This window comes from Lampris incognitus, chromosome 14 (genome assembly GCF_029633865.1).
Source record: "Lampris incognitus isolate fLamInc1 chromosome 14, fLamInc1.hap2, whole genome shotgun sequence".
In the NCBI taxonomy this organism is placed as follows: Eukaryota; Metazoa; Chordata; class Actinopteri; order Lampriformes; family Lampridae; genus Lampris; species Lampris incognitus.
Genome location: NC_079224.1, coordinates 9,843,612 through 9,899,406, shown reverse-complemented (window position 1 = coordinate 9,899,406; position 55,795 = coordinate 9,843,612). Strand labels below are relative to the sequence as shown.

At 44.5% G+C, this 55,795-nt stretch overlaps 1 protein-coding gene and 1 non-coding gene across 4 annotated transcripts; both read left to right on the top strand.

The window, feature by feature from the left end:
• Nucleotides 1–5,384: 5,384 nt before the first annotated feature.
• On the top strand, nt 5,385–35,224 carry LOC130123368 (protein NLRC3-like). Of its 3 annotated transcripts, XM_056292509.1 has the most exons (12): nt 5,385–5,563; nt 8,665–8,770; nt 9,635–9,702; nt 10,081–10,183; nt 11,638–11,754; nt 12,069–12,174; nt 20,082–20,289; nt 20,855–22,658; nt 23,239–23,412; nt 26,792–26,965; nt 27,139–27,185; nt 32,155–35,224. In XM_056292509.1, the coding sequence occupies exons 4-12, from the start codon at nt 10,095–10,097 to the stop codon at nt 32,679–32,681; spliced, it is 3,246 nt and encodes a 1,081-aa protein (XP_056148484.1). In that variant the 5' UTR covers nt 5,385–5,563; nt 8,665–8,770; nt 9,635–9,702; nt 10,081–10,094; the 3' UTR covers nt 32,682–35,224. The 3 variants fall into 3 exon arrangements, with proteins under 3 accessions (XP_056148484.1, XP_056148485.1, XP_056148486.1); XM_056292510.1 differs by lacking the exons at nt 27,139–27,185; nt 32,155–35,224 and adding an exon at nt 27,063–27,111; XM_056292511.1 differs by lacking the exons at nt 26,792–26,965; nt 27,139–27,185; nt 32,155–35,224 and adding an exon at nt 26,390–26,433.
• Nucleotides 35,225–47,901: 12,677 nt separating this feature from the next.
• Nucleotides 47,902–47,974, top strand: trnar-ucg (transfer RNA arginine (anticodon UCG)). The gene has a single exon. It is a non-coding gene; the product is annotated as a tRNA-Arg (tRNA).
• Nucleotides 47,975–55,795: the final 7,821 nt, after the last annotated feature.

The following is a 55,795-nucleotide window of genomic DNA, read 5'->3' as shown; positions in this document are numbered from 1 at the left end:
ACTTCCAGTTTGTTTTGAGTTTTGATTCCAGCGTTCCAATTGTTGCAGGCCCCGGGTTGCGGTCATGCAAACAGATTATAGTCCCTGAAATACGGGAGAATTAAAATGACAGAGAAACGTATGCTGCTTTTCAGAAGTTGCTCTCAATAGAATGACAAACCCTAGCGATCGCCGAGCAACAACCATTCACTCCAGTGCTGCGTACGTTCCAAAGTCAGGGCCCCCTACTGGCTGGGAGGGACAGTGAATCAATATTAACCAATTTATGATTATTCTCCCATGAACGGAATTTAATAAAACACATACAAAATGTGACCACATATTGTGTGCGTCACACGCTCCCTGACAAAATAAAATGGCTCCCGACATTCCCCAGACCGGTAAGGCTTGTACTCCATAGAGTCTGGCAGAATTGAATGAGTGTGGCTGGTAAGACGGCTGACCCAGAGACTCATATGTCAGTGTCTTGGGGGGGGGGGTTTCTGTCACACGTAGATCTCCTAACTGATTCATTCGGAGGAGTCACAGGCCTGTCATTACCGTTATCTTCACATCCGACCTGTTCGTCTTCATGATCTCCAGTATTATCAGGTTCCACAAGTACAGATTCATAGTCGGGTTGTCTCTCCGGTAGTTCTGGAGTGGGTTGCTCTTTCAGCTGTAATGACTGCACTAGGCACCGGTCTGGCCTCTCTTGCAGGTGCTGTAGGCCTTGACTGTCCAAATGGTCTTGGATCCGGGAAACTCACTTTGCTCATTTGGGGTTCACAGGTCGGTCTCACACTTGGCATTTGAGGTTTAGTCCGTGTTGGTACTCTTAACCAGTATTGTACTCTGGGCACTTCATCGTCAGAGTCTGAGGATTCACTGCTTTGAGAAAACTCCACCTGTCTGTGTTTTCTGCCTTGACCATTGTCCTTTTGTTTCTCTCCAGGTGGTGTCAGATTCTTTTGCTGTTGAGGTAAGTTCACATGTAAGTCCTTTACAAGGTGCAGATGGTTTCGGTGGAGAATACGGACTTTGTTACCACCTGTTTCCGGAGACTCTTTGCAAATGGGACTTTCTTTAACTCATTCTGTGACGATATATACTGTCTGTTCCCAATAGGACCTTAGCTTCCCCAGTCCCTCTCGCTCACTCAGGTTGTGGACTAAGACGCTGTCGCCAGGGGTGGAGAACAACTCCTTTGACATAACGGTCATAATACCTCTTGCCTCTTGCACTGGAGTGTTGACTGTTCTCCGTCGCAATTGACCTTTCGCAAAGTACCGCCCCAGAACGGTGCTTGTCCAATCCTACCTTAGCAACGGTCCATCAAGCTTTCAAACACACAACAAAATGCTGAAACGGTGTGCCTATGGGATCTGCAAATCGGATACTAGATATCTAGAAAGTTTGGAGGGGGTGTAATTTTCTTTCCCTTCCCGAAACCCAGAACGCAAGAAGTGCAATGTCGGCAATAGATTTCGCAGTATAGCAGACCCCATGGCCAGCTTAATCCAACCAAAATCAACACAAATACCTGTCTGCTCCAAGCTAAGCTTGCTACTAGCTATTATTGCTAGCTAATACAGCTAACGTATTAGTACTGTTACTTTTACCCACACAATGCGCTGATTTCTCCCTTCATGTTTTGGTGTTTTCCGGCTACTTCCTGGATAGTTCTGAAATGCTTGACGGGCATAGCAACAGTAACTAAGGGGGGCGGGACTTTGCGAAAGGTCAGTTTGGTAGGCCTCTCTCATCCTCACAGCCCATCTCTTAGCATAGTCCTGCGGTGTCTCAGTCTCAGGCCCCAGTTTGCGGTCATGCAAGCAGATTAAATTCCCTGTAATACGGGAGAAATAAGTTGACAGAGAAACGCATGCCTCTTTTCAGACGTTGCTCCCAATAGAATGACGAACCCTAGCGATCGCCGAGCAACAATCATTCACTCCAATGCTGCGCATGTTCCAAAGTCAGGTCCCCCTACTGGCTGGGCGAGACAGTGAATCAATATTAACAAACTTATGATTATTCTCCCATGAATGGAATTTAATAAAACACATACAAAATGTGACCACATATTGTGTTCGTCACACAATGTTTCAAATAATTGTTCTTGCTTTGTTTTATAGCTGATTTATCCTCATGTTTGTTTGTTTGTTTGTTTTATAGCTGATTTATCCTCATGTTTGTTTGTTTGTTTTATAGCTGATTTATCCTCATGTTTGTTTGTTTTATAGTCTGATATATCCTCATGTTTGTTTGTTTTATAATCTGATTTTTTCTTCGTTTGTTTGTTTTATAGTCTGATTTATCCTCGTTCGTTTGTTTTATAGCTGATTTATCCTCATGTTTGCTTGTTTTATAGTCTGATTTATCCTCATGTTTGTTTGTTTTATAGCTGATAAATCAGACTATAAAGTTTATCCTCATGTTTGTTTGTTTTGTAGCTGATTCCTCCTCGTTTGTTCGTTTTATAGCTGATTTATCTTCATGTTTGTTTGTTTTATAGCTGATATCCTCATGTTTGCTTGTTTTATAATCTGATTTATCCTCATGTTCGTTTGTTTTATAGCTGATTTATCCTCATGTTTGTTTGTTTTATAGCTGATATCCTCATGTTTGTTTGTTTTATAATCTGATTTATCCTCATGTTTGTTTGTTTTATAGCTGATTTATCCTGTTTGTTTGTTTTATAACTGATTTATCCTCATGTTTGTTTGTTTTATAGCTGATTTATCCTCATGTTTGTTTGTTTTATAGTCTGATTTATCCTCATGTTTGTTTGTTTTATAGCTGATTTATCCTCATGTTCGTTTGTTTTATAGCTGATTTATCCTCGTGTTGTTGTTTTATAGTCTGATTTATCCTCGTTTGTTTGTTTTATAGCTGATTTATCCACATGTTTGTTAATTTTATAGCTGGTTTATCCTCATGTTTGTTTGTTTTATAGCTGATTTATCCTCGTTTGCTTTTTTATAGTCTGATTCATCCTCATATTTGTTTATTTTAGAGTCTGATTTATCCTCATGTTTGTTTGTTTTATAGCTGATTTATCCTCGGTTGTTTGTTTTATAGCCGATTTATCCGCATGTTTGTTTGTTTTATAGTCTGATTTATCCTCATGTTTGTTTGTTCTATAGCTGATTTATCCTCATCTTTGTTTGTTTTATAGCTGATTTATCCTCGTTTGTTTGTATTATAGTCTGATTTATCCTCATGTTTGTTTGATTTACAGCTGATTTCTCTTCATGTTTGTTTGTTTTATAGTCTGATTTATCCTCATGTTTGTTTGTTTTATAGCTGATTTATCCTCGTTTGTTTGTTTTATAGTTTGATTCATCTTCATGTTTGTTTGTTTTATAGTCTGATTTATCCTCATGTTTGTTTGTTTTATAGCCGATTTATCCTCATGTTTGTTTGTTTTATAGTCTGATTTATCCTCATGTTTGTTTGTTTTATAGCTGATTTATCTTCATGTTTGTCTGTTTTATAGTCTGATTTATCCTAATGTTTGTTTGTTTTATAGTCTGATTTATCCTCATGTTTGTTTGTTTTATAGTCTGATTTATCCTCATGTTTGTTTGTTTTATAGCTGATTTATCCTCGTTTGTTTGTTTTATAGCCGATTTATCCTCATGTTTGTTTGTTTTATAGCTTATTTATCCTCATGTTTGTTTGTTTTATAGTCTGATTTATCCTCATGTTTGTTTGTTTTATAGCCGATTTATCCTCATGTTTGTTTGTTTTATAGCTGATTTATCCTCATGTTTGTTTGTTTTATAGCCGATTTATCCTCATGTTTGTTTGTTTTATAGCCGATTTATCCTCATGTTTGTTTGTTTTATAGCCGATTTATCCTCATGTTTGTTTGTTTTATAGCCGATTTATCCTCATGTTTGCCTGTTTTATAGTCTGATTTATCCTCATGTTTGTTTGTTTTATAGTCTGATTTATCCTCGTTTGTTTGTTTTATAGTCTGATTTATCCTCATGTTTGTTTGTTTTATAGCTGATTTATCCTCGTTTGTTTGTTTTATAGTCTGATTTATCCTCATGTTTGTTTGTTTTATAGCTGATTTATCCTCGTTTGTTGGTATTATACTGATTTATCCTAATGTTTGTTTGTTTTATAGTCTGATTTATCCTCATGTTTGTTTGTTTTATAGCCGATTTATCCTCATGTTTGTTTGTTTTATAGTCTGATTTATCCTCATGTTTGTTTGTTTTATAGCCGATTTATCCTCATGTTTGTTTGTTTTATAGTCTGATTTATCCTCATGTTTGTTTGTTTTATAGCCGATTTATCCTCATGTTTGTTTGTTTTATAGCCAATAATCCTCATGTTTGTTTGTTTTATAGCTGATTTATCCTCATGTTTGTTTGTTTTATAGCTGATTTATCCTCGTGTGTTTGTGTTATAGCCGATTTATCCTCATGTTTGTTTGTTTTATAGCCGATTTATCCTCATGTTTGTTTTTTTTTATAGTCTGATTTATCCTCATGTTTGTTTGTTTTATAGTCTGATTTATCCTCATGTTTGTTTGTTTTATAGCCGATTTATCCTCATTTTTGTTTGTTTTATAGCTGATTTATCCTCATGTTTGTTTGTTTTATAGTCTGATTTATCCTCATGTTTGTTTGTTTTATAGCTGATTTATCCTCATGTTTGTTTGTTTTATAGTCTGATTTATCCTCATGTTTGTTCCTTTTATAGGTGATTTATCCTCTTGTTTGTTTGTTTTATAGTCTGATTTATCCTCATGTTTGTTTGTTTTATAGTCTGATTTATCCTCATGTTTGTTTGTTTTATAGCCGATTTATCCTCATGTTTGTTTGTTTGTTTTATAGCTGATTTATCCTCATGTTTGTTTGGAATGCAGTGCTGGCCTGAGGTTAGTTGGTCTTAATATTTGTTAAAGGATTAGTGAGTCTCAGCACCAGCTGCTTCAGGGGACTCTTTTCGGGTTCATTTCTTGGGTTTTCACTGCTTTACAGTGCAAGGTATTTGTTGGGCTTGTGTTTAAGTGCATCCGTAAATTGAGATCTTTTCTTTACTTTTATCAATAATCGAAACCGGCCTAATCCTGCCCTACATGGGTTGTTCAGTGTTTTCCTTTCTCTCTGAAAAAAGGAAAACTAGGGGAAGGTCTGTATTGTTTTTACTGTGTATGGCAATTGTTGTTTTTCCACTATGTATATGAGTATTAGTGTTAATGTTATCTTGATGTGAATGAAGAATTGGAACGTTAAAGGCTTGGATAATGGTCAAGGTCTCTCTCTCTCTCTCTCTCTCTCTCTCTCTCTCTCTCTCTCTCTCTCTCTCTCTCTCTCTCTCTCTCTCTCTCTCTCTCTCTCTCTCTCTCTCTCTCTCACCCCCACGGTGAAGATTACCTGACGTCAGAGCTCATGGTAGACATTGTGCAGAAGTGAAAGCGGGTAAAAAAAATAAAAAAAGAAGTGAAAGCGGGTCGTATTTCAACTCCACAGCGGAATATTCTTGCCTGACTTGATTTTAGCGGATCTCCCTTGCTGCTGTCGAGGCCGTTCCGGTTCATTTAGAGGACAGTAGGAATAAGGTAAGTTTGACGGGACTCTGTCCGCGCCCTGCTGTTTGCGACGACTCGTAATATCTGATGTGTCTGTTCGGAACATTTATCAAAATGAACCACCGTTAACACGGCCGTGTCTACGTGACCACGGTCAAGACGTGTACGAGAAGAAGCCGTTTGTTTAACGGGAGATTTGACCGAAACCGTTTCAAGAGGTTTGTGGTCAAGAAAGGGGAAACATGCGAGGCCTGTTGACGTTAGCGCAATCCTCTGAGACGGGGAGGGCCATTTTCATGGCGCCACGTTTGATGATATCCATCTACGCAGGCGCGACACTTATCACGTGACGAGGGAAACCGCGCCATGGCGGAAGGCAGGAAGTGAAAGACCGGGAAATTCAAAAGCGAACAACAAAAACAAACAAAATATTGCGACGGATGAGTATCTATTATAGTTTAAATTTGTTCTTATGAGCAAAAATACTTCCCTCTTCATATAAAATGTGTTAATTAAATTAAAATGCATAATTTTTGGTTAAAATATATAATAGATATAGATAAGAACAATAAAAGTCTGAGATTTATGTGATATTTTTTAAGTGTTACCTTACATGAATGTGAGAAATGGTCAGAGTGGACATGAGAAAATGATTGTAATTTAACAAAAACAGCCAAAAATATACAAATTGTATATTTATTATTTAATTGTATTTTGCTTCATGCTAACCACTTGAATCAGTGGCTTCAGACACTGAAAACATTACTGACAGTTTTAGTATGCCTCCTTGTCCCCTTTGAATGTTGTGGACTCGAACTTAACACTTTCTGTGGAATGACCCAAATGCTAGCTAGATGGCAAGACTGTGTAACCTACTATGAAACGGCAAGGAAAGTATGAGCTGCTTTTGGTTACAGTCGATTTGAGTTTTGATGGCATCCTAGGGGAAACAGGTTAAAAACATACACAGCTGGCTAGCTAGCTATGTCTTACCTTTGCCATTATGAGGTACATCCCCCTGCTGTGAGCGCATCACCGCGATTCTGTAACCCAACCAGCTACAAAGAACTGGTAAGTATCCAGACTTTTGTATGCTTTTAGGTCAGCACCTGTGTATGGGGACATTCCGTTGGTAACATAGTGGTACAGATCATGTGGATTGAACTCGGGCAGACTGGACGATTTTGCTAGATCCGTGAACACATGGGTAGGAAGAAGGTACGGGTCGGTAGCTAACCCTGCTGTCGCTAGCTTCTCCACATATCGCTCTTTTTGCCATCCTACAAGGTGACTCACTTTACAGGACAACTCCACAACATTACTCTGACTATTGGTGGCCATCACTTAAATTTAAACTATAATAGCTACTCGTCCTTCGCAATATTTTGTTTGTTTTCGTTGTTCGCTTTTGAATTTCCCGGTCTATCACTTCCTGCCGTCCGTCATGGCGTTCATATTTCCCGTGAGTGGGACGTGACGTCACGTGCAAAGGGTCAATATCAGACAAAACTATAGATGAAACCAAACCATTTATCAAACCACATATGTCAACACAGGAACATGAGCATTTACCATTTCTCAGGTTCCCCCCTCAGTAATAGACTTTGTTGTTATTATTATTATTATTATTATTAGTATTTTATGATATTCTGTACTGTAGCGTGATTTTGTGTCATGTTAGGCAGATTTTCACAACATTGACTTTCGATTCAGTTCAATTCAATTTATTGTCATTGAAAACAATGTGCAGGCACATGTTAAAAATGAAATGAGGGCTGCGGCTTCGCCAAACAGTGTAAAACAGATGTAGACAAACTACCACTACTACTTTCGGCTGCTCCCGTTAGAGGTCGCCACAGCAGATCATCCGTTTCCATCTCTTCCTGTCTTCTGCATCTTCCTCTGTCACACCAGCCACCTGCATGTCCTCCCTCACCACATCCATAAACCTCCTCTTTGGCCTTCCTCTTTTCCTCTTCCCTGGCAGCTCTATATTCAGCATCCTTCTCCCAATATACCCAGCACCTCTCCTCCACACATGTCCAAACCATCTCAATCTTGCCTCTCTTGCTTTGTCTCCAAACCGTCCAACCTGAGCTGTTCCTCTAACTCGTTCCTAATCCTGTCCTTCGTCACTCCCAGTGAAAATCATAGCATCTTCAACTCTGCCACCTCCAGCTCCACCTCCTCTCTTTTCATCAGTGCCACTGTCTCCAAACCATATAACATGGCTGGTCTCACAACCATCTTTTAAACCTTCCCTTTAACTCTTGCTGGTACCCTTCTGTCGCAAATCACTCCTGACACTCTTCTCCACCCACTCCACCCTGCCTGCACTCTCTTCTTCACCTCTCTCCTGCACTCCCCATTACTTTGGACATGGACAAACTCTGTATAAGATATACACAGATGAAGACCAAAAGCTAAAAATAAGTAAAAAAAGAGAACGAGTACAAAATATTTAAAAACATCCACAGACATTGAGTGGGTAGCCAGGTTCAGGTGGGCAACAGCTTGGGGAAAGAAGCTGTTTTTGAGCCTGGTAGTGTGGGTTCTGAGGCTCCTGTAGCACATCCCAGAGCGCAGGGGGGAGAACAGTCCATAGTTGGCGGGGGGGGGCGGTGAGGTAGGATCTCTGCTGATGCTGAGACCCCTTCGAAGGCAGCGTTTGTGATAAATGTCTTTTATGGCTGGGAGCTGGGTACAGGTGATATGCTGGGCCGCCTTGATGACCCACTGCAGACCTCTCTGGTCTACTGACGTGCAGTTGCCGTACCACACTGAGATGCAGCTGATCAGGATGCTCTCTATGGTGCAGTGGTAGAAGTTGGTGGGATTTTAGGGGGATAGACGGGTGCTCCTCAGCCTCCTTTACCTCAGCTACTGAATTTTAAATTGATAAAAGTTTCTCCACCTCAGTTTCATTTCTGAGTCTTGACGCTTTTCTTCAGTCCACAGACCAAGATGTGATTGTTATCCTCTATCTAGTGGCCACAGATAAACTAAAGCACCTGATACATGGTTTGTCTGGCACAGACTAGACCTGACCACTGGTTAGACTGCTCTGATGTCATTCTGACATTTCTAGACTTTGATACTGAAGTTATGAGGATGTGATCAAATGTCCACAGACATCCAGGACCGACTAAAGAGATTAAGAAGCACCCTCTCTCTATGTTTCCTCTACGGATGAAGATAGAAGACCTGTTTGACTTGATCTGGACATGAGTTCATCAGGTAAAAATCCTACCAAGGAAAGTTATTAAACGTATGATGAGTCATCTACCTCCTATTGCCATAAGCAATCATGAAACAGGCTTGTACTGTCTCATTAAGAATTTACTTGACTCACTGGATTATTTTGCTCCTTATTTGTCATCCCTATAGCACTTCGGACCTTTGTACTTCTTCTGGAACTGTATAATATTTGTACTTTGTTTGAGTTCCATGCTCAGACTGTTCCACAATTTTACCCCACAGATTGAAATGCCCATGCTCTTCAAAGTTGTTCGAACACAATTTCTTGAAGTTTAATGTCCCTCTCAAATTATATTCCCCTTCTCTATCGGAGAACATTTTTTGTATATTACTTGGTAGTAGATTTTTTTTTCTTGCTTTGAACTTTATTTGTGCTGTGTTAAATTCTACTAAATCCCTGAACTTCAAGGCACTTGACTTGAAAAATAGATTTTCGGTGTGTTCACAACATCCTACATTATTAACTATCCTCATGGCTCTTTTTTGTTAATGCTGGCTACCAGTAACAACTCACAGACATTCATGCATTTGTTTTTTTGTGTTTATTTAAGAAACTGTAGAGATATGCACCGTTATGCTGTACCATTTGTACTGCTTGAACTATTACCACTCTGCAAGTAAAGTACTTAAATCAAACTGATGACTCGGTGCTCTCTGACCGGAGCCCTGCAGTGGTCAATCATCCAACCAACCAGTTTCAGGGGTCCAGTACCCAACATTATTTGTTGCTTTCAGATCTGAATATTCATTGGAATTCATTGTATCGTGATTTCCAGCATTTCTGTTTGACTTTGGTGTTGAGATGAACATTTAAGGAGACTGTTTTATGTGTTTTCCTTTCAGTGGTATCCATACAGAACCAGCAGCAGCCAACAGGTTATAGTGTATTGTTGTCTCTCCTTATTCTGTTGGTGAGTTAAGCAGAAAGTCTCACAACTGCTCTGACAGCTTGGATAAGTTTGACTGAAGTACATTTTATCGACTGTTCATCTACTGAGTGTAAAAAACACTACCGCCTTCCAACACTGAGATCCACCCCCTTTAACACAGCCACCTGTTAAACAGTCCAGGTCTAGATGGTCCACAAGGCTTCAAATCCTTCTTTCTGGATGTTTCTGATCAGTCTGTTAGATGCAGACAGCAGGTGGTTCTAGTATTTTATACACTCAGTGTGTATGTGACATGTTACTAATATAATATGAATGATGACAAGCCTAAAAATAGCTGATGTTCCAATGAAAATTGTATGTGTCCAACTAACACAGCATGTTGTGTGTGTTTGTGTGAAGGTCTACACTCTGCTATGAATCTGTCTGAGAAGAGAGAGGAGGGAGGTCCTCCCTCTAAAACCACTCTGTCTGGGGAACATGACAGCCAGACTAAAGCTAAAAGGTAAGATGAGGATCTCTAACTGTCCATGACTGGTCTCCATCTCAGGGCTCAGCAGTGATGTCATCATGACATCATCAGTCAGAGTCTTTTTGTGTTGTGTTGAAGCCCTGTCCATCAGGAGAGACCAGACTCCCCTGTACCCAGCTGTGTGTCCATGAGGAGTGACTGGTCTATGATTCTGCCACCTATTGATTTCAAAGATGGACACCACTCTACTGACTATTAGTTAAAACCAACGTTTTTGTTACTCTCTTGCATTGGAGGGATAAAACTGTTCTTTTCATGTGTCCAATAACAATGTCCAACTGAGATGTTCTCTTTGGGTGTGTGTTCCCATTTATCACAGCATGTTAATGATTGACAATATTTATTGTGCTGATTTGGTGACTTGGTGAAGGCAAGCTGATTATTCTATTCTTTATGGTAAGAACTGTGTTTTCCTGATACCTATGAGCATTTACGATACTTCATTTAACCTGTGACCTTAAAGCAGCTGCCTATCGCCTGAACCATCACATTTGACAGTGCAACAAAATGAACATTTTCCTATTTACATTCTTTTATTTACACATTATGTGAAGGGCTCCTAAAACAGGCACAAAATATGAAGATGGTAAAGTCACTTTTTTCCAAGTCGACTAGTCGGGAGGTTGTCTTGAGTGAATAGTCGACTAGTTGGTTTCAAGGAAGCTCTGTTAATTAGGCTCTACTTTTCCTGGACCCACATGCTTCAGTGAAGACCTATGATTGCTATTTAGACCTACACACATTCACAATAAAGAGATGCATGTATACAAAGTGTTATATCATAATGTGTTTTATTTGCACCATAATTTCATTTGGACCATAACGTGTCACTACAAGTAACACGCTGCTTACCAACAACCAGTGATTCCCTCTCAGAAAAGTGATTTGCCAAACTGACGTAGGACAAATATACATATATTTGACTCATCTATTTAATTGCTTTAAGAGAAAAAAAAACAAACTAGTCAGATCCATCGGGAACATCGTTATAAAAGATCTACAATCTACTTATTTACATTATCTTATTCACTTATTTGACTGTATTTATTTTCTGCTATTGTATTATTATTAATATTATATATTTTTATCAATCTTATCGATTTTACTTGTCTTTGTTTTGCTTTGTCCTTTTAAACTATTTTATCTAGTTTATTTGTCTAGCTTTTATTCAACTCTATTTTATTGTTATTCTTCTCAAATTGTCTCAACTTGATCTCTTATCGGCTTGTCGGTCATCTGTGAAGCACTTTGAACTGTACTAACCTGGATGAAAGATGTGATTCAAATAAAGTTTGATTGATTGACCCAACATAAAAACCTTACATCTAAAGATAAAAAAGTGGACACAGTAGTCGACTACTCTGACCCATACCTACTTAATACATCTTCACCACAAGACTTGTTAAATAGTCTTCCTCTGTTTCTAGCAGAACCCATCAGGAGAGACCAGACTCCCCTGTGCCCAGCTGTGTGTCCATGGAGAGTGACTGTTCTATAGATCCACCTATTTTTTTCAGAGATGGACACCACTCTACTGAACAGAGGTCAGAATTGAACAGGTGATATGAACAGATGGTTTGGTTGGTATCAGACTCTACTGCACAGACAGCAGTAACAAGTCATGACACAGAATTGGTCTGAACCTTCTGTTGGTTCAGTTTCTTCTCAAAACATGTCATCTAATAATCACATCAGTATTTACAGTGATGTTCACCTCGTGTTTCTACCAGGATCCATCATGATACAACTCCTATAACCTCCTGTGTGTGTGTGTGTGTGTGTGTGTGTGTGTGCGCGCGTGTGCGCGCGTGTGTGCGCGTGTGTGCGCGTGTGTGCGCGTGTGTGTGTTGATATCTAGAGACCTAACATGTCGTGTTCTCCAAAGAGACCACCAGCGGAGGTCAGAGGTTCTCAGTGGTCAGTCTGTCCAGGAGTATCAAACAGACCTGGACTCCATATTTATGGTGTGTAAATGTACATCAGTACCTTTTACTTCAACCAAAAAATGACAAGAAAAACAACCATTCTGGTCATAATGGTCTTCATGCTCCACTGTTAACACCAGTGGTTTTTAATCAGTGGCAGATGGGTTTGATGTTTTCTGCCATGACTTTAAGTCAAGTCAAGTCAATTTTGTTTGTATAGCCAATATCACAAATTACAAATTTGCCTCAGGGGGCTTTACAGCAACACAACCTCCTGTCCTTAGACCCTCGCATCGGATAAGGAACAACTCCCTAAAAAAACCTTTAACAGGGAAAAAATAGGCAGAAACCTCAGGGAGAGCAACAGAAAAGGGATCTCTCTCTCCCAAGTCGGACAACGTGCAGTGGATGTTGTGTTTACACAATTCACACAATACAACATTGAAAGAGGATAACAAAATTATAATGGAATTATAAAATTTTTGAAGAATATGATGTATGATGTAAGGACTGTACCTTTAAAAAAATTTGAGGGGGGGATTTCCCCCCCTTTTTTCCTACCCAATTGTATCCGGCCAATTACCCCACTCTTCCGAGCCGTCCCGGTCGCTGCTCCACCCCCTCTGCCGATCCGGGGAGGGCTGCAGACTACCACATGCCTCCTGCCATACATGTGGAGTCGCCAGCCGCTTCTTTTCACTGGACAGTGAGGACTTTCGCCAGGGGAACGTGGCGAGTGGGAGGTTCGGGCTATTCTCCCCAGTTCCTCCTTCCCCCGAACAGGCGCCCTGACTGACCAGAGGAGCAGCTAGTGCAGCGACCAGGACACATACCCACATCCTGTTTCCCGCCCGCAGACACGGCCAATTGTGTCTGTAGGGCGCCCGACCAAGCCGGAGGTAACACAGGGATTCAAGCTGGTGATCCCCGTGTTGGTAGGCAACAAAATAGACTGCTACACTACCCGGACGCTGTAGCACCCAATAATGTAATAATTTCCTGATAATGTAATAACGCCTGATAATGTAATAAAATTTTCACTTAACTTGGTCGAAAATGTAATAAAACCCAATAATGGACTGGACTGTTCCAATGGCATCTGGACACTGGTTGGCATCCTGTGCATCATATTCTTCATAAATTTTATAAGTCCATTATAATTCTGTTATGCTCTTTCAATGTTGTATTATGTAAATTATGTAAACACAGCATCCATTGCACGCTGAGAGATCCCTCCTCTGTTGCTCTCCCTGAGGTTTCTTCCTATTTTTTCTCCCTGTTAAAGGTTTTTTTTTAGGGAACTTTTCCTTATCTGATGAGAGGGTCTAAGGACAGGATGTTGTGTTGCTGTTAAGCCCACTGAGGAAAATTTGTAATTTGTGATATTGGGCTATACAAATAAAATTGATTTGATTTGATTCAATAATGTAATAACTTGACCAATAATGTAATAAAATGTCCTGACTGATATTGTAATAACATTTTTACCGATAATGTAATAACTTATTACATTATTGGGAATTTATTCCATTTTCATGTGGGTAATTTTTTTCAAAATGATAATGTAATTTTGACAGATAATGTAATAATGTAAAAAAAAATGCTTCCCCCCCCCCCCTCGGAAATGTAGTGTTCAAGTCTACAAGTCTACTGCTGGGTAATTTTTACAACCCTGGTGATTTATTTCCTGTTAGCCTCACTTTGCGTTGAGAATGGTTCTGTCAATTGTCTGTGAGAGCACAGCCTAATTTGTTGGCAAGCGCGGGAAGATAATACAACTGCTGAGCACCTGCCAAGGCAATAAGGCTGATTTAAAAAATAATAATTGTGGAATAGGCTAATGCAATTCGTTCAATCGTGCCATCTACTGGTGCAGAATTGAAATAGCCTATACCACAATTATTATTTTTTTTAATATGATATGGTAGAGACAGGAATATGTTTAATTCAATCAATATGCTATGTTGAGTAAGAAGCCAGACTTAACCGTTCTTGTTTTATTTTATATATGTTTATATATGTAACACTGATACAGCACAATCTCTCGTGGCAACCAGCTAACCACTAGGCTGCTGAAAACATGGCTCCACTTCCAGGAAAAACTCTAAGCAGTGCCTACGTCAGCACTGTGAACGTCTGCCTTAAAGGAGCAGCAGCCCCTGGTGATTCTGTCGTCGATTGTGTATCACCACACAGGCCCCCCCAGAATTCACCATCACGAAAAAATACAAAACAATGTAACACGTCAGTACTCAGTGAAACACAAACAGCCAACAGGCGAACAGTCCCCAGTGAAACAGTCAACGTCTCGGGGGGCGGACCAGGCGGCCAAAAAGGCTGCGCTGAATGGGTATGGGGCGGGGGCAGGGGCCGAGGCTTGGCCGGGGGCCCGAGAAGGGGGGCGTCCACGCCGCGAGGGCAGGGCCAGTTCGACCTGCCCACCCAGGTCCAAATGGGCAAGCTTAAGACGGTCCACCGAGACCCGCTTCGGCTTGCCGCCCATGTCCACCACAAAGTTCTTAGGCCCCGCTTCCAGGACGCAGAAGGGCCCGTTGTAGGGGGGCTGCAGAGGGATACAGTGGCTGTCATGGCGGATGAAGACGTACCTGGCCGACAGCAGATTCTTGGAGATGTAGGACTGAGGGAGGCAGTGGTGAGATGTAGGGATCGGAGCGAAAGCGTTGGCATCATCCCGGGCCACAGCCCGATGAGAAGCTGCAGACCAGGGGGCCACAGCGTCCGGGAGAAACTCACCCAGAACACGCAGTGGCTGGCCATAAACCAGCTCGGCAGACGAGGACTGGAGGTCTTCCTTGGGGGCGGAGCGAAGACCGAGCATGACCCACAAGAGTCGATCGACCCAGTTGCTGTCCGTGAGGCAGGCATGAAGAGCGGCCTTCATAGACCGATGAAACTGCTCACAAAGTCCGTTGCCCTGCGGGTTGTATGCTGTGGTGCGGTGGAGCTTCAGCCCTTCTGCGACTGCAGTCCAGAGGTCCGACGTGAACTGCGGGCCCCTGTCGGAGGTGAGGTCAGCCGGCGTGCCAAAACGGGCCACCCAGGACCAGATGAACGCCCGGGCCACCTCAGTAGACGTGGTCAATGACAGGGGAACAGCTTCTGGCCACCTGGTGGTCCTGTCCACCATGGTGAGAAGGTGAGTGAACCCATGGGAGGGGGGCAGGGGGCCCACCAGGTTCACATTCACATGGCCAAAACGCCTCTCGGACACCAGGAATGGCGCCAAGGGGGCTTTGGTATGACGGTTTACTTTGGAATGCTGGCCCACCACGCGGGAGTCAGCCCAGGCCTTGACGTCCTTCCTGAGGCCGGGCCAGACGAACTTGGCCCCCACCAGCTTAGTGGACGCCTTCACACCTGGGTGGGAAAGGCCATGGATAACATCAAAAACACGGCGCCGCCAGCCGGTGGGCACCATGGGGCGGGGCTGGCCCGTGGAAACATCACAGAGGAGCTTGGCATTGGCGCTGCCAAACACCACATCCTCCAACCGCAGCCCTGTAGCGGCCGTCCAATAGCCCTGGATGTCCGCATCAGCGGCTTGGTCTGCAGCCATGGCAGCGTAATCGAGTCCCAAGTGAACGGACCCTGCCACCGCCCAGGAGAGGCAGTCAGCAACCAAGTTGTCCTTGCCAGCCACGTGCCGGATGTCCATGGTAAACTCCAAGATGGCAGAGAGCTGACGCTGTTGGCGCCCGGACCACGGCTCAGAGGTCTTGGCCATGGCAAATGTCAGTGGCTTGTGGTCAACGAAGGCAATAAAACGGCGGCCTTCCAACAGGAACCTGAAGTGTCGGGAGGCGAGGAAGAGACCCAGGAGCTCCCGGTCGAAAGTGCTGTACTTCCCCTCGTTGTCTTTAAGCTGTTTACTAAAGAAGACAAGGGGCTGCCAGGCGCCGCCCACCCACTGCTCGCACACACCCCGACCGCATAGTCAGAGGCGTCGGTCGTGAGGGCAATCAGGGCAGTGGGGGAAGGGTGCGCCAGCAAAGCGGCATTGGCCAGCGCAGCCTTTGCAAACTGGCACTTGGCTGGGTTGACTATGAGTCCATGCGCACTGAGCCGCTCGAAGTGTCCTCTGCGGATGCGCTGGCCACGAGAATGTCATCCAAGTAAACAAACATGAACGGCATATCCCGTAGCACAGAGTCCATCAGCCGCTGGAACATCTGCGCTGCCGCCTTGAGACCGAAGGGCATCCGCAGGAACTCGAAGAGTCCAAATGGCGTGATGACCGCTGTCTTGGGCACGTCCCGAGGGTGGACCGATACCTGGTGGTAGCCCCGCACCAAATCTACTTTGGAAAAGATGGTGGCCCCCACCAGGTGGGCGGAGAAGTCCTGTATGTGCGGGACGGGGTACCGGTCAGGGGTTGTGGCATTGTTCAGGCGACGAAAATCGCCGCAGGGGCGCCAACCGCTGTCAGCCTTAGAAACCATGTGCGGGGGGGAGGCCCACGGGCTGTCCGAGCAGCACATGATGCCGAGGCGTTCCATGGTGGCAAACTCCTCCTTGGTGATCGCGAGCTTAGCAGACTCGAGGCGCCGAGCACGTGCATAGACCGGGGGGGGGGGGGGCGTCGGTAGCAACATGGTGCGCCACACCATTCTTGGCCACCGCTGATGAGAATGTACACTACCGTTCAAAAGTTTGGGATTACCCAAACAATTTTGTGTTTTCCATGAAAAGTCACACGTATTCACCACCATATGTTGTGAAATGAATAGAAAATAGAGTCAAGACATTGACAAGGTTAGAAATAATGATTTGTATTTGAAATAAGATTTTTTTTACATCAAACTTTGCTTTCGTCAAAGAATCCTCCATTTGCAGCAATTACAGCATTGCAGACCTTTGGCATTCTAGCTGTTAATTTGTTGAGGTAATCTGGAGAAATTGCACCCCACACTTGCAGAAGCAGCTCCCACAAGTTGGATTGGTTGGATGGGCACTTCTTGCGTACCATACGGTCAAGCTGCTCCCACAACAGCTCAATGGGGTTCAGATCTGGTGACTGCGCTGGCCACTCCATTACCGATAGAATACCAGCTGCCTGCTTCTGCTCTAAATAGTTCTTGCACAATTTGGAGGTGTGTTTAGGGTCATTGTCCTGTTGTAGGATGAAATTGGCTCCAATCAAGCGCTGTCCACTGGGTATGGCATGGCGTTGGAAAATGGAGTGATAGCCTTCCTTATTCAGAATCCCTTTTACCCTGTACAAATCTCCCACCTTACCAGCACCAAAGCAACCCCAGACCATCACATTACCTCCACCATGCTTAACAGATGGCGTCAGGCATTCTTCCAGCATCTTTTCATTTGTTCTGCGTCTCACAAACGTTCTTCTTTGTGATCCAAACACCTCAAACTTGGATTCATCCGTCCACAACACTTTTTTCCAGTCTTCCTCTGTCCAATGTCTGTGTTCTTTTGCCCATCTTAATCTTTTTCTTTTATTGGTCAGTCTCAGATATGGCTTTTTCTTTGCCACTCTGCCCTGAAGCCCAGAATCCCGCAGCCGCCTCTTCACTGTAGATGTTGACACTGGTGTTTTGCGGGTACTATTTAATGAAGATGCCAGTTGGGGACCTGTGAGGCGTCTGTTTCTCAAACTAGAGACTCTAATGTACTTATCTTCTTGCTCAGTTGTGCAACGCGGCCTCCCACTTCTTTTTCTACTCTGGTTAGAGCCTGTTTGTGCTGTCCTCTGAAGGGAGTAGTACACACCGGTGTAGGAAATCTTCAATTTCTTAGCAATTTCTCGCATGGAATAGCCTTCATTTCTAAGAACAAGAATAGACTGTCGAGTTTCAGATGAAAGTTCTCTTTTTCTGGCCATTTTGAGCGTTTAATTGACCCCACAAATGTGATGCTCCAGAAACTCAATCTGCTCAAAGGAAGGTCAGTTTTGTAGCTTCTGTAACGAGCTATACTGTTTTCAGATATGTGAACATGATTGCACAAGGGTTTTCTAATCATCAATTAGCCTTCTGAGCCAATGAGCAAACACATTGTAGTAGTAGTTTAAAGTTATCTTCATTGAAAAGTACAGTGCTTTTCCTTCAAAAATATGGACATTTCAATGTGATCCCAAACTTTTGAACGGTAGTGTAGGTGTGGTGAGGTCAGGGAACTCTGCGAGCAGTCGTTGATACGTATCTCCGGCGGTGAGCATGTTTGACAGGCCAAACGTCCCTGCACCTCCACGTGTGCACGGGTATGTAGCGAAAGAGAAAGCATCAAACAAGCGACAGTTCGTAACATCCACCAGCAGCCTGAAGGCGCACAGGAAGTCCGCGCCCAGGAGGGGAACCAACACCGCGGCCATAACGAAGTCCTAGCCGAAACGCCACCCGCTGAAAAACACCTCCACATACCTGGTGCCGTAGGTACATATGGGTGTGCCGTTCACGGCATCCATGGTGGTGCCTTGTCCACCGGCCATGGTGTCTGTGGCCGATGCAGGCAGGATGCTACGCTGAGCGCCCGAATCGACCAGCAGCCACCGGCCAGATAAGGCGTCCTTGATAAACAACAGCCTGCTGTTCTCGCCGGCGCTCACAGCTGCTATTAAGCGCCGGCCCTGGCGTTTCCCTGGACGCTGAAGCTGCATGGCGGGCGACACTGCTTGGCCCTGGCACCAAACCTGTTGTGGTAATAACACGGCCCGCTGTCACGCTGGCGGCGGGCAGCCGCGGTACCCGCTGCATCCTCCAGAGGTGAGGGCGAGGTCTGGGTGGGTAGCATCGCATGAACGAACTGCTGCCGGTTGGCGAGGAAAATCCTGTCCGCTTCCACACCCAGAGCCCGGTAGTTTTTGGTCGAGGAGAGGGGGGAGCTGGCTTGCGCTGGGCGCACAGGCACTGGGAGCTGCCGTAGAAAAATATGGGTGAAAATGAAGGAGGGATCCGCCGAGTCCAAAACGGCCAACATCTTCTCTAGCAGCTCAGAAGGTTTGCTATTGCCGAGTCCGTTGAGTGATAACAGACGATTCGCCTTCTCCATCCAACAGCCGGGGGGCCTCTAGTAGCCCCATAGCTCGGGCCGTCGTCGGGGCATCTAACGCCGCCACCACATGGAAATACCTCGTAATGTCCCGTGTTATTCCTCCCAGCTCGAACTGGGCTTCAGTGTGCTCAAACCATGGCCAGGGACTGTGCTGCTAAAAGTCGGACAACTTCACCATTGTTGCTGGGATGCTAGCACTAACACGAGCCATACCGTCAGCATCACTCAGAGCCGGAGTGGTGTCGTCATCGCTTTGGGTCGACATGTTTGTTGTCAACGTGCGGGGTCAGGTTTGGGTCAGAATATATAACTGTATAGACTTCAGAGTCCTTCGGTTGAGTCATTCAGTGTTCCCCTTAGTTCTATTATCATCATCTTCTCAGCCAACAATGACAGCAGAACATTTAAAGCAGGGGTCAACTTTGCGACTGAGACACCTGCTCAAGCTCATTTCTCACCTCTCTATCTTGAAAATGAAGTTTTCTCTCCTACCCCTCTTTTTTTTTAGCCCCTCCCTCAGCTCTCTTCTGACTGAGCCCAGTGGGCTGCAGTACATTTATGTACAAGAACACTTGGAATTACTAACATGTTTCTCTCCCAGAATGCGCTTTAAGAGGTTCTGGCAATCTCTGTGATAATATTTGAACATACCTTAAAATTGCATCTGCCATTGCTTTTGATGAAAAAAAAAACAACTTGTCAGCTTGACAGAAACATGATAAAATCAAATCCTGTTAGGTCGTTCTAGCCCTATAACAAATAACATAATGGATTCTAATCCCCTGATAAAACCTCAATTTATAAATTCAAACAATTCTCTATGGTATTTATATTGAGCCAAGCAAAACATAGAAGAACAGCAGTGGACTTTCTGACTTTAACATGAAAGTTTAATTCATGTACTGATCCATTTCCAGCTGCTTGAGGAGAACATTGTCAATTTTGTGAAGAAGGAGCTGAAGGGGTTCCAGAAGGTTCTGAGTTCAGATTACCCGGAGTGCTCAGACAGACAGAGGGAGGAGGAGCAGGAGCAGAAGAGGAGCACCAGAGAGGCACTTCTGAAGATCACACTGTACTTCCTGAGGAGTATGAAGCAGAAGAAGCTGGCTGACTCTCTGGAGAGCAGTAAGAGGTTCTTTATTCAAAAGCCTCAACACCATGTAAAGGGTCAATACAGACAAAGTGGGGGGTGAAATTATTTTCAAACCCTGCTGAAAATGTAGATTTATCAAAGGAGGTTCAGACAGTTTCCATTTGGATGGTAAATAAAAGAAATCTAATGGATAATCTGGTTAAACTATTGACTGGTTAATGTGGGTATAAAATGCTGATGACATTGTTTCACATCAGAACAATAATACCAGAGAGAACCTCTTTAAGACATCATCACTGTTCCCATAATCCCAGTAAAGAGCTCCTAACTAATACATGGTTACTACAAGAGGTGGAACAGCAACCATCAAAATATTATTACAGTAGAAATGAAGCATGTTGACTGTGGAAATGTACTTGGATAAATCTACCCTTTATATAAAATATATACATGTCTTCATTGTTTGTCTTAAATCAGACCTGCTTGTCCATCCACCAGTGATGAGCTGAACTAATACTATGGAGCTTGGTAAAGTTTCTGTTTCTCACATTTACAGTACATCCACTCACTGATTCCCTGGTTTATTTGTTTATTCAGAAAACCTTGTTCCCTTGTGCCGGAGTAAACTCAAAGCAGCTCTGAAGGAGAAGGTTCAGCGTTTGTCTGAGGGTGTCGCTAAACCAGGAGAGTCAACACTTCTGAATCAGATCTACATAGAGCTCTTCATCACAGAGGGAGAGAGTGGAGAGGTCAATAATGAACATGAGGTCAGACAGATTGAAACAGGATCCAGGAAACCAGTGAGACCAGAAATACCAATCACATGTGAGGACATCTTTAAACCCTTACCTGGACAAGATAAACCAATCAGAACATTGATGACAAAGGGAGTGGCTGGCATCGGGAAAACAGTCTTAACACAGAAGTTCACTCTGGACTGGGCTGAAGACAAAACCAACCACAATATACACTTCACATTTCCATTCACATTTAGAGAGCTGAATGTGCTGAAAGATAAAAAGTTCAGCTTGGTGGAACTTCTTCATCACTTCTTTGTTGAAACCAAGAAAGCAGGAATCTGCAGCTTTGATGAGTTCCAAGTTGTATTCATCTTTGACGGTCTGGATGAGTGTCGACTTCCTCTGGACTTCCAGAACAATGAGATCTTGACTGATGTCACAAAGTCCACCTCAGTGGACGTGCTGCTGACAAACCTCATCAAGGGGAAACTGCTTCCCTCTGCTCGCCTCTGGATAACCACACGGCCTGCAGCAGCCAACCAGATCCCTCCTGAGTGGGTTGACATGGTGATGGAGGTGAGAGGGTTCACTGATCCACAGAAGGAGGAGTACTTCAGGAAGAGATTCGGAGATGAGGAGCAGGCCAGTAGAATCATCTCACACATCAAGACATCACGAAGCCTCCACATCATGTGTCACATCCCAGTCTTCTGTTGGATCACTGCTACAGTTCTGGATCACGTGTTGAGAACAGATGAGAGAGGAGAGATGCCCAAGGCTGTTACTGAGATGTACATCCGCTTCCTGGTGGTTCAGGCCATCCAGGGGAATGTGAAGTATCGTGGGAAATCTGAGACAGAGCCACATTGGAATATAGAGAGCAGGGAGATGATTGTGACTCTGGGAAAACTGGCCTTTGAACAGCTGGAGAAAGGTAACCTGATCTTCTATGAAGCAGACCTGACAGAGTGTGGCATTGATATTAGAGCAGCCTCAGTGTACTCAGGAGTGTTCACACAGATCTTTAAAGAGGAGTGTGGGCTCTACCAGGACAAGGTCTTCTGCTTTGTCCATCTGAGCGTTCAGGAGTTTCTGGCTGCTCTTTATGTCTTTCTCTCATTCATCAACAATGGAGTCAATCTGCTGTCAGAAACACAGTCAACCTTCTCCAGTTCTAAACCACTTGGAAATAAACCTACAGAACTAGACCTCTACCAGACAGCAGTGGACAAGGCCTTAGGGAGTCCAAACGGACATCTGGACTTTTTCCTTCGCTTCCTCCTGGGCCTCTCATTGGAATCCAATCAGAATCTCCTACGAGGCCTGCTGGGAAAGACAGGAAGAAAGTCAAAGACCTATCAGAAAACAGTCCTGTACATCCAGGAGAAGATCAGGAGGGATCTCTCTCCAGAGAGAAGCATCAATCTGTTCCACTGTCTGAATGAACTGAATGACCATTCTCTAGTGGAGGAGATCCAGCAGTACCTGACATCAGGAAGACTCTCCACAGACGGACTCTCTCCTGCTCAGTGGTCAGCTCTGGTCCTTATCTTATTGTCTTCAGAAAAGGAGCTGGAGGTGTTTGACCTGAAGAAATACTCTGCTTCAGAGGAGGGTCTTCTGATGCTGCTGCCAGTGGTCAAAGCCTCCAGTACAGCTCTGTAAGTGGTCGATTATATTTTTCCATTGGTGAGAAAATATTGTTTCATTATACTGATTATTGAAACTGTTATTGGGGTTACAGGTTCTAAAATTAAAAGTATTAAAGACATTAAAATGATAGAATAATTACAACTATTAAAACAGTAGTTGTAATAGTTTTAGGTAGCAGTAATCGTAAAAGAAGCAGGTAGTAATGGAATTAGCAGCAGTAGTAAAAGCAGTGATAGTAGTAGTAGCAGTAGTACTAGTCTAGTAGTAGCAATAGTATTAGTAGTCACAGTAGTAGTAGTAGTAGTACAAATCGTATTATAACAAGCAGCCATTGCAGTTATAGTAGGACTAATAGTAAAAGTAGCAGCAGTAATAGTACTCTCGTAGTAGTAATATTGTTATTATTTCCGTGTTTAGATGAGTACTATAATATACTATCATCCAAACTGTTGTCATGATGAAAACAAGTAGTAAAATCAAAAGTATTAAAGCCATTAGAATATGTAAGATTGATGTATTTGTGTGCATGTGTGTGTGTGTGTGTGTGTGTGTGTGTGTGTGTGTGTGTGTGTGTGTGTCTCCATTCAGGTTGAGTTCCTGTAATCTGTCAGAGAGAAGCTGTGAAGTTGTGTCCTCAGTTCTCAGCTCCACTGCCTCTAGTGTGAGAGAGCTGGACCTGAGTAACAATGATCTGCAGGATTCAGGAGTGAAGCTGCTCTCTGCAGGACTGGGGATTCCACAGTGTAGACTGGAAACTCTTAGGTCAGTCTTCCTAATGCTCATTTACATCCACTTCAATGGCTTTCAGTACTATATCCCAACCTGGGTGGCCTTTTCTCTGATTGGAGGAATTACAAACCAGTTGTAGTAACAAGCTCTGGTTCTACTTTCTACTTTCTGTTAACCACTTTGCATGAGCACATACAACACCAAAGAGGTCATGGCAATGCATTACAAATCAATATAGTTTTGTTTTCAGAGAAAACAGTGAAATAGTCTAATAGGCATAGCAAGGCCTTCCTTCTTACCATATTCCAACTATTAATTCATTCATCTTCAGCCGCTTCTCCAGGTTCAGGTCGCAGTGGCAGCAAGCTAAGTAGGGCACTCCAAATGTTCCTCTCCCCAGCAACACCCTCCAGCTTCTCCTCGGGGATCCCAAGGCATTCCCAGGTCAGATTGGACATGCACTCCCTCCAGCGAGTTCTGGGTCTACACCGGGGTCTCCTCCCAGTTGGCCAGGCCAGGTAAACCTCCAAAGAAAGGCACCCAGGAGGCGTCCTAATCAGATCCAGATCCAGATCATCTATCTTCCCTGTCCAAAATGTGTACGTTGCTGTCCTCGAAGGAGTGTGTCTTCTCCTTTAGGTGTAGATAGACTGCTGAGTCTTGTCCTGAGGAGTTTGGCCTTCTGTGTTGGGCCATCCGTGTGTGTAGTGGTTGTTTGGTTTCTCCTATGTATAGGTCAGTGCAATCCTCATTGCATTGTACAGCATACACCAGATTGCTTTTTTGGGTGTGTGGTACACGGTCTTTGGGATGAGCCAGTCTTTGTCGGAGTGTGTTGCTGGGTTTAAAGTATACTGGGATGCGGTGTTTGTTAAAAATTCTCCTGACTTTCTCGGAGACCCCAGAAACATACGGGATGACTATGTTATTCCTTCTGTTCCTTTTCTCCTCATCGTTCACCCAGTTGGTCTTTTTGGAACGTGTTGCAGTTTTCACAAAGGTCCAACTGGTGTAGCCGCACGTTTTTTGAAGCTCCCCTCGGGTGTTTGTGTTTTTCCCGTTGGGCCTGAGTGCTGCTGGGCACATTGTCAGCTCTGTGTTGCAGAGTTCTGATGATGCTCAGTTTGTGTTCCAGAGGGTGGTGTGAGCAGAAAAGTAGATATTGGTCTGTGTGTGTAGGTTTCCTGTAAACCCCAATGTGGAGACTCCTGTCTTCCCCAGTGTGGACGTCACAGTCCAAGGTCAAACTGTTGTTGTTTACGTCGTCCCTTGTGAACTTAATGTTCTTGTCCACTGAGTTGATGTGTTTGGTAAACGCTTTCACCTCTTGTGTTTGGATTTTGACCCATGTGTCGTCCACATATCTGAACCAGTGGCTCGGAGGTGTTCCTCTGAGGGAGTTCAGGGCGCTGTGTTCTACCTCTTCCATATATAAGTTGGCCACAATGGGAGATACTGGTGAACCCATTGCACAGCCGTGTTTCTGTCTGTAAAACTGGCCCCTGAATTGGAAATATGTAGTGTTCAGGCAAAGGTCCAGTAGTTGTCAAATCTGGTCTGGGCTGAGGTTGGTCCTATTGTGGAGGGTGTCGTCCCGTAGCAAACGTTGCCTCACAGTTTCCAAAGCCTCCATGGTTGGGATGCAGGTGAATAACGAGGTCACGTCGTAGGATACCATGGTTTCATTCGGTTCCAGTTTTACACCTTGGACCTTGTTCATAAAGTGAATGGAGTATTGGATATGGTGAGGTGTTTCGCCCACTAAAGGGGTCAAGATGTTGGCTATATGTTTGGCAATGTTGTACGTGACCGAATTTATGCTGCTGACGATGGGCCTGAGGGGGGTTCCGTCTTTATGGATCTTAGGGAGTACATATATACATTTTGGACAGGGAAGATAGATGGTTTGAAAGAGGGGTGAAGGAAGCCATCTATGCAAAACTGGAAAAACCATCCCTCAACGGAGGAGGAGATCTGCGACACCACCTATCTCCCACTTACAATACCGTCCTTTCATCTCAACCCAGGAGACTCAAGAAGCTTAGCCTCCAAGAACAACAGTCGGTCACTAACGGCTCCAACGACTCGTGACCACTGAATGGAGCACTAACGAAGTCAAAACTAACACCCCCAACGACCGTCGCTGCTAAACATCGGATCACAAAGAGCAATGGACATCAATAGCTCTGATAACGACTCCAAAGAGGATAAATATCTGAGTTTCATCACCAGCCAGTCAGACTAGCTTGGTCTAGTCAGAAAGGCACGAACTGATGAAGCCTCTTGGATGAGAGGCAAAATGTCTTCACGGATATATACCAAGTCCAGTTGCACTTGATTCAATTCCTTTGGTTAACTCAGACTGGGTTGGTTTGCCGGTAGCCATACCAACATGTACCCTGGCTCTGCCGAATGACAGAAGCTAAGCAGGTGTGGGCTTGGCTAGTACTTGGATGAGAGACCTCCCGGGAAAACTGAGTTACTGCTGGATTTGGTGTTGGTCGGCCAGTAAGGGGCAGTCTTCCCTCTGGTGCTAAATAAAAAAGGCATTGCTCCTTCGCATCGAAAGGAGCCAGTTGAGGTGGTTCGGGCATCTGATTAGTCTTGCTGGAGAGACTACATGTCCAATCTGGCGTAGGAATGCCTTGGGATCTCCCAGCAGGAGCTGGATGGCGTTGCTGGGGAGAGAGACATGTGGAGTGCCCTACTTAGCTTGCTGCCGCCGTGACCCTACCCCGGAGAACTGGCTGATGATGAGACCAAAAACAAAAACAAAAAAAAAGCCAGTGCTGTGACAGGGACACTGCTGTAGGAGATGCCGTCCTTCAGATGAGATGTTAAACCGAGGTCCTGACTCACTGTGATCATTAAAGATCCCATGGCACTTAGGGCAAAGAGTAGGGGGTTCCCTGGTGTCCTGGCAAAATTCCCAACCTGGCTCTCTCCATCTGGCCACCTAATCATCCCCCTATGTTAATTGGCTCAATGATTCCTCCCTCCCCACCTCAAGGTGATGTGTGGTGAGCATTCTGGTGCAAAATGGCTACTGTGCATTATCCAGGTGGTGCTACACACTGGTGGTGGTTTAGGTGAGTTTCCCCCTTCAATGTGAAGTGCTTTGGATGTCTAGATAAAGCGCTATATAAATGTAATCCATTATTATTGTTTTGTTTAGTGAAGCTTGAAACTTATTCAAGAACCCTGATTATGTTGAAGATGTTTCACAAGACAAGGCAAGTTTATTTGTATAGCGCCTTATCATCACAGAGATCATTCAAAGTGCTTTATACCACGCAGGACTCTTTTTAAACACTCTTACACATCAACAGCTAAAAGAAAGTAATGTGTGTGTGTGTGTGTGTGTGTGTGTGTGTGTGTGTGTGTGTGTGTGTGTGTGTGTGTGTCTGTGCAGGCTGTCGGGCTGTCTGGTCTCAGAGGAAGGTGTTTCTTCTCTGCTCTCAGCTCTCAGCTCCAACCCATCCCATCTGAGAGAGCTGGACCTGAGCTACAACCAGCCAGGAGACTCAGGAGTGAAGCTGCTCTCTGCTGGACTGGATGATCCACACTGGAGACTGGACACTCTCAGGTATGGACAGACTGGATGACACTCACTCCTCATGTCTTCTACAAGGATTTTCTCCCTTCTACTCTGATGCTGGATCAGACTGGTTCTTCTGTAACAGTGGACAGGACTGATACTGGATGGAGGTTTATTAAATGGAGGATGTGCTGGTGTGACTGTTTCTCCTCCACCCCCAGGCTGGACCATGCTGGATTGTGCCGGTTGAAGCCAGGTGTGAGGAAGTGTAAGTATGTGTTTAGTTTATTTATGAAAACAGAGTTTATCACATTCAGTTGTTTAGATGGAGAGTGCGTCCAAACATCCTACTGGGGATGAAGATGGTGGTTGACATGATGTCTTCATCACACTGCTGAGAAATTAACAGTCATTAGGTCTTATTTATCAAGGAACTTAAAAACGAATGTCTGTATGATTCCTTCATACTGACGTTTATACATGAAAAGTGGATTTATCAACTTTTTCAGACATCTGACAGAAATGTTTGAAAACCGAGACCACACGTAAGACTTTTGGGACCTCCACAGCTCTACTTTAATGCAGAAACGTTAAATTTTATTCATTTAATAGTCTTATTTGAACTGACTTTCAGGAATCAGGAACAATGTATCATTTCTTAGACGTACTTGCATACACAAAGAAATGAGATTTCGTTTCCCCCATCCCACAGCAGTGTAACACAAAAAAAAACATCCAAAATTTCCCAAAAACGACACCACCAAAAACATAAAAAACAGAGAGCAGAAAGCAAAAACCAAAACAATAAAACAAAAACAAACAGTTAAGAACACAGTCCAAACTGCAACGCAGTCCAAAGAAGAAAAAAAATTTCTCTGTCCAGAGAACGAACTCCAGCCAGGATGACTGTCGGAAGTGCCAGTCTGCATGGGATAGCAGTTAGCTTAGCCCGCCCCGCCTCCGCGCCCTGTCAGACCGCCCTCGGCATTTCCTCCCAGTGCACAGCTCCAGGCAGGGGCCGTGGTTCCTGGGCCCATCGGACGAAGCAGACCAAGCTCTCCCAGCCGATCCAACGCCAGCTTTCCCAGCCAGACACCCTCGACACACGTCCCCCACACTCCACATGACGACGTAAGCGCAGACAAAAATACTGCACAGTCGACGCTAGGCAAGGCCACTGCCAGACCCCCTCAGTGTTTTCTACAGCTCCAGGCAGGGCCTTACTGCTCCGGAATGGGCCGTAAGCTCTCTCAGCCAGGGCTCGAATTGAGGGGGGGGGGCTGGACCTTCCATAACGAACAAGGGACTTCCCATAAGAAAGAAAAATTTAAGTTTGGGGGGCCCATAGTATTATGGTTGTAATAAGAATAATGACAGTAAATTATCAGTTATTTTTGGGGCATATTGTAGTGGTTCTTATTTGGCATGGAGCAGTAAATCTGTGAACCATGCCTGTCTTTATGTTGCACTGGTACCTCTATTCTGCCTGCGTGGTCACAGTCAGATCGGGCTCTCTGGACCGCAAATGCTGACCAATCAGAATCCTTCAAGGCGTCCGTAGCGGTGTAAGCATCAGCTTTGTGTCGATGCAGTTGCCCACTGGGGACCGGGGTTCGCGCCCCGGTCTCGTCAGATCCGGCTATGGCCGGACTCGACGAAGCAGCAATCATTGGCGATGCTGTCTTCGGGAGGGGGGCGGAGTCGGCTTGTGTTCGTCACATGAATGCGTCTATGTGTGTGTCGGAAAAAGCAGTGGTTCGGCCTGAGTCACCTTATCACGAAAGTGGGGAGGCGTCTCCTTCGAGACTGCCAGCTGGAGAGATGCAGTTGGCTAACGCATGCAGGGTGGGTGTTTGAACTAAAATAAGAATCGATTGGTCACTAAATTGGGAGAAAAAGGGAAAATCAGAAATAAAAATTAGGAAAAAAAAGAATCCTTCAAGGCAGCACAGTCCCGTCATGAGCGGGTACAGATACAGCCCTCTTCTCTGTCTCCCACTCCAAAATTACAGGTAATGACTAAAGCTAGCTAACAAAACATGTGAATTGTGAAAGAAGCTCTGGTAAATAGTTTAAGTATTGATATCACATATTGTAAAAATAATTATTTCTCCCCGATATTGCTGCAATGTTAACTACGAATGAACAGAGTTGTGATCTTAGTCAATGGTTTTTGTTTTTTGCTCTAAACCAGCTAGTTAACGTTAGCTGATGTTGTTTTGACGTTGGCTATAACGTTATGCTAATGTTACTTGTTAGAGAATGTTCAGAAACTTCCAGAACCGTGTTAGCTAGCTAGCTAATGCTGCTAATGTCGTGTGGGCCTAACATTATCATAGACATTCTATTTACAAACGATACAAGAAATAATCAAGAAGCTAATTAGCTGTTGCAGCCAGCTAGCTGTGTGTTTGTGTGATCAGAAACTAGAGGTATCTATCGATAACATTAGCTTGCTAACTAGCTAGTTAACTAGCCAGGTAACGTTAACTAGCACAGTCACGTCACGAGCAGGTACTGATACAGCCCTCTGACTCCCGCGCCACAATTAACGTTACAGGTAATGTTAGCTAACAAACCATGTGAATTGTAAAAGAAGCTCCGGTAAATAGTTATAAGTATTGATATCGCATATGGTAAAAATACTTATTTCTCCCCAATATTGCTGCAATGTTAACTACGAATGAACAGAGTTGTTATCTTAGTCAATGTTTTTTGCTCTAAACTAGTTAACGGTAGCTATCTAGCTAGCTGATGGCTGTTTTGACATTGGCTATAACGTTATGCTAACGTTACTTGTCAGAGAATGGTCAGAAACTTCCAGAACCGCGTTAGGTAGCTAGCTAATGCTGCTAGTGTCGTGTGTGCCTAACATTATCATAGACATTCTAGTTACTAATGATACAAGAAATAATCGAGAAACTAATGATCTATTGCAGCTTGCTAGCTATGCATTTGTGTGATCAGAAACTAGAGCTATCTATCGATAACGTTAGCTAGCTAGTTAGCCAGGTAACACTAGCTAGACAATATTATTGACCACGGTTACATGCACACCATATTCTGATTAATATCTATTATTCTGGTTAAGGCCATATTCTGAATAATGGCAGAGGGTGGGCTACAGGCAAAGTATCTGCCACAAATGTCCAGGTCACGCTGAAAAAAATCTATAAACATAAGGACAGTTTGGCCCACCAGAAGGCTTTAGAAATCTCTCCAGAGAGAGAGGGAAGTCCTCCCTAGCCTGGCTGAAGCCGTGAATGCAGTGCTCTCTTCCGAGTTCGGTCCCAGACTGTGGAGATATGGGATTGCCACTGGTTGCAGAATGTCATCTCGATATCGCTCTGCATTGAGATTGCCTCCAATGATGACAAGCCTTGTTTTTCCAGTGAGGGAGATGCTGCCCCACACCATCACACTGCCTCCACCAAAAGATGTCATTCTATCGATGCAGCAATAAGCATAGCGTTCTCCGCGTCTTCTCCACACTTTGACACTACGATCCAACTGCCGTAGGTGGAATCTGGACTCATCGCTGAACATAACGTTCCTCCACATGTTCAGGTTCCAGTGCACGTGTTGCCAACTCCAGCACAAACGGGCCTGGCGGTGAAGGGTAAGGCCTGCCATGACTACCCTTCACCATCAGGCCCGTTAAACTCAAACACAAATAAAAGTAATTTTGCATTCACACATTCAACTGATATATTTCGTACACTGCAACACTTTAGCATTACTATTGTAACCACATCATGTAAAATGAATGCAGAGCAAACACACTTTTGTCATGAGATACTTCCTCACTAAATGGCGACCATTACGTTTCTACTGTGCTGCTGCCTACGTAACGCAGCGAGCTAGCATGCTACAGCAGAGCAACATCTCCAGATTAGCCAAACTACGTTCACATGCTGAAGTTACTGCAGACACGGATATTTTACTCCCTGCGTGTTCCTTATAGCATAGAAAACATGTATATACACCGTGAAACACATCACAACTATCGTTCTTACCTGTAAGGGGGATAGAAAGAAACAAAACACGGACACGACGTTGCTGCAGTCAAGTCCGATGTTGAAATGGCCGACTGCAGGCAACACTTTATTCCCCTACAGGTCTAAACAAGGCATTAGCAATCGACAACAGATCAGTAGATTACAGGCCAATGACTAAACCTGGCGAAATAAGGAAACACTGCAAAACGTAACTTCAAGTGTATTTTCCCAAAACTGTGAATTTTAAACACATAGGTTACATCTTTTAACCCCCATCTTTTTACCCTCTTTTACCTGGAAGGTCAGAGCAATGGATTACAGATAACCTGATCTGCAGATCAGAGTGCATTTTTAACTCAGCAATTTTTAAATCAGCAATCTTTTTATACTCAGTGTACATCTAGTGGAGGTTTTTTCAACATATATTTTTCCCATTCAGTGCATTCAGAATTACAGCATTTTAATAACCATTACAATAGCACAGTGGTTAGTGCAGTTGCCTAACAGCAAGAAGGTCCTGGGTTCGAGCCCTGGGGTAGTCCAACCTTGGTATGTCATCCCGGGTCTTCCTCTGTGTGGAGTTCGCATGTTCTCCCCGTGTCTGCATGGGTTTCCTCCGGGGGCTCCGGTTTCCTCCCACAGTTCAAAGACATGTACCTAATTGTCCCTAGGTATGAATGTGTGTGTGTGTGTGTGTGTGTGTGTGTGTGTGTGTGGGGGCCCTGTGATGGCCTGGTGAGCTGTCCAGGGTGTCTCCCTGCCTGCTGCCCAATGACTGCTGGAATAGGCTCCAGCGACCCTGAGAGCACGATAAGTGGTTCCGATAATGGATGGCTGGATGGATACAAATTATCAAAACATTCTTTGTTATTGTATTCCCGGTGAGTGTTTCTGTGTGTACACAAATTATAATAGGCCGTGCCGCCCTGACTATTTGTATAAAAATTAAAATAATTTATTAATGTCAAACTGTTCAGTTAAAATAGACATTTTCAGTTGTCTTATAGACCCCTTATCTCGTAACATAAAAGTGGAGTTGTAAACAAGATGCGTGCGCAGAACATGTGGCAAAACAAATACAGCAGCAGTATAATTCACAAAAGTACACGAGGAAACGTACACATTCATGAACATGTTGCTAGATGGGGTCTAATCTGTGACTAAATCAACAGAAAACAAACAGAAGAGGAATATTAGATTAACAACCGCTGCTGTGTTGTGTCTTGTTGTCTCTATCAGATGCCTGTGAACTCACACTGGACCCAAATACAGCACAGAGAGACCTCCTTCTGACTGAGGACAACAGAGAGGTGACAGGGGTGAGAGAGGAGCAGCCGTATCCTGATCATCCAGACAGATTTGACTACTGGCCACAGGCTCTATGTAGAGAGAGTCTGACTGACCGCTGTTACATGGAGGTAAAATGGGAAGGAGATGTGCATATAGGAGTGACTTACAGAGGGATCAGAAGGAGAGGAAGAGGTAATGACTGTCTTCTTGGATCTAATGAAAAGTCCTGGAGTCTGTACTGTAGTATTACTAGATATGTTGCCCATCATAATGATAGAATAACAGAGATACTTGTCTCCCCCTCCTCCTCTGACAGAGTAGGAGTGTATCTGGACTGGTCTGCTGGAACTCTGTCCTTCTACAGAGTCTCCTCTGACACACTGACACACCTCCACACCTTCACCTCCACATTCACCGAACCTCTCCATGTTGGGTTTGGGTTGGGGACACGTGACTCCTCTGTGTGTCTGTGTTAGATAGAGGAGGTAGAGACACCTCCTGTGTCGTGGAGGAACACTCACACTCCTGCCCAAACACACCTGCTGCCATGATAGGTTACTCTGTACAGGATCACACACACACGTACGCACGCACACACACACACACACACACACACACACACACACACAGACACACACACAAACACTCTCACACACATACACTGAGGGGTAACTGGATCAGACCTGTTTGTGTTATTTGGAAAAGGCCGGGTAGATGACGCTCGTTAGCCTTGACAGGCAGCTCATCTAGGAGAAGGAAAACTCTGATTGAAAACCTCCGCTGCCTTGCGGGTATACTCGTCTACAGGCAAGACGAAAGGCTTCGGGAAGAAACCCTGAGGAAAAATCTGCATCCGTCTCCATTGCCAGTCCTCTCGATTAGTCTTGCCACTGGTAGTAGGTGGTCTCGGACGAGAGAGTGGGGTTGATGATGCGCAACTCTTCCTCACTTGAATCATCGCGCAAATCTTCAGTCATCCATAACAGGATGACTAAATTGTCCCCGTTGCTGTGACGGACGAATAACAACATTTGGAAAATGAAATCAATGAGTTTTTTTTTATAGCAGGTAAGAACCAAGTTATTAAAGTCACTCAATCGTTTAGCTTTTTAAATGCTTCTGATAATAGAATAAAGTAGAATATAATACAATCATTTTATTTTTCTAAAGGGAGCTTCATCGTAATAAGTAGCTGATAATACTTTTCATTTGCTGTTATTAATCTCATCACTCCAACATAAACATCTTGTAACGAGCTGTGGTTATATGTTAGCTTAGTATTAGCTATGCTGCACCAGGATGGCTTAGCATAGAATCATTCAGATGAAGTCAATCGGTCTTTCGGACTTGAGCCGTTTCCAAGGGCAACGCGACGCCGGGCGCCATCTTCCACTTTTTTCACTTTTTTAATACGTTGAACTGGGCGTCCGGGTAGCGTAGCGGTCTATTCCGTTGCCTACAAACACGGGGCTCGGTGGTTCGAATCCCGGTGTTGCCTCTGGCTTGGTCGGGCGTCCCTAAGAAGTGGGGTTGTTGTGAAGCGTCTAGTGGGTTGGTGTAGTGTTCTGTGCCTGTCAGGTCTCACTCTCAACCTTCACCGCTGGCTAGCAGAAATGCGAACAGGAGAGCCGAGCACGTAAGTCTCTCCCTGCCAGTACATAGCCTCTCCAACAGCAAGCCCTCTGTAGTGCCTCCTCGTGGCGACACACGGTAACTGAGTACACCTTGGACCCTGGCTGAACTACAAGGGACTCGGAGGAGGTCTGGCCCCTAGACGTGCGGTACGCAGGCCCACCGGTGTGTGGCTATTCCCTGATGCCCACGAACCAGCCCCCAGCTATGGGTTAAATAGTGCCACTGCCTAGTGCATACCTCGGGAGAGGACTAGGCTACAGAAGGAAACCCCTACAGAAAATCAGCGTCCACAGTGTTGTTGTTTTTTTGTTGTTTTTTTCCTTTTGTAAGTGTTTAAGTCAGAGAGTATTGCTGGCGTCGTGTGTGGCTGCCGCTTCTCCCTCTCGTAGCCCCCCTTCCCATCCACCCCTGTACGCCTGTGCTATGTTCATCTGTTGTCTTGTTTCACCCCGTTCATTGTAAAGCGACATTGAGTGTTAGAAAAGCGCTATATAAGATTGATTTATTATTATTATTATTATTATTATTATTACAGACACAATTGGCCGTGTCTGCGGGTGGGAAGCCGGGTAGGGGCATGTGTCCTGGTCGCTGTACTAGCGCCTCCTCTGGTGGGTCGGGGCGCCTGTTCGGGGAGATGGGGAACTGGGGGGAATAGCGTGATCCTCCCACGCGCTACGTCCCCCTGGTGAAAGTCCTCCCTGTCAGGTGAAAAAAAGCAGTTGGCGAGTCCACATGCATCAGGGGAGGCATGTGGTAGTCTGCAGCCCTCCCCGGATCGACAGAGGGGGTGGAGCAGCGACCGGGACAGTTCGGAAGAGTGGGGTAATTGGCCGGGTACAATTGGGGAGAAAAAAAAGGGGTGGGTATGTTGAACTGCATCTGAGTGTCTAAAGTCACTTCATTTAATATGGTAGGTCCCCAAGATCCTTTCCTTTATTTGTAACCAATGTGCATGTGTGTTATGAATATATCTCTCATTTATTGTTTCGTCGTTTTAATCAATGTTTAATGTTCCTGGGGACTGTGTTGTGTTTTAGATTAATTTTGAGCGTACACAAGTTTTTCTCAAATGTCAACACTGAAGTTTTTTTGCATATCTGCTCAGTTCAGTGTTGGTAACTTCTCGAGTCTTTTACTCGTTTCTAGTCAGGAGTGGGGCTCGTGAGGACATGGGATGATGGTGAGGTCTGTCTGTCTGGTGAGTTTATATGGAGTGTGTTGATGTAAACCTGATGCACTTCAGTTGGCTTACAACTGACAGACAGGTCTCACAGTTATTCTGTATGAGGGTACGCTGTTCCCCAGGATGTAGAACCACTGTCGTGTTTTCTTTGACGTTTCATCTATAGACTGTTGATTAAAAGCAATCAGAAGGGGGGATTGTGAGTGCATATCTGATATTTGCTTTACTTTTCATCTTGGACCAATGTAACCGAGCTTATTTCCGCCCGCGGCGGGATTCGATCCAGGCCACGAGGCGACATCGCTAACCACTCGTCTAAAGGGGGCCGACCTCCTGGCGATCGGCCAGTGAGTCTTTTTGTAGGTTACAGTAAGTCACTCTCTCCTGTAAGTGATTCCCGCGCTCCGAACAGACGTATGAGGCTCTGCACGTTTCACCGCTGCCACCAATGTACCGAATTCGGGGGGTTCCGGGGGCAGCCCGGGAACCGCCGGAGCCAGGACGCGAACCCGCATCTCCTGCACCATGGGCGACGTTAACCAGTTGACTATCGACTGGTTAGCCTGCTAAACATCCTTATTATCATCACGATCATATGGTAGAACCCAGGGATCAGGAAAATGTTGAACTTGTACAGTATTAAGTACGGTCTTAATACAATATTTACAGATCACACCAATCATACAAGTAATGATGAAAACGATGACGAAAAACAGAAGAATAGGCACAATCAGAGTACCCATAAATGACGCACCCGCAGATACCAAGGGGCCAAACACCATTTACCCCTTGTTCAGTATCATGTTTCAATTCCGATATTTCAGCATCGTTGCTAGTAATATATGCACAGCATTCAGTGGAGCTCACCTTACACCCAACACCCTGCGAGGCTAACAAGATCCAACACCATCCTATTTCCGGTTGCTACGCGTCCAACATCATCTAAGCGTCTCGCCGTGGCCGTGGCGGCAGCTGTAGAGATGTTCATGTGACGTTCTAACACAGTAGAGAGGGACTTGATCTCTTCCTGAGCTGCATATATGCCATACCAGGAAACAGCTCTACGCCTGATCAGATCTTTTCAGGCAATACAGGTTGCTTACTGAATGTCTTCTTTAATGTCTTAATACAACGAGTAGTGTCTGCGGTAAATTCATAATAAATATAATCCCAGTGTGTGTGTGGGCCCTGTGATGGCCTGGCGGCCTGTCCAGGGTGTCTCCTCGCCTGCTGCCCAAAGACTGCTGGGATAGGCTCCAGCATCCCCACGACCCTGGGAGCAGGATAAGAGGTTTGGATAATGGATGGATGGATGAATCTGAATGTCTCTACATATGACGTAAATAAAGTATAAATGTTAAATATTTCCACATGTCAGGATACCTTTAAAAGTGGATGTAACTTTATGAATGAATGTTGTGATTTCTCGTTCTTGGCGAGCTTTCTTAACCCGTCTGAACTGAAAACACGGTTTGGATTCAGAAATGATTAAAATAAATGTGTTTATTGATTTAAACTGCATTTAAAACTCAGATGTCCCATACTGTATGTCCTTAGATAAAACGTTTAGACGTCAAGTTCAAATCAGAAAATAAATCCTCCAAAATAAAAGCTGCCGTGTAACGGCGGCCAATAGAGAGATGGGGGAGGGGCCTATCCCATTACTTTCCTTTTAAGCCTCCCCCTCCTTTCAGAGTGCCTCCATTGGAACGAAGCTACGAGGGCTCGGGGGAAACTATTTAACCAGGGGTGGTAAAAGTACTCAGACGCTATACTCGAGTAAAAGTACTACTACTACTAATACTTTCGGCTGCTCCCGTTAGGGGGCGCCACAGCGGATCATCCGTTTCCCTCTCTTCCTGTCCTCTGCATCTTCCTCTGTCACACCAGCCACCTGCATGTCTTCCCTCACCACATCCATAAACCTCCTCTTTGGCCTTCCTCTTCTCCTCTTCCCTGGCAGCTCCATATTCAGCATCCTTCTCCCAATATACCCAGCATATCTCCTCCACACATGTCCAAGCCATCTCAATCTTGCCTCTCTTGCTTTGTCTCCGAACCGTCCAACCTGAGCGGTCCCTCTAATATATTCGTTCCTAATCCTGTCCTTCTTCGTCACTCCCAGTGAAAATCTTAGCATCTTCAACTCTGCCACCTCCAGCTCCACCTCCTGTCTGTTCATCAGTGCCACTGTCTCCAAACCATATAACATAGCTGGTCTCACCACCATCTTGTAAACCTTCCCTTTAACTCTTGCTGGTACCCTTCTGTCGCAAATCACTCCTGACACTCTTCTCCACCCACTCCACCCTGCCTGCACTCTCTTCTTCACCTCTCTTCTGCACTCCCCGTTACTTTGGACAGTTGACCCCAAGTATTTAAACTCATCCTCCTTCATCACCTCCACTCCTTGCATCCTGACCATTCCACTGTCCTCCCTCTCATTCACGCATAGGTATTCCGTCTTGCTCCTACTGACTTTCATTCCTCTTCTCTCCAGTGCATACCTCCACCTCTCCAGGCTCTCCTCAACCTGCACCCTACTCTCGCTACAGATCACAATGTCATCCGCGAACATCATCGTCCATGGAGACTCCTGCCTGATCTTGTCCGTCAACCTGTCCACCACCATTGTAAACAAGAAGGGCTCAGAGCCGATCCTTGATGTAATCCCACCTCCACCTTGAACCCATCTGTCATTCCAACCGCATACCTCACCATTGTCACACTTCCCTCATACATATCCTGCACCACTCCTACATACTTCCCTGCAAGTTCCGACTTCCTCATACAATACCACACCTCCTCTCTCGGCACCCTGTCGTATGCTTTCTCTAAATCTACAAAGACACAATGCAACTCTTTCTGGCCTTCTCTATACTTCTCAACCAACATTCTATACTCGAGCTATACTCGAGTAAAAGTATAGATACCTAATTAAAAAAAGACAACTATTTAAGAATTGTTCAGTGAGGGCGAGCATCCCTTTAACTTGAAATATCTTCAAAAGATATTATTAGGCTACACAGAATCCGACTGCCCAGCACATTTGTTTATTTATATATTATTTCAGCTTCAGCAGAAGCTGGTTTTCAAAATTGCTGGAGTCCACCCTGGCTCTCCTGGGGCGAAATAGAAATCCTGCGATACTAAACATCTTCTCACCCGCCGCTGAGGCAGGAAGGGGTGTGTTTAACTTGATGTACACCTTGCAGACAGAGGCGAAGGTCTTCAGCAGACAACTAGTGTGGTCAACAGAGTATGCCAAATATTCCTCAAGTTCTTTGGAGCTTTCTTGTGCGTTGATGGATGCGAAAAAGTCATCAGCATCATCAGAAGAGGTTATATGCAAGTTATTGAGGGGATGCAAGGGCTCCATGTCCAGACTGGTGTAGTCCAGTCCTGAAAAACAATTCATGTCCCATACACATGCAGAAATTGAACAGAATGGCATTCAAAACATTAGCCAATGATGGCTAAAGTACATATTGTTCATAGTTCTAATTTTAACTGGTTATCATTTGGCAAATAGCCAGATAACAGATAATTGAGACAAACATTCCACCTCAGGGATGCATGCAACGCAAGCTGTATTGAATGCATGCAGCCTATTGTGGCATATTATTCCTTTATTATTTGCATTATTATGTGTGTTAATCTACTGCATAGGTTGTGTTATTTTTTTAATCGTTCTCTTACCCTCCCTAACCTTCAGTAAGAGGAATGGAGTGGGGTACAAGCCCAGCCAATTCTGGCCATTACAAGGACATTGGTATTGAATTGGTCAACCAATGAACTGATCATATGGTACAAATAAATCATTATATCAGGTGAATCGGCCCTACTAAATTGTCCCTATGTGTGTGTGTGTGTGTGTGTGTGTGTGTTGGCCCTGTGATGGCTTAGCGGCCTGTCCACGGTGTCTATTGTGTTTAGGAATCACATCAGGACACGGCGCTGTCGCTCGACAAAACCTCTCTGTTGCGTTGTTTATTTTGACTGACACAGCGTCAGAGGCAGACCCGATCAACCAACCCAGAGCCCGCAGGCATCACCAAATGATCCCAGCACAAATAGAACAGCGGCAAATCAAATGCAGCACTGTCGATGTGTGCAGACATAACACACACCCCCCCACCCCCCGGCAGGATTTAACAATAACAGAATTACTGGGCATCATACATCAATCAAGGCACAATAGAACAATGCTAACATTACTAAATGCAGCACTGGTGATTCAGTGTGCAGACTTAACATCCCCCCCTGGCAGGATTTCAAACATGAAAGGTTGACACAAAGTCCTCTAGGTGGCCAGGGCGCAAACGTGTGCGAACAGGTCGCGAAGCGGCCTGAGGCTGGGCAGGCCGAGGTGGGGAGGGGGAGGCAGGGGAAGCTGAGGTCCAGGAAGGTCTGGGGCCCGTGTAGGAGCTGCATGAAGCCCCGGGGCGTCTCGCCATGCTGAGGGAATGGCTAAGGTTGTGTCAGTAGCTGTGTGTGGCGGAGCGGACACCTTCTGCAGACGACTGGAGTGCCACCGAGTGCCATCGCTGAGGAGGTAGGTGGGTGGGCCCAGCTGACAGGTGACTTGGAGAGGAGAGGACCAGTATGAAGCCATTTTATTGTCCCTGTGGGGCCTGCGGACCCTGACCCAGTCTGACACATTGATGTCTGGCACCCTGGTTCGTTTTGACTGGCCCGATAGTGCAGCAGAGTGTGACGGATGGCCTGCGTGAAAGAGCACCCTTGGGCCATGTGTGATCTGAGGCCGTTCTTCAGTGACTGGTGAAAACGTTCAACGCCGCCATTGGCCTGGGGGTGGTAATACGCAGTGCGTATATGACGGATGCCCTTGTTTTCGAGATAAGCAGTGAACTCAGCAGAGACCAGCTGAGGACCATTGTCAGTGGTGATGGTCTTTGGGAGGCCCCAGCGAGAAACTAGAGAGTCCAGGAAGTCGATGATGACCTGTGAGGTCACAGTGCCGGAAGTGGTGAGTTCAGGCCATTTTGAGTGTAGATCGTAGGCGACCACCATGAAGCGTTGGTGGTGGGGAACTCCGTGGATCTCACCACAGATGTCCAACTGCAGGTGTTCCCAGGGCTGAGAGGGCCAGGCGAGAGGTTGCAGGGGTCGGGGAGCCTGGTGGCCAGTCTTACCACTCACAAACAGTGATGGCCACCTCTGCTGCCAAGGCGTGGCAACAGTCAGGATTGCTGCCCCCCCTGTGTCTAAGAGGGAGAACCCCAGAGCGGAGAACAGGTCCAGGCCCATCAGGTTGGCCCCACGGCGTGCCACATGAAAAACTGCATTGGGCACCAGCTTGGTTCCATAGCGGACAGTCACTTGGAGAGAGCCAACCAGATCGATTTTGGAGTCACCATACCCACAGAAGACAGCTGAGGGTGCGGACAGTGGCAGTGAACCGAAAAATTGACTGTAAGTATCAACATTCAGGAGAGACACACCTGCACCAGTGTCCAACAACAGGGGGATGCACACATCATTAATGTTGACTGTGCATGATTTGAATGACACTGGCCCAGAGCTCACCTTGTGAATGATGGCGGTTGAAGACTGCGGGGTGTGGCCCTCTGACCCAGCCGGGGAAGATCGACAGACGTTGGCAAAGTGGTTTTGCTTACCGCAGCTACAGCATGTCTGGCCACGGGCAGGGCAGTTCTGAGCCCTTGAAGCATGAGACCGAGATCCACAGTTACCACAGGACTGTTGAGGGCGGGGCCGAGAACGCCGTCGTTGCAGTTGCAAGACGTCCCCAGTGGAGTCGGCGCCCGCCTCGCTCTGGCTGGGTTGCGTCCCGAGGGGCAGCCGTGAGTAGAGGGAGGAGTCGTTGGCAGCTTGACCGGAGGTGGCCACTTGCTGTGTATTTAGCATAGCAGCACACTCAGCTGCTCCCTCAACCTGTAGTGCGATGGTAATTGCTCTGGACAGCAGCAGATCGTCTTTTTCCAGCAGGAGAGTCTCACGCACCTTTGCGTTGTTGGTGTGTTCGATTAGCTGGTCGCGAACCATCTCGTCCTGAAGCGCGCCAAGCTTGCATGAGCTAGCTAGCCCTCGCAAATTAGCTACATACTGCCGCACAGACTCACCAGGCAGTTGGTGTCGCTGACGGAATATAAATCGCCGAAGGAGGGCACTCTGTGGAGCAGCGAAATGGGTGCTCATAAGTCCCACAGCTTCGTCAAAGTTTGTGACGTTCCCCAGAGACCCGAGCACACGATGACCCTCTGCTCCCAAGCAGTGTAGCAACAGAGCCGTCTTCCTAGCCTGGCTCACGTCGTCGAGCCCTGAGGCTATGAGGTAATTTTCAAAACGATGTAGACCGCGAGTCTATGGTACCGGAGGCTCGCCAGGTAATGCCAGGAAGGGGGCAGGTGGTGGGAGAGAGATATCAGCCATCCTCGTCGCCAATATTGTATTTAGAAATCACGTCAGGACACCGCGCTGTCGCTCGACACAACCTCTCCGTGGCATTCTTTATTTAGACTGACACAGCATCAAAGGCAGACCCGATCAAACAACCCAGAGCCCGCAGGCATCACCAATCGATCCCAGCACAATAGAACAGCGCCAAATCAAATGCAGCACTATCGATGTGTGCAGAGATAACATCCCCCCCCCCGGCAGGATTTAACAATAACAGTTTTACTGGGCATCACACATCGATGGACTTAGAATACCTGGCTGTGAAATGCAGGCCATTTTACATGCCGAGGGAGTTTTCTGCCATCTTAATCACAGCCGTTTATATACCACCACATGCTAACGCTAAGATAGAACTGGAGGAACTGCACAGCACTAACAACAACCAGCTGAATGCACATCCAGGGGGAACTGTGATTGTGGCAGGAGACTTTAACCACTCAGAACTAAAGACAGTGCTGCCCAAACTCCACAAGAATATCAACTTGCCAACCAGAGACAAAAATATTCGGGACCAAGTTTACACCAACATCCCAGGAGCATACAAAGCTGCACCATCGCCACACCTCGGCTTATCAGACCACATCTCACCGGTAATGACTCCATCCTACAAACCTCTAATCTGCAGAACAAGACCAGCTTTTAAAACTGTCCAAGTTTGGAGTGAGGAAGCCACCTCACGACTGCAGGACTGCTTTGGAAGCACAGACTGGGGAGTGTTTGCACAGGGAGCAGACTTAGAGGAATACACTTCAGCCGTCCTGGCCTACATTCATTTCTGTACTGAGACAGTACTAACCACCAAAACCATCAAGGTATTTCCGAACCAGAAGCCATGGCTGGACAGGAATGTGCGGTCTTTGCTCAGGGCTCGAGATGCTGCCTTCAGGACAGGTGACATGCTGGCCTACAAAAATGTCCAGAGGGACTTGAAAAAGGGCATTAGAGAGGCTAAACGCAGTTACAAGCAGCGCATTGAGGGGCACTTCACACATAACAACAACCCCCGAGCATGTGGAGAGGTATTAAAAACATAGCAGATTACAAATGCAGCACCACACACATCACCCGTGACAGTGTACTCCCCGACACGCTTAACCAGTTCTTTGCACGCGTTGAAACGCAGCTCAGCGGAGTGAGGGCCGAAATGACCCTGCCCAAGGAGGAGCATGCACTCGTCCTACAGCACCATCAGGTGAAATCCAGTCTGAGCAGAATCAACATCTCCAAAGCGGCAGGACTAGACAGAGTGTCGGGCCGCACACTGAAGACATGCGCTTACCAACTAACAGGGGTGTTCACCGACATCTTCAACCTCTCGTTACAACAGGCTGTTGTCCCAAACTGCCTTAAATCCACCACCGTTGTACCTGCACCCAAGAAGACAGCAGTCAGCTGCCTCAATTACTATCGCCCAGTTGCCCTGACCCCAATTATTATGAAGTGCTTTGAGAGGATTATACTCTCTCACATCAAGGACATCATCCCCACAGATCTGGACAGCCATCAATTTGCCTATCGGGGGAACAGATCTACGGAGGACACAGTCTCAATTACACTTCATATGTCAGGATGCTTTTTATTGACTTCAGCTCCACTTTCAATACGATAATCCCCCATAAACTGGTACACAAACTCAGCAACCTAGGTTTAACCACTTCACTCTGTTCATGGATTATGGACTTTCTCACTCACAGACCACAAAATGTCAGGATAGGTAACCATACATCTTCAACCCTTATCCTGAACACAGGTGTGCCCCCAGGGCTGTGTGCTCAGTCTAGCCCTCATCACCATTTTTACCCACGATTGTACCCCCATTCATTCCTCCGACACTATAGTGAAGTTTTCTGATGACACCACTATAGTGGGATTCATAACCAACAACGAGGAGACACACTACAGAGAGGAGGTCCAACATCTGGCTGGGTGGTGTTCAGACAATATCCTGGTCCTGAACACCAGTACAACAAAGGAGATCATTGTGGACTTTAGGAGATCCGGGAAGACCACCCCACCCCAACCGCACATAAACGGTGAAGAGGTACATATTGTGGATAACATCAAATTACTGGGCATCCCCATAACCAAAGAACTCATATGGTCACTCAACACCTCCCACCTGGTGAAGAAAGCACAACAGAGGCTTTTCTTCCTAAGGAAACTTAAACAAGCTGGTCTCCCTTCTCCGCTGCTGGTCAGCTTTTACAGAAGCACAATAGAAAGCATCCTCTGTCAGTGTGTCACAGTGTGGTATGCCAACTGCACAGCAGAGAACAGCAAGGACTTGGCCCAGGTGGTAAAGACAGCACAGAGGATTGTGGGAGCTGTGCTTCTGAACCTGGATGCTGTGTATGCTGGCCGCCTACAGAGGAAAGCCAGCAACATCAGCAAAGACACAGCACACCCAGGTCACAGTCTGTTCGTTCCCTTGCCATCAGGGAAAAGATACTGCACCATCAAAACCTGGACTAACAGGCTGAGGAACAGCTTCTTCCCCAGAGCTGTAGCCTCCACCCCCCCCCCCCCCCCCCCACACACACACACACACATCTGCCTATAGCTGCTGAGGACTAACTGGTACTAAAGCTGCTGCAATATGGACAACTATGTGCAATAACCCCATACACTATTTTGAACTTTAAAAGCTGCTGCTATCTTTTATTGTCTTATCATAATTTTTGCTACCTCACTTAATTTTACTACCTCACTTATTTATACTAAATGTTGTTTGTCCTTGTTTTTATCTTGTTGTTGTTTTGTTTTTTTTAATCATTTACCTTGTCTAGTGTTGCTGGTCTGAGAGTCACCAAACAAAATTTCGTTGTGTGTACACAATGACAATAAAGTATCTTATCTTATCTTATCTTATCTTAATTAGTTTCAAAAATACATCTTCAAACTGTCGACAATATATTCTGTGTGAAATATTACAGTTATTATACAGGATTGCTAGGTTGGGAATAGATGTCCAATTTTTGTGGATACCAGCTCATGTAGGTATTAGGGGAAATGAAACAGTGGATCAACTGGCCAAAACCGGTTTAACAGCGAGTCATGTAGAACTCTCCGGACCAATCAGTGAAGTGGAAACAAAATCATTCATTAGACACAAAATCAAGGCACAATGGCAGAAATTATGGGACAACAGTGTAAAAGGATGACATCTGTACTGGATCCAACAGGAAGTAGGAGTAGAAAGGACTTGGGGGAAGAGCAGGAGAGAACAGAACATCATTAGCAGGTTATGTTTAGGGCATACTAAACTAAATTCTTCATTGCGACTCATCGGGAAACATCAAACTGGGAACTGTGATGCCTGCCACCAACCAGAGACAGTGGAACATGTATTTTGTTATTTGCCCAACATATGCAATAGAGGGAATCATACTGTAACGTGTATGGATAAGTAGACACGCTGGCCGCTGGCTGCCGGGTCTGACCCTTTAGTCGAGCGGTTAGCGATGCCTCCTGCGCCGCGGGCGATACGGGTTCGCTTCCCGGCCGCGGCAGTTCCTGTGGTTGCGTCGTTCCCCGAATTCGCTACATTGGTGTCAGAAGTGGGATGGAGCGACCGTAAGGCCATCGGAAGCGTATGCTCCCTGAGGCGTGAAGGAGTTGATATGCTTAAGCGCGGAGACGCGCTTCCCGAAGGAGGGGGGTAGTGTAACGTGCATGGATAAGAAGACACGCTGGCCGCTGGCTGGCGGGTCTGACCCTTTAGTCGAGCGGTTAGCGATGCGTCTTGCGGTGAGGGCGACACGGGTTCGCGTCCCTGCCGCGGCAGTTCCTGTGATTGCGTTGTCCCCCGAATTCGCTACAATATGTTTTAGCGCGGTTCTGTACTGGGGCATTCTGGGGGATTGTCCGGGTCGGGGACTGGAAGCAGACGGCTGAATGAAGCACGTTATTAATCGCAACTCCCTTGCCCGTCGTTTATGCACACGACAAAGAAGAAGTCGTGACAACATGGAGAGGTGGCTCAAATTAAAAAAAACGGACGACGGAGACTCGGGGCCACCCGAAATATCAAATAAAATATCTTTAAAAAAAAGATCCTATGACATTTATAGAAACAGGATTATTTTACTCAAATGTGACTGAGGCCTTTATCTACCTAAACTATAAAGGGTAACAGGATTTTTTTCTCTAATTACATCTGTTTCACAAGTGTAATTTATTGTATTTTAATAAGAGATCTCGCTCCTGTTTGCATTGTTAAAAGTTACTGCATAAAACTTCTGTTGTTACATATATCTGAAAGTTACTGAATACATATTCTGTTTTGTTACATATATCTGAAAGTTACTGCATAAGAACTCTGTTTTGTTAACTATATCTAAGTTACAACTGAAAGCTCTTATTTTTGCCCCAAAGAGTGAATAAATGCTATAATGCAATTTAAAATGCAGTTTCTACTGTTTCTATCAAATTGCAACCCCCCTCCCCCAAGATCAGGTGGAGGGGTCCTCAGGGTAGACCAAAAATACGCAGGAGGTCCAGCACCCCAGAAAGGTTGAGAACCACTGCCGTATACAATAGCAGAGGAGCTAATTGCACCAGCAGCAGCAGCTATCCAAGCTGAAACTATGGTGGATAAAAAAGCAGCAGATGCAATCCGGTCAGTACCGCTGTCTAACGACACAATATGCCGCAGAGTGGGTGAGATGGCTGGTGACATTGTTCAGCAGGTGACCGATAAACTGAAAAGAGCGGGCTTTTTTCAGTACAGCTAGACGAGTCTGCTGATGTGAATGGAGAAGCCCAGTTGGTCATGTTTGCTCGTTTCAAAGATGACACAGTCAACGATATAGTTGAACACATCGTCTTCTGCAAGCCACTACCTGAAAAAGCTACGGGGGAGGACATTTTTAATTTGATTGACTGTTTTGTCAGTTGTCTCTCGCATCAGGCAGGTAAACCCCAACATCCAAAGCATGCACTGCATAATTCACAGAGAAGCGTTGGCTTCAAAACGAATGAGCCCAGAACTGGACAGTGTTTTGACTGACGCTGTGAAAGTGATTAACTTCATTAAATCACGACCTCTCAACGCGAGACTGTTCCCCAAGCTGTGCGACGGAACAGGCGGTGACCATCATCAGCTTGCTGCTACATACAGACGTACGTTGGCTATCAAGGGGGAAAACACTACAGAGACTATGGGAACTGAGAGAGCAGGTGCGCGATTTCCTCTCCGAGCATGGACATCCTCTGGCTGCTAAACTTGAAGACCAGACCTGGTTGGCTCACCTGGCTTACCTTGCTGATGTTTTTGGCCGTCTGAATGAGTTGAACACGAGCTTGCAAGGTGACGATAAAACTGTTCTTCAGATGTTTGATAAAGTTTCAGCATTCATGAGGAAAACTGACCTCTGGTTGAGACGGTGTGAAAAGGGGGACGTCAGTAATTTCCCTCAGCTTAACTCTTGGATCGCTGACATGAAACAGAACATGAAGCAGAACATTTTGAAAACTGTAAAAGTGCACCTGGCCAAACTGTCAGCTGAGTTTCAATCCTACTTCCCAGACATTGAGGACATGTGTACTAGACATGACTGGATACGCAGGCCATTCATGCCCAGCAGCATGGATACAGCACCAGAGCAACTCCATGAGAGCCTCATTGACCTGTCTTCAGACAGTGGTTTCAGACTGAAGTTTTCAGAGACATCACTAACACAGTTTTGGTGCTGTGTGGAGGAGTACCCAGAGCTTGCAAAAGAGGCTCTCTACCAGTTGGAGCCATTCGGGTCTACATTAGTGTGTGAGGTCACTTTCTCAGCTCTGACACACATAAAGACCAAACAGAGAAACAGACTTCAAGAGAGAGGTATCATTACAGCTGTTGCCACTATTCAACCCAGGTTACAGAAACTCATGAGCGGCAGACAAGTACAAGTGCCTCACTAACGGTTACACAGCACACCTCACCACACATGAACATTTCACCACACCACACCCAAGTGGCACACAAACAGTGAGGAGGCTTTGCTTTGAAAACACACACACCATCTGCCTCTACAGACAAAACTAAGACTTAACTATACAATATCCATTGAGATTTCATACTTATGTTTGCTTTTGTTCTTGCAGAGTGCATAAACATTCTGTTTTGTTACATATTTCTGGAAGTTACTGCATAAAAATTCTGTTTGTTACATATATCTGAAAGTTACTGAATACATATTTTGTTTTGTTACATATATCTGAAAGTTACTGCATAAGAATTCTGTTTTGTTAACTATATCTAAGTTACAACTGAAAGCTCTTATTTTTGCCCCAAAGAGTGAATAAATGCTATAATGCAATTTAAAATGCAGTTTCTACTGTTTCTATCAAATTGCAACCCCCCCCTCCCCCAAGATCAGGTGGAGGGGTCCTCAGGGTAGATCAAAAATACGCAGGGGGTCCAGGACCCCAAAAAGGTTGAGAACCACGTGGCCTAAAGGATAAGGCGTCTGACTTCGGATCAGAAGATTGAGGGTTCGACTCCCTTCGTGGTTGGTCTTCCATCTTAGTGGATCTTCTCTGACATCATTGCATATTCCAGCACTTGATGTTGATTTACAAACATTTCATTATGAGAATAGGTGTAAACATGCTTTCACATATGACACTTGCAACTTAAACTAGTTAGTTTGTGGTTGGAATCAATGGATCAAAGACAGGGGACCTGGCACTGAATACGTCCTCCTTACCACATACCGTTTGTGCTAAACGGGAGAGGACTCCTGCTTCATCAACCCGCAGCATAGACTCCGTTATTCTTTCCCACTGAACTCGGCTGCCCACTGCCATCAACTGCCCTTCAACCATCCTATATCTTGCATTTGGATGCCGCCTTATTATTGATGTTATTACCTCATCAAGCTCTGGTACAGTACAGGTCTGTAATGGAAAGTCTGTACTCTTTCATCTGCCTTGACATTATATGTTGGGGTACACACAGTGGTTTGGCTAATCAAGGTTTGGCCAGCTGCAGATCTACAAACCTTTTCAGTGTCTCCAGTGAGAAATTGATTTTGGGCGATCCACTATCTCCCTGAACTTTCTGTATTTCCACTGCTACATTCTATTGAGTTTCAACTTTATCTCTAATGAGATCCAGTAATCTGTAAAATTCTGATAATACGTCATTCGGGAAGTCAACATCGTTAGCAAAAGAAAGCATGAGGTTAAGCTCATTACTGCATAAGGAGTGGAGGTAATGAAGGTCTATTGGTTGACGGTTTAGAGCTTCCTGCAGCCTCGACTGCAGCCTCCGCAGCAGCTCACTACGGACAACCTACAGAGGGAGATGTCTTGATGCATGCTCAATAATCCAGGTAAGGAAATCCCAGGAAGTTCAATCAGTTCATCTGGACACAACGTTTAGTGGGAGAATCAGTTTGATTCAACTTTTTGGGATTAGGGAGAGAGAGAGAGAGAAAGAAAGGTGTAAGAATGATAAATGTAGAGTGCAATATGTATGGATGTAGGCTAATTTTAGTAATGCAAGAAGACTGACTGGCTTGATAGGTGGATGAATAGTGTGGAAAGATGGACTAATACTAAGGACTAATACTACTGGCGCTACTCCTCTCACTTATACTACTGCTTGTACCAAATCCTTATTGTACCTCCCCTACTGCTACACTTCTGCTCTTTAGTGTTAACACTGATTCTCCTTCAACTACTTCACCTCCTCCTACTACCACACATTTCTGTTTTTGTAGAGTTTAATTCCGTTTTTTGTTCTTTTGTACAAAAGGGGCCAAAGAAACATGGGGTGGAAAATTAGTGAGGGGATTATTTTGAGGGATCAACGTAACAAACCATACATTTTAGTGTCTTGACATAAGATTAATCACTGACTGACCTAACAACTGCTAATACAATGAAACCCACAGTAATTGTTTAATATATTTACTAAAATTTACAATGACAACAAAGAACAGTAGACAGTATTTGTGTCGGGACAATTTGCAGAGTTAACCAACAAATCGGTGGCATGAGTCCCCCTGTACAGTCTTGAGCCTCTTGCAGTCTGGGTAAGAATCTTCTCTACCATTGATCTCTCTGCTCCTTATACCACAGACTGGTTCAGTGAGCTGTTGGGCCGTTGTAAATCACCTCGCTCGCTTGCGTCCAGGATCAGAATGAGAATTGGGCACATGCTAACTTCTCTTCCTCTCTTTCTTCTGGAAAATGTAGGAGGATCCACCATGGCGAGAGCAGAGACTGTACCAGTCTTGAGGAGCAGAACTCCTGGTGGGACCAACTGCAGGTCTAAAAAATTACCCATCTGTAAAAGACACACATTTCCTTTTTGTTTAAAATGCATAAATGGCAGGGAATCGTGCAGTTGTTGCAAATACAGCAGAGGAACAACTAATTGTAGAGGAAAACAATGAGCCGACACTAAAACAAACAACACTAAAAGGCATACTGCTGGGTGCTATGGAAAATATTATTACAATAATCATATACATTTTACATGACACCAGTATATATGATGATATCTGTTCACATATGCAAAATACCATATTAAAGAATCTAAACGAGGTTCATCCCATGAACAGTTGGGTAATGTGAAGTACAATATACTACCAGAATTAGTTTTCTAATAATGCTCCCTAAAATATATCAAAGCTTATTTTGAGAGAAAGTCTAAGTAAAAGATTCTTGTTATCGTTAATCTAGACAGTAAAATTGTGTATCATGACATGACAATCTCCAGATTTCATATCACTCCAATGTCATTGAAAGATGCTTAATGATAATATTGAATTATTGCCAAGGCTTACTCACTTTATTATTTATTTATTTATTATTGAAGGCAATTCACTGTTCGTCATTGGGATGTGTGGGAGATACTGTTGTTTCTATGTGGTTTACCTCAAGTTAAATTAATAAAGCTGCTGCATAACTGCACGACATGTAATGACAGTGTCCTTATCCAGGAAACTGAGCTGTGTGTCTGCAGTTATACCAGATACACCTTCTTCTTCTTTGTGCTCAGTGAGGCAATTTATATATTATTTCCTTTTTTGCAAATTCATGATTGAGTTGGAATGGTATGGTCTTCCGTAGATGAAACGATATAGGAAATGATTTGATACAGCAGAACAGCTAATTGTAGAGGAAGAGGACGGGACAACACTAATCTCAACAACATAAAAAGGCTACATACACAGTATTCTTACGAATGAGTCCTAATAAAACTTAATGGCTACTTCCTCCTCCACTCGCTACAATACTCACCACTACAGGAGGTAGGAGAGAGTCCAGGTAGAACCATGGCAGGTGCAGTGGCTTTGAGGCTCTGAGGAGCAGAACTCCTGATGGGACCAGTTGTAGGTCCAACATCTATGTAAGAAACGAAAAGAGGATATTAATATGATTATGGAAATGGGTTGGTCAGGATGGACAACATTGGGATGTGTGGGATATAGTGCTGTTTTTATGTGGTTTACTTCACATTACATTAATAAAGCTGTTGCATAACTGCATGAAATGTAGTGACAGTGTTCTGGAGATAAAACAAAGTAGGAAATTATTTGATATAGCAGAAGAACAGCCAATTGTTGGGGAACAGAACTGGACAACAGTAATCCCAACAACGTAAAAAGGCTTCACATTGTTCTTACGAATGAATCCTGATAAAATTGCATGGCTACTTTCTCCTCCCCTCTTTCTACAATGCTTACCATTAGAGGAAGTAGGAGGGATTCAAGGTACACCCATGGTGGGTGCAGTGGCTTTGGTGCTCTGAGGAGCAGAACTCCTGATGGGACAATTTGAACGTCCAACATAACCTCAACCTGTGAAAGACAAGAAAAGAATAAATGAATATGACACATCTTTGGGATGTGTGGGAGATAGTGTAGTTTCTGTGTGTTTTACTTCAGGTTACGTTAATAAAGCTATTGCATGCCTGCATGACACGTAGTGACCGTGTCCTCTCCATGAAATTGAGCTGTGTGTCTGCAATTAAACCAGATACAACTTCTTCTTTGTGATCAGTGAAATGTTTTAGTCGTCATCTCCTTTTTTGTAAATTCATGATCTATTTGGAATGGTGTAGTCGTTCTGGAGATGAAACAAAATAGGAAATGATTTGATATAGCAGAAGAACAGCTAATTATGGGGGAACAGAACTGGACAACACTAATCTCAACAACATAAACAGGCTACACATTGTTCTTACGAATGAATCCTGATAAAATTGCATGGCTAATTTCTCCTCCTCCCTTTCTACAATTCTCACCATTGGAGGAAGTAGAAGGGATTCGAGGTAAAACCACGACGGGTGCAGTGGCTTTGATGCTCTGAGGAGCAGAACTCAGTAGGTTTTTAAACCTCAGTGAGAGCTGGCCACGTCTACTTCTCTTCCTCATTTGTGGGCAGAGCGGGTCTCTCACCCTGACCTCCGTCTCCAGTGGTGGCACCTTCTTGCAGTGGTTGGTGTGTGTCCAGCTGACTCCCCTCCACCTTCACCGCTGTAGGTGTGGTCAAGAGCACTTGGTGGGACCTCACCGTCGCGGCTCCTCTAATGTTTTCTCTTTAGGTCGTTTATCAGCACCCAATCTCCTGGCTTCAGGTCGTGCAGCTGAGCCTCTATTGGCCGTGGAAGTGCCGATCTCACCTGCATGTGAATAGAACTCACATTTTGTTTAACTGCACACAATAATTAAGCATTACATCCTTGAGGTCTGAGCTGAGGACCTGCTTTTGCAGGGGAAGGGCTATTCCAGTGTTCATGGGTCTGTCTGTAAGGATTTCAAAAGGCGACACATCTGTTGCAGCCCTCCTCTTGCTCTCATGGCCATCGACACTAATGGTAGTGCCTTTATCCATGCGAGTCCTTTCTTGTCACAACATTTGAGCAGTTTATTTTCAATTTTCCCATTTTCTGTCTCAACTACTTCGCCACTCTGGGGATGATAGGCACAATGTTGCCTAAGATTGATACCCAAAAATGTTGAAAGTTGTTTAATAGCACTAGTTACAAAATGTGCCCAGTTATCACTGCTGATATTCAGTTTTTTTCCCCTACATCTATATTGATATTGCGCCCGTCATTTGTTGAGCACTTTTATCAACACCATTGACGGTTTCCGAAAATCAAACGGCATGTCTATATATATATATATATATATATATATATATAGCTATCTATCTATCTATCTATATATATATATTGTGGCAGGATGAGGAAAAACACAGGAGACGAAGGCGAGTTTGAACTTTATTCCTCAGCTCCAAAACCGAACTGAAACAGGAACAACCTTGCACCAGAGAGCCCGGGAACGTAAACCACGGCCCCAGCTCACAGCCCTACTGGGTGAGAGGCATAGCCCCTAGTGTCCGCCACAATATATATATATATATATATATATATATATATATATATATATATATATATATATACACGCATGCATCCATATATTATCTTAACCACTTATCCCACTCTTCAGGGTCGCGGGGATGCTGGAGCCTATCCCAGCAGTCACTGGGCAGCAGGCGGGGAGACACCTTGGACAGGCCGCCAGACCATCACAGGTTCCCCACACACACACACACATTCATACTGACAAGTTAGTACAGCCAATTCACCTGACCTACATGTCTTTGGACTGTGGGAGGAAACGGGAGACCCAGGAGGAAACCCACGCAGACACGGGGAGAACATGCAAACTCCACACAGAGGACTACCCGGCACGACCCGCCAAGGTTGGACTACCCCAGGGCTCGAACCAAAGACCTTCTTGCTGTGAGGCTACCGCGCTAACCACAGCGCCACCTACATCTACTCTCACTCTCTCTCTCTGTATATATGTATGTATATATATATATATATATATATATAGTTATAGTTATATATATAGTTATAGTTATATATAGTTCATTCTTTGTCACCTGTACTGGCGTCTTCTTGTATTTATGAGCAATGGCCTTTATCTTGGGGTAGAATGGAACAGAGCAGATCAGAGTTGTGATATATGCTCATTCTACTAAGTTCTGTCAATCTTCCTTACCTGTAGAGGGCACTCTAGTTCAGTAAAAACGTTACCGTCACGTTAACCTAGTGTCTCCATGAGTTATTAAATTATGACTACAAGAATGACATAAATTAACATTTTAATTATCTATGCCTAAAGGTTTTTCATGTCCGAGTCACGCGATCTCTGAGACACCAAAACGGGGGAAAAAAAAGATAATGAAAACTTGATGCAACTTTGGCAGATTTTGGTTTGATTAGTCAACAAAAAACTGTGCAAATAAGATATTATATCCAACTATGATCCTTTTTAGTAGTCAGGCTATACAAAAATCTCCTGCCTGCATATACATATGTACATGTATTTATATACATATATGCATATATATGTATATATATATGCTGCATTTACAGCATATATTACTGCAGGAAAAGTTTGAGTAAGTTAAGTTTGAAATGAGGGCCAATTCAATAAACTGATTCCTAAATTTAGTTACTTTAAAAAGCCATTCGGTTAAGATGAATAAAGAAAGGATTTGATGAATTGAATTTGTTTTTGTTAGAATTGCCAAATAATTGTCATTGTTTTAAACACGTAAATGTGAATATCCATTGGGAATTGGAGATCCTATCTGAGTCCTTGCAGAGTAAACCCTAACTGTGAGTTCTCTACTACATTTGCAGCCCCACAAGACTGATGATGGGAGGGGAAAAAAAAGGCAAGATCTTCGTGCAAATGAGCGCAATTAGACCTCCTTGGGAGAGAGCATTTCATAATGAGGCTGAACTTGGCTTCTTATTCAAGAGTTTCTTACTCGTATGTTCCGTTCCACCTTAAAGGTGATGTTATGTGGCCTATAGGAAGCTCTGTTTAATAATTTTTCAAAAGACTATTCTTTAAGGAATACAGTAAACATCTTCAGTCAAAAGAAAAAATGAAATAGACTGACTGTCCAGTTAGCGTTTTTGTAAGGAATGTATTTCAGAATGTGGAAAATCTATATTTAAAAACTAAGATTAACAAAACATGGCATGTTAGATTATACATAATTAAATGATCAAATAACGTGACTGCACTTTCTACTTACTTATCATGGTTCTACCTACTACCAAAATCCTGAATTTTAAGATGTTTTGTTGTAGCATTTCTTTATTAGGACCCTCTGAACATAGCATGTGTGATTATATGGTCCTGATGCAATGTGACTGCACTTCTGCTTAATTACTATGGTTCTTCCTCCTTATTATCAAAACGTATCAACAATCTGACACTATGGTGTCACACTCTGTATAAGTCTGTATCACCATGACTCCAATGAAATGGAGCTGTCAGGCATGACTACATAGTTCATTGGTTAAAAAAAGAATGCCGTTCAATATAAAAGTATTGATCTTGTTGTTGCACAGTCGTTTTGGACCATATTGACAAAATGATCATAAAGGGCACCATGTGTAGTTTGTGCAGTTGCACCCTTATAATTACTCAATTTAACAGCCTGGCATACAGTTAAGGTCAAAATTATTAGCCCCCAAGGAACGATGGAACATAAAATTCTGCCCAATGTTTGCATCATTCATAAAACTTTGCATAGTAAAACATTCATCTATGTTAAGGCCCCTATTTGGTACATTTTGGAATGTAAAATAAATCTTCAGGTTTGCTTTACACCAAATGTAGTGAAAATTGAGGTGGTCAAAATTATTAGCCTCCATGTGATTTTTTGCTTTCAAAACACACCTGACCAATCAATCAGCTTTCAAACCACACCTGAGCAATCAATCGGCTTTCAAACCACACCTGAGCAATCAATCAGCATTGAACTTTACTTAAGGGACTCAAATGAACAGGGCTAGTGTTACTTGAACACTTGATTGAGAGATACAACTCTTAAATTCTTGGTAAGAAGTAATATCATCATGCCAGAAAATAAATAAATCAGTCTGGAAAACAGAAAGAAGATAGTGGATGCTCATCTTAAGAGGGAAGCTATACTGCCATTTCCAAGCATTTCACAGCGTCTATAACAGTTGTACGTTGCATCATTGCAAAGCACAAGAAGACAAATTGTGTTAGAAACAAACCTGGGTGTGGTCAAAAGTACAAGATTTCAAGAGCTTTGGAGAGGAAAATAGTCAGAGATGTCAACAACAATACCCGGATCTCTGCCAAGATGACTGTTGCTGAACTGGCCTCTTCTGGACTTGATGTTTCAAGGAAGACTGATGTGAGGGCTCCTCATCATGGTGGGCTTCAAGGTCATCGTCCAAGAAAAACTCCATTGCTCACACAGCGGCACATCAAAGCCAGACTGAAGTTTGCCAGTGAACATTTGAAACAAGGG

What these genes read in the sequence shown, in the direction of transcription:
- LOC130123368 (XM_056292509.1), top strand. Translation starts at nt 10,095, where the DNA reads ATGAATCTGTCTGAGAAGAGAGAGGAGGGAGGTCCTCCCTCTAAAACC. An exon ending in GGCTGACTCTCTGGAGAGCA is followed by an intron (nt 20,290 to 20,854) that starts GTAAGAGGTTCT and finishes TTGTTTATTCAG; the next exon opens with AAAACCTTGTTCCCTTGTGC. An exon ending in TGTAGACTGGAAACTCTTAG is followed by an intron (nt 23,413 to 26,791) that starts GTCAGTCTTCCT and finishes GTGTCTGTGCAG; the next exon opens with GCTGTCGGGCTGTCTGGTCT.